Here is a 72,089-nt window from a genome sequence, read left to right as displayed (position 1 = left end):
AATCTCAAATGCAGAGACGGTACTAAAACACCATCATGCAAAGGAGCTGAGAGGGTCTCTATCCTGGCTCCACTATGACTATTTGGGTAATCTTAAGTCAGTTCTTTACCCTCTCTCTGCTTCAGTTTCCCACCTGTAAAATGGGGATAATCATAGTACCTACAGCACCAGGTTCTTGGGATAGTTAAATGGGAGAAGTTCGTGAAAGGCACAGATGGGGGACAGCCAAAAAGTGAGTGCTGTGTTAGAGCTCAACCTTAATTATTTTGTTTTAAATAAATGTGTTCTACAATGTTCTGAAAAGTCAATGACCTAAAATTTAAAAATTAGAACCACGCTTGGAAAACAGCAATTCTCAAGGACTGGTTAAAAAAGTACAATAAGACCACTGCTAATTAGTTGCCCTTTACTGGTTTTTCACTTTGTGCTAGATACTATCCTAGTCACTTTACATATATTTACTCATTTAATTCTCACAGAAAATGTTGTGAGTTACTATATTATTATCTCTATTTTATAGACAGGGAAACTGGAAAAACACAGGTTTAGAAATTTACCTAAGGTCATAGAAGGACATGAGACACCAGAATTCAAACCCAAATATTGCTAACCTGATTAAGGTTCTTAGTCATTATGGGACAATTAATTTTTCTGGTGATTTATAGCACATTAGGCTTCAGCAGTACATGAACCGTGAACTTCCAGATGTTCAAGCTGGTTTTAGAAAAGGCAGAGGAACCAGAGATCAAATTGCCAACATCCACTGGATCATGGAAAAAGCAAGAGAGTTCCAGAAAAACATCTATTTCTGCTTTATTGACTATGCCAAAGCCTTGGACTGTGTGGATCACAATAAACTGGAAAATTCTTGAAAGAGATGGGAATACCAGACCACCTGACCTGCCTCTTGAGAAACCTATATGCAGGTCAGGAAGCAACAGTTAGAACTGGACATGGAACAACAGACTGGTTCCAAAGAGGAAAAGGAGTACATCAAGGCTGTATATTGTCACCCTGCTTATTTAACTTATATGCAGAGTACATCATGAGAAAGGCTGGCTGAAAGAAGCACAAGCTGGAATCAAGATTGCAGGGAGAAATATCAATAACCTCCGATATGCAGATGACACCACCCTTATGGCAGAAAGTGAAGAGGAACTCAAAAGCCTCTTGATGAAGGTGAAAGTGGAGAGTGAAAAAGTTGGCTTAAAGCTCAACATTCAGAAAACAAAGATCATGGCATCTGGTCCCATCACTTCATGGGAAATAGATGGGGAAACAGTGGAAACAGTGTCAGACTTTCTTTTTTGGGGCTCCAAAATCACTGTAGATGGTGACTGCAGCCATGAAATTAAAAGACGCTTACTCCTTGGAAGGAAAGTTATGACCAACCTAGATAGCATATTCAAAAGCAGAGACATTACTTTGCCAACAAAGGTCCGTCTAGTCAAGGGTATGGTTTTTCCAGTGGTCATGTATGGATGTGAGAGTTGGACTGTGAAGAAAGCTAAGCACTGAAGAATTAATGCTTTTGAACTGTGGTGTTGGAGAAGACTCTTGAGAGTCCCTTGGACTGCAAGGAGATCCAACCAGTCCATTCTGAAGATCAGCCCTGAGTGTTCTTTGTAAGGACTTATGCTAAAGCTGAAACTCCAGTACTTTGGCCACTTCATGCGAAGAGTTGACTCATTGGAAAAGACCCTGATGCTGGGAGGGATTGAGGGCAGGAAGAAAAGGGGACGACAGAGGATGAGATGGCTGGATGGCATCACTGACTCAATGGACGTGAGTCTGAGTGAACTCTGGGAGTTGGTGATGGACAGGGAGGCCTGGCGTGCTGCGATTCATGGGGTCGCAAAGAGTCGGACATGACTGAGTGAACTGAACTGAGTGATAGCTATAACAAAAATTCATAATATTCTTTAAAATTTGTCTAGTATTAATTAGTTGATATTAATGCTTGCTATTTAACGAATATAATTGTTTATCATAAACAATAATTGAATAATTATTGATAATTGAATCTCAAAAATCTAATTGTTGGGCAATACAGCATAACCCTTATCACCATTATTGCTGTGGTGACTTTGAACAAAAGTCAGTGCCAGGAGAAAATAAACATTTCCTGATGAACTACTCACATAAGCTCCCCTATACAATCATGAGAAGTTATGCATTCCAACAACTAGGTTACTGGAATGAGTGCACCAGTTCATTTTGTTATGGCTATTCCTTATATACTAATGCACCGTTTTTTAAAAAAAAGTAATAAATTTGGCATGTACCTTGAATATTCAGGTAGTCCACCCCAGTGGAGGTGTACTAATGGATCCACTTAGGAGTGTTATAAAAAGGAATACCTGAGGTCCTGCTTCTTATTCTGGGAGTGGGTATCAAGGCCCACTCCTCATTCCCAAATATGTGTGGATTAATGGGGCTGGGAAGTGAAGAACCAGAAAAAGAAAAGTTCAGTTTTTAACCTCTAAACAGTTAATGAGGCGTCAGGGCAGAGATGCTAATCTTGTGACGTCAGCAGCCCCTCTCAAGAATACACCATGTACTCTAAGGAAGAGATTCTGGGAAAACTCTTCATCACTAACAAAAGAACTATCAAAGGATTGGCAAAGCCTTAAAATTTTCTTGTCCCTAATATAAATTGTAAGCTCTTCACTAAATGCCTCCGAATACATTCGAACGAGAAGTTTTCAGCTTAGAGAGGCCATTCTGCCACTCTGTCTGTTGAGCCGGTTCCCAGAGAGAGTAGATTCTATGATTAAGGTGATTAAGGTAATCAGCCAGTCTGATTCAGACACTCAGGCCTGCCGCTGTCAGTGGCCCTGCTGGTCATCACCGGAAGAGTGCACTTTCAAGGAGAATTTCTCTCTACAAGTACTCTTGTGTTTCTTCAACTTGAAACCAAGCTGGAGAAAGAACTGTGCTTGAAAGTTTTCTGGTTGCCTGAACAGCAACTTGCATTACAGGGTGTCCTGACCACTAGGCCCTGACCACATACAAAGCAGTACATGCTTTTGGCGTCTGCTATCCCTTTCTTACAGGCTTCCCGGATGAATCAATGGTAAAGAATCCATCTGCCAGTGCAGGAGACATGGGTTCGATCCCAGGGTCAGGAAGATCCAACTGAAGAAGGAAATGGCAACTCACTCCAGTATTCTTGCCTGGAAAATCCCATGAACAGAGGAGCCTGGCAGGCTACAGTCCATGGGTCACAAAGAGTCAGACACGACTGAGCTACTGAACACACACGCATCCCTTTCTAATAAACTGCTTTGTATGCAATGAATCCTGGATAAATTGTGATAAGGTGACTGGGAACACTCCAGCTTTAATTAATCAAGGTCACTTAAATTTCATGTTTATATAATTAAAGGCACCATCTTTAAGATTAATGACAGCTCCCACCCTTGAGAATTTTTAATTTTGTACCAGATCAGATCAGATCAGATCAGTCGCTCAGTCGTGTCTGACTCTTTGCGACCCCATGAATCGCAGCACGCCAGGCCTCCCTGTCCATCACCAACTCCCAGAGTTCACTCAGACTCACGTCCATCGAGTCAGTGATGCCATCCAGCCATCTCATCCTCTGTCGTCCCCTTCTCCTCTTGCCCCTAGTCCCTCCCAGCATCAGAGTCTTTTCCAATGAGTCAACTCCTCACATGAGGTGGCCAAAGTACCAAGTGCCAGCCTATTTACTAGCCATATTGACCAAGTCCCTCCTGCCCAAATACCCTTCTCTTCTTCTGACTATGCTATCTAGATATTCCTACTTATGGAGACCCTATAGATTCCATTAAAAAAAAATTTTAGGCCTGGAAGAAACTTGAGAGATAATTTAGCAACACCTCATAATCTAGGTCTGCTTGTTCCATTGTGGTCGCTCCTAGCCACATGTGGTGTGAGGGGAAGGAGCCAAAAAGACCACACGTGGATACATCAGACACTTGTGGGGGAAAACACAAAACCTGGAGAGAGTATAACTAACTTTCCAGTTTGGGAAAAAATCAACAGCCTCATGATATCATCCCTCACAATTATTTACAGAGTCTTGAGCTTTGATGTGTACGGTGAATTTCTGACATAAACAAATTTCCCAAACTCTCAAAATTGTAATCTCCCTCACTACTTTCACTGACTACCGAACAAATTTTATTAGAGAAGACTTGAGTGACATGGTAAGAGCAGTCACAATAAAAGACTGTTTAATCTCTGAAGTAAATTTTCTAATTTACTGATCCTTGAGTTAATCCAATAATACCTTCCAATCTTGCCAAGTCACATTTTAGATGCTGACAGGGGTTACTCCAGTGACCTCTCAAGCAATCCCAAGTGTTCATTGCATGGTCAACAAGGTGACGGAAGAGGCTGTGACGCACGCATTTGATTTCACTTCCCGAATCTAATGTCCCCTGGGGAATTTTTAGTACTTTGAGCTAGACAGAAGAAGTCCAGAAGACCTAGGGATCAGACTGCCGGTGTGTATGTAGAGAGCAGACATAGCTTCTCCACAGCAATCATGAGCAATTGAGGCAGAAGGGAAGTGTTTTCTTTGAGGAACTGACAGACACATGCCATCAACAAGAGGTCCTCGCAAAGGAAGTTGGCACAGCTGTCTTGAGCACATGACAGGTTGCCTGGGAATTCTAGGACTACTTGGATGGATTTCTGGAGCGTAGAAAGCAAGGTGTAAAGTACCATGGTTTTGAAGATGGAAGTAACTGGCTAGAAAAAATCCGGTTCTAAATACTAATGCAAGGCGGTGTGTGCATCAGCACAGATGCACACACATGCTCAAGTAGCTTGAATTGCACTTGGCAAACACGTGTGACCTTCATCTCATACACACCCTGTATTATCCCCATCAGCTATCATTGCCACCTCACCAAGGAAGGTCCTGAGGTTCAGAGGGAGTGTGTTTCTCAACTCGGTTTGGCATCCATTTCCCCTAACACTCTCAGATCCCAGATTTCCTTAATGGAAACACCTTCACCAGTTCCTTGTGGGCAGACTTTGCAGGACAGTAGATCTAAGTGCTTGCTCTCTCACTATGGAAACTAGAGAGTCCTTCTGCCAAAATATCCTACCATCATCATACCATCTAACCATATGCTGCCAAGGAATGGGCATGTGACCCAAGCTTGGCCAATGGAATGTTCTCCTCTAGGATCTTGAACCTTGACTTGAACTGTTCAAGGATGGAAGAAACAGAGCCCATCTTCCCAGCTGCAGGGTCTGGGACAGGCTCTTGTGCAGTCCCAATCACTAAAACCTTTCAAAATTTCCTTATACCTTTGCAATGAAGTCTATTTTTCACTTATGTGAAAGTTTCTGTTAGTCATAACTACCATGAGTTGAATTACATCCCTCCAAAATTCATGTGTTGAAATCCTGATCCCTGAGACCTCAGGATGTGCCCTTATCTGGAAATATGATGTTGGTAGATAAGGTGAGGTCAAACTAGAGTAGAATAAGCCTCTAACCCAATATGACTGGTATCCTTACAAATGGAAACATTTGGACATTGACATACATACAAGAGGAAGAGGATGAAATGGTTGGATGGCATCATCAACTCAATGGACATGAGTCTGAGCAAACTGGGGGAGATAGTGAAGGATAGGGGGGCCTGGAATGCTGCAGTCCATGGGGTTTCTAAGAGTCAGACATAACTTAGTGACCGAACAACAATACAGAGAACACCACGAGAAGATGAGGGCAGAGATTAGGGTGCTGTTTCTACAGGACAAAGAACATCAGATTGCCTGCAAAGCACCAGAAATTAGGCAAGAGGCATGGAACAGATTCTTCCCCACAGCCTCAGAAGGAACCAAATCTGCTGACACCTTGATCTCAGACTTCCCACCTCCAGAACTGACAGTATATTTCGGTGGCTTAAGTCATTCAGTCTCTGTTACTTTGTTACAGTAGATTTAGAAAATGAACGCAATCAGCTAAACACTCAGGCTAAATTTTTTTTTTTTTTAAAGAAAGATGAATATCCTATTCCTGGGGAGTTGAAGCTATTGATTAGGAGAGACTTGAGCAGCCTGAGGAGATGAGTTGCTAAACTGGGAAATTTACATGGAAAGTTAATAGGCTGGTTCCTAAATATAGATATAAGTACTTCATGAAATGCCTATGTTTTCCTTGAATTCACAGGAAAAAAAATAAAAGCAAATGCTTTTGCAGTGAGCAGATAAAGAAAAGGCTGGGGATGAATAATCACATAGTATGAACAGTTTGAGTCTGAGAAAAAATGTATGATGCACAGTTGTCAGGATAATTTCTCTGCTAAATGCACTAACTTTTTTGCTTCTGCTTGGTGTCTAAAAATGATGGATTATATTCACTATTCTCCAGTTGATTCTTTGATATAATGTTAGCATCTGCTCTGAGTCAGAAGTTAATACAGTGTGGGCAGAAGGCCTAGTTTTGATCTGATTACGGTAACTAACTTTATCTTTTTAGTGCCCAAGGATTAAATGGTCCCTAATTAACTCTTATTCTTTCATCAAATAGCTGTTGAATATATACTCAGGGACAGGACAGAATGGTGGATAAGACCGACAGGTTTTCAACCCCATGTCAGAGGGAGCAGCAAATGATACAGGAATTAATGGTTAAGTGTGTTGTGTAGGGTTTCACCTGCTAAGTGCAAGTCAAGGGAGAATTATCAGGTCCAAAGCAGGTACAATGTCTGAGAGGAAGAGTGTTCCTGGCAGAGTAGATGGTACTATGAAAACCTAGAAATGAAAGTGAGTACTTTGGCAAGTTGGGACACTGAGAAAAGGTCATCATGGCCCAGAGATGAGGCTAGAGAGACCAGAAAAGGGAAATGGAGGAGTCTGAATTATCCTAATGGTGAATCATGGGAGAGTTTTAATTTGGGAAGTGGCATGATTAAATTTGCCCTCCTTAGGATCACTCTGGGCTTCCCAGATGGTGCTAATGATAAAGAATCTGCCTGCCAATGCAGGGAATTCAGGAGATGCAGGTTTGATCCCTGGGTTGGGAAGATCCTCTGGAGGAAGAAATGGCAACCTACTCCAGTATTCTTGCCTGGAAAATTCCATGGACAGAGGAGCCTGGCCGGCTATAGTCCATGGGGTCAAAAAGAGTTGGATGTGACTGAGCATATACACACGCACAGAAGATCATTCTAGTAGCTGTCTGGAGTCTAGATGCACAGATATCAGTAAGAAATCTGTTGGCATGATGAGAGAGAGAGACAGATTGAACTGCCTACAATAAGGACCATGGGAAAGAGAGAGCATTAAGTCTGGAGGAGAATACCACATCACTTGACTGGGGAGGTTGCATTTCATACTAGTCTGGCCAACACTACCATTCTTGCTTGTTGCTCAGATTCTATGAGGCCCACCTGAGAGCTCCAACATGACCCACTGCTGAAGATCAATGAACTCCTAAGAAATTTCCCCAGGCAGTGACCACGTCCCATGAAATCGGATGGGAACTCCGTAATGCTTGGCAGTTGCGCAACAGACTGTCCATAACCACTGCCTCTCACCTCTGGTGGTGCAGCAGATCTGGCAAGCCTACAGCCCCCATCTCTTCTATCTTTTCCAAACAACTCTTGGAAGCAGGCAACACCAGATTGTGGACAGCTAGGATGAGTGTCTCAGTCCCAGCCCTCCTCTTACCTGGAAGTTTTGTCAGCTCTCTACTGAATGGCCTTTTCCTTCTTTCCAACAGTGTGAAGGGCACACAGCAAGTCTGAGCACTCAGAGCACAAGCTAAAATCCTGTCCAACTTCTGACGGAAGTCAGTCAGATGTTTCTTCCTAAAATTATTTAGGGTACCAAAATGTGGGAATGAAAATTTTAGTAGGACATTTTTTAAATGGCAGGATGGGTTAGCTGCCTATATTCTTAAAGCATTTGATTGAACTATACATTCTTAAGTATTGAAATACTATACTTTCAAGTATATAGCCTACTCACTTGGTAGGGAGTGACTACTGTTTTTGCCGATATATATATAGATAGATAGATAGATAGATAGATAGATAGATTCCTTGATAGGATTGACAAAGAAATGGAAAGAAAGTGGAAAGTGTTATCCACTCAGTCACGTTCGACTCTTTGAGACCCCATGCACTGTAGCCCGCCAGGCTCCTCTATCCATGGAATTCTCCAGGCAAGAGTACTGGAGTGGGTTGCCATTTCCTTCTCCAGGGGATCTTCCCTGTCCTGGGAATCGAACCTGTGCCTCCTGTGTCTCCTACATTGCAAGTGCATTCTTTACCCGATGAGCCATCAGGGGAGCCCTGAAAAGCATAACTAACTGTAAGAATGGCATTTAGGGTATGATAACACAGAAAAAAAAAGAAAAATGATGAGTGGCTATCTAAGCCCCAAACCAGCAATCTCAATTTTTTTTTTTTTTATTAAGAGTTGATTTTGGTTAACAGACCAGGTCAGCCTGTCAGGAAATAAAATGTAAAGTCATCTTTGAATCCACTGAACTTTAAGTTCCAAAACTTTCCAGCAGTCAAAGGTAGTACTGCACTTAAGTGGACAGTGAGTTCTCGACACAGTTAAAGCTGGTAATTCTGTCTTTCTGAGGTCACTGTCCTTACGTGGCTAATTAGATTGCACCACTTTTGAGAACAGATGCTAAACACATTTCCAATTTTAAATTCCTTAAAGCCTTCAAAATAGAGAATGTCTAATTTAGAGCTCTTAGGTAAAATAATTAGCAATTAAGACTCCAGGAAATTACATTTAAATCACTCCTGTAGAATCCTTGAAAAATTCTAAACCAATTCAGAAGTTCCTATATGATAAAAGAGTAGATGGTTCATTGTGAAAGTTTCTGAACCACCGTTCCCTCTACATTTTTAATTGAAATCTAATGTAGCCTTTGGAGAAGGCAATGGCACCCCACTCCAGTACTCTTGCCTGGAAAATCCCATGGACGGAGGAGCCTAGTAGGCTGCAGTCCATGGGGTCGCTAAGAGTCAGACATGACTGAGCGACTTCACTTTCACTTTTCACTTTCATGCATTGGAGAAGGAAATGGCAACCCACTCCAGTGTTCTTGCCTGGAGAATCCCAGGGACGGGGGAGCCTGGTGGGCTGCTGTCTATGGGGTCGCACAGAGTCAGACATGACTGAAGCAACTTAGCATAGTAATGTAACCTTACGGTAACTCTTAACAGAGCACTAGGCTCAGTTCCAGGATCGCCAAACTGGGGAAGGGGCACATTTGCTGTAGTATTTTCTTTGGCAATTTAACCAGTGGCTCCTCTTTGACTTCAGCTAAGACAGGAATTCCACCCTGTCCCAGACCCAAAGATTTCAAAACATGCTTTCTGATTACAAAAAAAGTCTAAACTCCTTCTGCCTCCCACAAGCATTTCCTCGTGAACTGGAATTCAAGACGGGATTCTGGGAGCTGCTCTCATGCACTGCAGCAATGCTTGTCTTTGACTCTGCCCCATCCTCCTCTCTCCACCCTTCCCTTTCCCTGCTATTCAGGATCCACTGTGTCCAAGCCCACAGGGTACTGGGCCAGGGGCTCAGCGGTAAAGAATCCACTTGCCAAGCAGGAGACTCAGGTTCAATTCCTGGGTCAGGAAGATCCCCTGGAGAAGGAAATGGCAGCCCACTCCAGTATTCTTGCCTGAGAAATCCCATGGACAGAGGAGCCTGGAGGGCAACAGTCCATAGGGCCACAAAGAGCTGGACATGATTGAGCGATTAAACAAGTGCCCTGTGTATCCTTCAAAATGGCAAGGATCTCCTCCTAGCTCATCTATTGATCAAAAAACCACTTGCCTTCTGTCCCAGAATCTGTCAGGGAGTCAGCAACTTGACATGCTTATCTAAAAGCCAGTTAATGAACAACAACAGCATCCCTTCTTCAGAAAAATATTTGTTTTCAAATTTCAGCCTCCAATGCCTTCATCAGAAACAGTGGCACTCTGGCAGAGACAGAGAAGGACTGTGAGACAAACGACCTCCTCGATTCATATATTCCAGTCAGTGCTTAGTTTTATGATTGACTTCACACACATATTTCACAAAATTATAAAACCAAGAACTGGAAAGGATTTATAGATAAGTCCACACTTCCACTTTAATGATAAAAACCAAAAAAAAAAAAAAAACACCAGCACAGAAGACCATCCTACAGTTACTGTACAGAGAGAAGCCCGGACTCCTGACTCCAGTTCTGACGCTTGTTTGCTTACCGCCCAGACTTGCTGTTAATGAGCTTTCTGGAAAATATGCATGCACTCCTAATTCTTTTTATCTGTCATTCACAACAGGGCAAGGTGAGATGGGATTGTAGAGAGCGTCTATAGCATCACCAAAAAGCATACTCAGATTAAAAAAGCATAATTAATATTAGAATATTCTTCCAAATTGGGGAAATGGAAAAGCTACTGCTTTGATTAAAAAACAAAAAAAAACTACAGGTAGTAAATTATAACAAAATACTGGTGGGAAACAATTTCATCCTGTGCATATCAATGATTTGCAAAGACTGATGAGGGAACTAGAGGCACATCCACACCTCACAGGAAGAAGAAGGCTGTTAGCTTTATCTGAGATGTATAAAATACTTTTGAGAGCTTTTTAAAATTCTGGTTCTAATTATGAAATATTTCCAAAGAACAGAAAATTTCAAAAAATATAACCATCCTATATTCATTCATCATATTGAAAATACTGTTTGATCACATTTGCTTAACATTCCCCTTTGTTATATGAATTTTTTTAAGATACAAAACATCCAGGCTCAGATAAAGCTCCATCAGCAATGTGCATTCCTGCCCCTCTCTCTCAAGTGACAAGCACCCTGATAAAGAATGTAAATATCTTTCCCTTTTAATTTATTCTATTTTACAACATATACATATATGAATAAATAATGTGTTATTCTTTGAGGAAGTTTTGAAGCATGTATAAAGGATAATACTATTGCATTTATCCTTTTACAGCTTGTTTTTTCATTAAACATGCTACTTATGAGATCTTTTTCATACGGATATACGAGATGTAGTTAATTCATTTTAACTTTAAAATATTGTACATTTAACTTTAAAAGTGTTTATCATTGTACAACATTTATTGTGTAATAAACTCAGCTTATCTTTCCAGTGTTCCACCAAGGTAACAGTTACATTGTTTTCATTCCAGTGCTGCAATGAAATTTTAGTATATGACCCTTTGTACATATGTGTGAAAGTTTTTCTAAGCTATATAACTGGAAATGGAATTTTAGAATTCAAGGATACTTGCATTTCCATGCATTCTAACAGTAAAACACTGTTTTCCAAAGTAGTTGTACCAATTTATCCTTCTCCTAGCCTTACATGAATTCATACCAACATTTAGTGATATCAGATGTGTCTTTCTTATCTCTTGGTGATGAAATGATATCACCAATGACATTATTTTAATTTCTATTCCCTATGTAACAGTGAAATTGAGCATAGTTTCATACAGGTATGCAATACCCCATTTCTCCTTATGTGAACCGCTTTTTCATATGCTTTTTCCATTTCTAATGGATTATCTTTCTCATTTATTTATAGCAGTCTGTATGTATTCTAAATACTATTCCTTTGTCACTTATACAGATGGAAAATACCTTTTCTCAGTATGGGTTGCTTTTTTGCTCTGTTTATGATAATATTTTACCCTCTGCAGGCTTTTAATTTAATGAAGTCAAATTTATCACCATTTTGTTTTGCTATTTTTATTTGTTGTTTAAGAAATATCTCTTACCTGACATTATAAAACATTATTCTTTATTTCTGAGTTTTAAAGGTTTGCTTTTTATGTTTAGATTTTAATCTCAGTTCAGTTCAGTTCAGCCGCTCAGTCGTGTCCAACTGTTTGTACCCCATGGACTGCAGCATGCCATCACCAACTCCCAGAGCTTGCTCAAACTCATATCCATTGAGTGGGTGATGCCATCTAACCATCTCATACTCTGTCATTCCCTTCTCCTCCTGCCTTCAATCTTTCCCAGGATCAGGGTCTTTTTCAGTGAGTCAGTTCTTCACATCAGGTGGCCAAAGTATTAGAGTTTCAGCTTCAGCATCAGTCCTTCCAAAATATTCAAGACTGATCTCCTTTAGGATGGACGGGTTGGATCTCCTTGCAGTCCAAGGGACTCTCAAGAGTCTTCTCCAACACCACAGTTCAAAAGCATCAATTCTTTGGCGCTCAGCTTTCTTTATGGTCCCAACTCTAACATCCATACTTGACTCCTGGAAAAACCACAGCCTTGACTAGACGGACCTTTGTCAGCAAAGCGCTGTTTCTGCTTTTGATTTTTGTCTCTATCTAGGTTTGTCATAGTTTTTCTTCCAAGGAGTAAGCACAGTGGCTTACTTTAATTTCATGGCTGCAGTCACCATCTGCAGTGATTTTGGAGCCCAAGAAAATAAAATCTGTCACTATATCCACTGTTTCTCCATCTATTTGTCATGTAGGATAGCCCATTGTCATAACACCACCATGCTATAATGAGCCCAACTTTCCCCCATGAATGTTCAAGGCTCAGTGGTAAAGAATACACCTGTCAATGTGAGGCAGGGTTCAATCCCTGGGTTGGGAAGATCTCCTGGAGAAGGAAATGGCAACCCACTCCAGTATTCTTGCCTAGAGAATCCCATGGACAGAGGAACCTGGCAGGCTAGAGTCCAAGGGATCCCCAAAAGTAGCACATGCCTTAGCAACTAAACAACAGTGCTAGATATCTACCTAGAGATGGGTCTGTTTCTACGAATCTAGTCTCTTCTATTGATCTATTTGTTTCGTCCCATGTCAATAACACTGCTTAATTTGTTACAATTATAGAGTACATTTTACTCCTGATACCATCTCTTCTTTTTATCCTCCTCTTTTCTCCACCTTAGTCTCCATCTCTTTCTATAAAATTATTTTAGCCTACCCTTGGTGCTTTTTACCTTTGTATGACATTAAGGGTCATCTTATAAAGTCTGTGAAACTAAATTTACTTTATAAATCAATTAGAGAACTGTAACGCTTCTAAGATTAAATCTTCTAGTCCTTCCATATGTCTTCTCTCTACGTGTTTAACTCTTCTTTTAGGTCTTTCAGGAGAATTTTGAAATAGCCTTCATAAACATATCACACTTCTCTCTTTGGATTTGCCTTTAGGTGCATTTGCTGCATTTTATGGAGGCTGTGAAGAGACACTACTAATTTTACACTCTGGTTTTGAATCCACAAATTGGGATAAACTATTCTCCAGTATTCTTGCCTGGAGAGTCTCATGGATGGAGGAGCCTGGTGGGCTACAGTCCATGGGATTGCAAAGAATCGGACATGACTGAGTGATTTCACTTCATTACTGCTACTAATAGTTTGCAGATTTTCTTATATTTGCCCATGTAGACAATTATATCATTAGCAGTAATAACTATTTTTTCTTTTTATGAATTTTTCATAATAAATTTTTTTCAGTAATTAAAGTGTATTACTACACTGGCTACAATCTCCAGTAGAATATTAAAATTAAGTGGTGATACTAAGCATCATTTACAAGATGTTTAAAGGGAGTTTCTAATGTTTCCCCATTAAGAATTACATTGCTATAAATTTCTGATTGATATTGCATATCAAAGGTTTCCCAGGTGGCTCAGTGGTAAAGAATCCACCTGCCAATGCAGAAGACTTGGGTTCGATCCCTGAGTCCGGAAGATCACCTGGAGAAGGAAATGGCAACTCACTCCAGTATTCTTGCCTGGAAAATCCCATGGAAAGAGGAACCTTGAGGGCTACAGTCCATGGGGTTGCAAAGAGTTGGACATGACTTAGCAACTAGTCAGCAGCAGCAACATTCTAAATCAAATTAAGAAAAATTACTCTTATTCCAATTTTGGTATGAATGTATGAATTGTCTTTTTTTTAATCTCCTAAATAGGTACTGAATTTTGTCAAGTAACTTTTCTGAATCGATTGGGATAAATTATAATTTTCAACTTCAATTTGTTTATATGGTGAACAAAAATAATAGATTTGTTTTATTTAAATAAGATTTGTATTTTTCACATGAACCCCACTTGGTTATGCTATATATTTCAGTACATTTTTTTGTTTTTTATTAATAGTTTATTGATATTTTGCATCATTTTCAGAAATTAAATTAGCCAGCAGTTTTTCTTTGTGGTACTATAGTTCTGACAAGTTTGGGTTTCAAATCTTTACAGTCCTCATGGAACAAATGGTAAAGCATTTCTTCTTTTCTACTCCCTGAGTTTGTTTAAAAAACTAACCATATCTTTCTCAAATGTGTAGGACTTGCCTATAAAACTCTCTGTGTCTTATTAACTTTATCTGTTTTTGTTTTTTTTTAAACTACCGATCCAATGTCTTTAGCAGTTATAGAACACTGCATCTTCTGTGCAGGTATTTTGGTAAATTTGGAATTTTTAAAAAATTTTGTTCTTTTGACTAAATCTTTCCAATTTATTACCATACGGTTTCCAAATACACACACACACAGGCATGCACACATGCACACACATACAGCATATGTATACAGATTCAATCTGCAGTTGTTATTTAATCCCTGATAGGCCTATTCTTTTTTTATTTATTAGTCTAGCTCAAAATCTTTGTGCTTTATCTCTTCAAAAAACCAATATTTGGTTTTGTTGACATTCATTATCAGTCATTTTTTCTGTTTCATTAATTTCATCATTTCACTAGATTCCACTCATTTTCTTTGGACAGATTGTACATAAATGTCTAGGTTTGGGGTTTCCCAAACAAAGTAAGAATTGTAAAGTCAGATCCGAACTCCAGGGAGGCAAAGCCAAGGGCCCCTGACTTCCAGGGCACACATCTTCACTTCTGCTCGGCTTCTGCACTTCCTTGTCATCTCCTCATGCTGCCGGGGTGATCTGCCTAAGGACACCTTTTCATTTACACTGAACACACTTCCAGGGGCTTGACTCTTGGCAACGGTTTCAGTTTTACCTTCGTTTCCTTGCCTAGACCCAAGGCCCCCTCTTCTGACTCCATCTAAGTGTTAAAGCCCAAGCATCTGGATTCCCAGGGACCATATGCTTCTCCCCAGGACAGAATTAGCCTCCCTCAGTTGCCATTTGGGGGCTCACCCAGTGGCGGGTAAAAAATCCACCGGCAATGCAGGAGATGAAAGAGAGGTGGACTGGATCCCTGGGTAGGGGAGATTCTCAGGAGGAGGGTGGGGCAACCAGGTATTCTCCAGGTATTCTTGCCTGGAGAATGCCACAGACAGAGGCGCCTGGTGGGCTCCAGTCCATTAGGAGGAAGGTGGGGCAACCCACTCCAGTATTCTTGCCTGGAGAATGCCACAGACAGAGGCGCCTGGTGGGCTTCAGTCCACGGAGTCAGAAAGAGTCAGACACGACTGAAACGACTGTGCACGATGTATGCAGTTGCCACTTGAGTTTCCAGTCTTTCCTCAGTTGCTGTGAATGGGGAGAATTCCATTTCTTCCTTGGGGGCTCAAATATGCCGTAATGTTGCTGTTGTTATTGGTACACATTTTTTCTGTGTTTCAGGTATTTGTAGCAAGAGGGTGTCTCTGTTTCCCTAGCTGACCATCTTGTTGGAACGGCAAGTTTTTAATTTAGATTTTAAGATAGGTAGATTCAGCATTTAGATAATGCTTCTGTTTGCCTGTTGCTGCTGCTAAGTCACTTCAGTCGTGTCCGACTCTGTGCAACCCCATAGATGGCAGCCCACTAGGCTCCTGTTCCTGGGATTCTCCAGGCAAGAATACTGGACTGGGTTGCCATTTCCTTCTCCAATGCATGAAAGTGAAAAGTGAAAGTGAAATCCCTCAGTCGTGCCCGACTCTTAGCGACCCCATGGACTGTAGCCCACCAGGCTCCTCCGTCCATGGGATTTTCCAGGCAAGAGTACTGGAGTGGGGTGCCATTGCCTTCAGATGATATTAATAAATTGCTACATTTATAGCAAGGCAACATAGGTGCAACATGGTTCATATATATTGTCATGTTTAATTTTCACAACTATTTTATAGATGAAGAAATTGAGAATTGGGGTTTTTAAATAATTTTGCCAATGATGGCAACAGTTATTCAAAGGCAGAGCCAGAATGCATCTCACATCTGTCTGATCCCCAAAGAGACAATTCCCAAGCTCTCAATTTTGTTGTTGTTGTTTGTTGGTTGGTTGGTGTCTTTGTGTTGTGTTGTTTGTGTGGGTTTTTTGTTTTGGGGGATTTTTTTTTTTTTTTTGGCTCTTCTGTCATTCAATATTATCTTTTTCTTACACAAACCTACTAGTTTCCGAGATTTCCATAAAAACCTAAAAGGCAAGAAAAACTCTCTGTGGACTTTCACCTTAAGTGCCTCCAGACTCTACTTACCCAATAAAACTTAATCACTATGTTTTGAATAAAGATTTACAGTCACGAATGTTACAACTTAAGGAGAGAATTAAAGGAGAAAAGGATTTCCACAACATCTCAGGGATCATCTTTGGAGCTGAATTCCGAGCATGCAAATGTATTGCAAACCTTCCCAGAGGACTGAGTGCAAAGCAGCTGGCTGGTACTTCTGAGCCCCTCGCCGTTCGGCACAGTGGCTCCTAACGCTGGCAGAGCCACTGTGACACGGCGCTCTGCAGAGCGTGGCAAGCCAAATGAAAGAGGAAATTTGCAATTAATTAAAAATAAATGAAAACAAAAATCTTCCCCCAGTGGCTTGCTTCTCATCTTGGTTGTAATCCGCAGTCAACACGTGGGGCCCACGTGGGGCCTTTACCAAATGGAAAAGGTAGGCGACTGTGGCGAAGAGACCGCGGAGTGCGGCTCTGGACCGCAGTAATAATTCTTTTAAATCCTCTCATTCCACCTCGTCAGGAGACACAGCGCATTTTAAATCTGACTGACCCATATAAATTACCTTTCTACTCATCCGGCTGTGAAATTAACAGCGGAGGAAGACAGGTCCTGTCAAGCTTGCCGTGCTGAGCTGCTGAAAGGTTCAGAGTCAGTGGGGGCGGGGAGAGGAGACATACAAGGAAACAGGGGCCTGAGCTGTGATCTGCTCAGTAGCCGCTGATCCAGGTGCCTGCTGCTGGGGATAAAGCGCCATCACCCCAGGGGTTACCAAGAAGGCAGAAGTGGCCAGTGGCCTGACCCCTTCTGTTGCACTGCGGCGCCAAGGGCAGCTAGACCAGAGGGCCATAGCAAAGACGGACGCCCTCCTACGACTAGAATTCGAAAAATAAACCCAGAGGTACTTTCCATTCTTGGGCTTCCCTGGTGGCTCAGTAGAAAAAGAATCCGCCTGCTAGTGGTGGAGAGGCAGGTTCAATCCCTGGGTCGGGAAGATCTCCTGGAAGAGGAAATGGCAAGTCACTCCAGTATTCTTGTCTGGGAAATCTCACGGATAGAGGAGCCTGGTGAGCTACAGTCTATGGGGTCACACAAGAGTTAGACATGACTTAGTGACTAAACAACAAGTTTCCATTCTGAGTGGCCCCTAAACTCACTAGTGTCCTGGAATAGGGCTTTTAAACTTTCTTGATCTTGGTTTCCTATAGTGTTAAGTAACACTTGCTAGATGTCGATAAGAAAAGAAAAAGAAGCTAATTCACAATGAAGTTACATCACTAAATCATGCTACAGTTTCATGGTTTAGAAGAGACAGAACCAATGGAACCAACGTCCTACTCCTAAACCCCCATCATTTCTTCCACAGCCCCATCCATCTCTGCCATGACCATGTCCATGAGACAGTGTCTGTCCTCTCTCCTCATACTGTACTTGGAAAGCCAGCCTAACTTTAGGAAGAGGTGGGGCTTATCTTTTGTTCTACAGCAAAGACCAGTTTTATCATCAAATCCTTACAGACTAGAAAATGAAAGACAAGAGAGTGAACGATCACCTCGCCAGCTCTCCACCACGGGCACAAGCCTGTGCACAGATGTAAACAGAGACCTAGACGGATGTCAGTGCAGTAGGGTCAGTGCTGCTCGGGGCTGCTCTCCGTGTGACGTGGCATGACGCCAGCATAGAAGGGGCTAGGCGAAAGCATCTATGATTGCATTGCATGCCAGTAGACCAGGGAAGCACAAACAAGACTACGCATTAGCAACGGCTTTCAACCGTTCTACTAATATTGTGGGGATGAAGGATTATGCTGATGGCCTTACCTTTGTTCTTGCAGGTTTTCTTCAAAAGATGTGGGACAGGTTTTATTATATCTTTTTCATAGATGAGACACGTTGGCTCAGAGATGTCATGTAATATCAAAGATCACAACTTTTACGAAAGAAACTGGAATTTGAAGCAAAGTCTGACACTAAAAGGTCACGAAGACTTTCCACTCCAGAGTCCATTAAAACTCAGAAAGAAGAGACAAGGCTAACACTGAAATAATAACATTCATCGAGCGTACAGTTTCCCCCCTCTTCTCTCTCTCAAAGCTCAAACTTCTAAAAAGCGAAACAGCAAGGACATCCTAAAACGTCTTGTTCCAAAAAGCTTAGAGATGATTGCCCAGACTCTTCTTTCACACAGCGGAACCCCAAGGCTCAAAGAGCTACTTGCAAATGGGCTCAGTCTTTAATGGTGGAGCTTGGACTAGAAACAGGCAATGTAAACTCAGTGCTCTTGATTTTATACTGAAAAAAGGGGAGGTAGCATTTTCAAGATGAGGAAATTGTTTTCCTTATCTTTCACCTTTCTCAATAGTCCTCAATCTGAAAATCCTAGAAAAATATGAAGAATGGCAAAGTTTTCTTTCTTTCCATACCCAAATCATGAACGTACAACCAGTCCTTTGCTCCAACATGGAGACAATCAAGACACGAAAAAATCTGCCACTTTTATTCAGAGAGAGAAGGCTGTATTTCAACATCAATATATATGTTTTCACCCTCACACTCTGACAAGGAAAGTTTTCAACGAGGTCAGCGGTGTTAATTCTAATTCTACTTCAGTTTTAACTTCCCAAGTGAGTTAGTCTATAGTGCTTCTATTTTGGTAATTTGAGTTTCAGTAGTTAAGTTGTACACTGATCTTCTGTATTTCATGAAATTAGGCACTGGAGGGAATACATTTGAGGCATGAAGAAGTCTCCAAAGAAGAAATTCATAATCTTCAAGCTAGAGGAAATTTGATTTACAGGAAAGCTAAACAACAACAAAACCCAGGCAAAATAAATAGGAATGACTGGAGCAGCTTTTCCTGTGTGATGCATATGAATAAATAGGCAAAACTCCACATTAGGAATTTAATCCTTCTTTGAAAATATAATTGAACTTGATCTGCCTTTATTTGAGTTTCTAAGTTAAGAAAAATGCATTTTTTTAATTAATTTTATTTTTAAACTTTACAATATTGTATTAGTTTTGCCAAATATTGAAATGAATCCGCCATAGGTATATATGTGTTCCCCATCCTGAACCCTCCTCCCTCCTCCCTCCCCATACCATCCCTCTGGGTTGTCCCAGTGCACCAGCCCCAAGAATCCAGTATCATGCATTGAACCTGGACTGGCAAAAATGCATTTTTGAAAGTAATTTTCTGGGCCATTTTCTCTCAATTCTAAATCCATCCTTCTTTACTCTGTTTTGGAAAACTGGAGCTGAAAGTCTGAAAAATCTAATTCTCCTTTGTCAGTTGGCTTCTTCTTAGGTTCTGCAGGTAGGAAGTGCTGGAGGGAAGGAATGGTCCTGCTGGGGCCAGCCTCTGGCCTCCTTAGTTACTCCCAGAGGCAAGGTCATCACCATAGATAAGAACCCTGCAGGCAGCCTCCCAAACTCTAATGCTTAGCCTCCTCCAAGCTGCCAAGGTGGTTATGGGCATCCTCTCTCCAACTGCCTGATTGCCAGCACCACAAGGCTCCTTCCAGAACAACCAAGGTGTAACAGCAGCCTTCAAAGGGAGTCCCAGGTGGGGCAGTGGTAAAGAATCCGCCTGCCAGTGCAGGAGATGCAAGAGATGTGGGTTCAGTCCCTGGGCCGGGAAGATCCCTTAGAGAAGGGAATGGCTACCTACTCCAGTATTCTTGCCTAGAGAATCCCAGGGACAGAGGAGCCTGGCAAGCTACAGTCCATGGGATTGCAAAGAGTCAGATGAGCATGCATGCTCTACATACACACACACACACACACACACACACAGTAGCCTTCAGAAGTCTGAGGGCCAGCTGCACAATGCTTCTCTTGAGGCTCCCGAGAAACCAGAAGCAACCCAGACAGCAACTGCCCTCCTCAGTCTCAGCTCTGGGAGACTCCTCCACCAAACACTGGACTCTGTTGTCTGTTCCCAGCCCTAGAGCAAGAAGTGCATCCTGCAGTCATGACCTCTGTGTATTTGCTTTTTGCTCGTTTCAACCCTCCAACTCCTACTCAACCGATTCCCTGTATTAAAGCATCTTGTGAAACACCCTAATGTGTTTTCTATTTTCTTAACTATACCTGACATGGAAATAACAATAAGAGAATGCAGAAAAAACAAAAACAAAAAACATGTGGAGTTGGTGACTCAAAGTTGTTGGAATGAGGAACACTCAAGCAGAAGACTCAGAATTATTATTTTGATTCTGATGAGAAAATGAGAGAAAGACTATAATTCACTTTAAATGCAACTAACGGTCTTTGGTTTTCAAAGGACTGCCTGTGGTAGAGAACTTATAATACTCCAAGGTACCAAGAAGATAAAACTAAGCACCCCAGAACATGGCAGAATAGAACTTCATTTTCTAGGAGAAAGAACTTTCTAACAGTCAGCCCAATTCTTGGCTGGGATGGTCAATGGATGAGGATATTGTAGAGAAGATTCCATTTAAGATTTTCAAAACCCTAAGATTCAATGCGGGGGCTTCCCTGGTGGCACAGTGGATAAGAATCTGCCAGTGCTGGAGACAGGGGTTCAATCCCTGATCCGGGAAGATCCCACATGCCGCAGAGCAACTTCTGAGCCCATGTGCTGAAACTACTGAAGCCTGAAGCCTGCCCACCTAGAGGCTCCGCTCCGCAGCAAGAGAAGCCCCCACGATGAGAAGCCCACGCACCTCCAGGAAGAGGAGCCCTCACTCGCTGCAACTAGAGGATGCCCTTGCAGCGATGAAGACCCAGCACAGCCCAAAAAATAGATAGATAACTAAATTCATAAATAATCATTTTAAAAAGATTCAGTGGTTGGAAATAAACAGAAAGTAAAGAAGGGCTGTGTATTGGGGCATCCTGTATGTTAGGGCTAATCTTATAGCCTGCTTGCCTGAAGGATTAAATTGATTACCCAGAAATGGATCTTTAAAGTGCCCAGAAAAAAAGATGCAAGGGATAATTGACAAATGCAGTGACCTCCTTTCAGACATACCAAAGGCAATTGAAAAGTGAGGTGTTATCTCTAAGAATTAAATAATGCAGGGTTGAGGCATCAGTTGTTTCCTCCTCAGCCACTCCATCATGGTTGGGTTCCATCAGGCAGGAAAACTAGTTACTGCGCAACATAAAAAACTCTGGAAACTGGAAGCACAACTCACTAAAAAAAATTATTCTGATATTCTCTGAAGACTCCTTGCTCAGTATTGCATTTAGGTAAACTTCTGGTCAAGAGTGGCCAAGGACAGAGCATTCCCTGGTGTTAAGTGGATAAGATCTTGCCTCTGATGCAGGGGGTGTGGGTTTGATCCCTAGTCAGGGAACTAAGATCCCACATGCCTTGCATTCAAAAAACCAAAACATAAAACAGAAGCAGTATTGTAACAAATTCAATAAAGCCTTTAAAAATGGTCCACATCAAAGAAATCTTAAGAATAAAAGAATGACCAAAGTAGACAGTCTCTGATAAAGTTTATAATAGAACAGAAAAGTGAAAAGGAAAACACGGAGCCCTTAGAATCAGTGGTGTTTCTGTATGCTGCCCTTTTTTCCCCCTCATTCCAATGTAAGTTTTCTCCCCCGATCCATCTGAGATCTCCCCCAGTGTATTTGCAGTATATTCCAGTGTTCCGAACCTGAATCTTCAAGCTCTATGGTACAAGTCTGGTTGGCCTTTTCCTCTTAGAAAACAAAATTCTCAGAAACATTAAGGAAAGGAAGATTCTCAGGGTATTTAAGCCACAAGAAATCCGCAAGTAACAATAACTGCCTGCAGCAAAAATAATTAGTGATAAAAGGCCCAATAACACATATATTTAGCATCTTAAAGGCTAGCTGAATTACTCATGTTTGTCTCTCATAAGCTTTCTGAACGTAGGTAATCAACATTTAAGGAAAACACACACACACACACACACGTCTCATCTGTTCATTCTCTCTTTCTCTCATTTTCTTAAAGTTCTGAGTACTGTAATTCCCCCAAAACAGCTCAGAATGTATGTCTATGATGGGACTTTCATTTGATTCTGAGAATCATTTCTGCTTCCTTAAAACCTCTTGGGAGGTATCAGTTTTCACACTCATTCAGAAACCAATGGATGGAAAAGAAAACCAAATTCAATGCAAAAGAGCTAAAATTTAACTCCAACCCCAGAGCCAAAGGATAAAGCTCTATGATATTTTTTCCATATTCTCCACCTAATAAATATTTGCAAGTGCAAATATAACAAGGCCCATCCCAAGAAACAGCATTATAATGTCATCTCTGAACAGCTGTTTCTTAACATTCTATGTGTTACAAAGAGGTCTCTCAGCTTGTTTGCATCCTTTAGAAAACAGATTGTTATACATGTCCGTAATTACAATTACATGTGATGACTCTTTAAAGCTTTAGTTTTGTTTTGTTTTAACAGATATTAACACCATGGGCTTTTTAGGTCTGATTTTCCCATATGCTTGCTCAGAGAGCACAAATTCTGGTTTTAGAGACCTACAGTCAAGAAGTCGGCACTCCTAAACAGGAGCATAACTCAGTGCAAAGTGAGGGAATTTAATCAGCATCTCCATACATTTGCCAAGAATATGGGGGTCCAGTTATACCTCTTCCCTTAAGCAAAAATGGAATCTTGTGTGATTCAAAGACAACCTAAAATTGGCCTTCCAGAGGGTAGTGATTGCTTTCCCTCAAAGTTCTTGTTAACACACGTTGGAGGCCACCAGTGGCCACTCTGGAGACCATGTCCATGGATCTAGAGCTGATAACACACGAGGAGCCAGAGCAGTCACTGGATTCTTAACTTCACAGGGATGTGGCAAAAATAATTGTGTAGATAAGCTTATTACCACTAATGAATTACAGTCAACAATGTTACTCCATCCTCACAACAATGCAGTTCTAAGGCTTCTGAACTCTAAGGTTCAGAAAGATTATGTAATCTTTCAAATTTTCCACATCTTACAAGTAGCAAAGTTGAGATGTGGACTCAGATTTAGCTCCCAACGTTAGGTTCTTTCTATGAGTCTACCAAACCTAAAACAATGGGACAGCCAACTTAGCTTTGATTCTACAGAATGGAGTTCACTTTTTTTATCTTCAGTTTCTCATTCTTTAAGATTCAACTCAAGTCCTATCTCCCACAATGAAGTGAAACTGAAGACGCTCAGTCATGTCCAACTCTTTGTGACCCCATGGACTGTAGCCTATCAGGCTCCTCCATCCATGGGATTTTCCAGGCAAGAGTGCTGGAGTGGAGTGAAGGTTTATCTCCCACAATAAACCTGCTTAATCGTACTCAGTCGGTATTCTTTCCACCCTCTAAAATCTGTAACGTTTGTTACTTACTTTAGGTAGCAGTTATCTTGTCACAGACGTACAGTCACCTCTGCATTACATTTCTTTATAGCTTCTAAAATACCTTATTCATTGTTTATCCCCTAAGTCATGTTCTTCTAAATATCTTATTATTGTTGTTTAGCCCCTAAGTCATGTGCAACTATTTTGCGACCACATGTACTATAGCTTGCCAGGCTCCTCTGTCCATGGGATTCTCCAGGCAAGAATACTAGAGTGCGTTGCCATTTCTGTCTCCAAGGGATCTTTCTGACCTAGGGATCAAACCTTGGTTTCCTGAATTGTAGGCAAATTCTTTACCATCTGAGCCACAGGGGAAGCCTTTAGTGTAAAAGACAATAAAAACTCAAAAAAAGAAAAAAAAAACAAAAAACCTTGCTGATTGGATAATCTGTTAGTTGGGGTTCTATCTAAAACTATTTTAAACATTCCCTCCAATCTTCAGTCCTTTTTTCACAGGGCAGGGGGATAGCTGGCTGGTTTTAACCACGTCAGCATTTCCATTTATAAGTTTTCTAACTTGGTTTGCACATGTAGATTTAGTCCAGGGATGATGAACCTAGAGCCTGTTATATAGAGTGAAGTAAGTCAGAAAGAGTGAAACAGATATCATATATTAATGCATACATATGGAATCTAGAAATATGGTACTGATAAAGCTATTTGCAGGGAAGGAATAGAGAGGCAGACCTAAGGAACAGACTTACGGACACAGTGGGGGCAAGAGAGAGTGGGGCGAATTGAGAAAGTAGCACTGAAACATATATACTACCCAGGGTAAAAGAGATAGCTAGTGGGAGGTTGCAGTGTAACACAGGGCAAATTAACGCAGGGAGCTCAACCTGGTGTTCTGTGACATCATAGGGGGTGGGATGGGGGACAGGTTCAAGAGGGAAGGGCTTCATGTATACTTACGGCTGATTCATGCTGAGGTACGGCAGAAGCCATACATACAACATTGTAAAGCAATTATTCTCCAATTAAAAATAAATAAGTTTTTTTTAATCATTCTGCTCGGGTACTGACCAATCAGAATGGAGCAGGTACCTGAGCCCATCTGTTGTGTCAGGCATAGGCTGAGAGATGTAAGTGGATGGGCTGGATGGCCAGAATGATGAGAAGATACTAACAGAGCAAGGCAGCTTAGGGCAAGTTCTCCCTACCAACAGACATGGAAGTACTTCAGTAGTTTTCAATAGTTTAGCAACTGGTATGGCCAGAGTGGCACAAACTGTTCATTATCCTCCTCGGCCTGGCCCGCACATCTTTGAAGGCAGAAATTGCCAAAAGGGAAAATAAGCAGCAATCGGGAAAGGTCTAAAGAGAGTTGAGTTCTTGCTTTCTTATGTGGAGGTTTAAAAAAAAAAAAAATAGAAGAATTCCACATCCTTTCTCCCAGTCTTCTGTAGCCAGAAGTTATATGTTCTTTAGAATTAACTGAACAGGACACTAGCAGGACTTCTTGCTTCTAAACTATAACTTGAAGTAATTTGTTTTAGGATTACCTAATGGCACTTAGCCTTTAAATATTTATATTGTCATGTTTTAGGGTTTCACTGCTAACATAATTATGAATACTTATTATCCATTTCACCTTGTCCCAAGAAAAATATTTTAAAAAAATTTTAAAAGATACAATGCATCAAGTTAAAATGTATTGTTATAAGTGGGATGAACTGGATACAAGTAAAGGAAGGAAATAAGAATTAGGAGTGATGTTTGTATTCAATGTACTTGCTATAGAGTCTGATCCATTTGCAAAAAGTAAGCTATGTATTTGGGCTCTAATCTCTCTAGTAGATAAAATGCAGAGGGAAACGTCAATTATAAAACACAGAATCCATTGAGATAAAAAACCAATTGTTCAGAGAAAGTCTGAACAAGTCGTGCCCGACTCTTTGCGACCCCATGAATCGCAGCATACCAGGCCTCCCTGTCCATCACCAACTCCCAGAGTTCACCCAGACTCGCGTCCATCGAGTCAGTGATGCCATCCAGCCATCTCATCCTCTGTCGTCCCCTTCTCCTCCTGCCCCCAATCCCTCCCAGCATCAGAGTCTTTTCCAATGAGTCAACTCTTCGCATGAGGTGGCCAAAGTACTGGAGTTTCAGCTTTAGCATCATTCCTTCCAAAGAAATCCCGGGTTGATCTCCTTCAGAATGGACTGGTTGGATCTCCTCGCAGTCCAAGGGACTCTCAAAAGTCTTCTCCAACACCACAGTTGAAAAGCATCAATTCTTCGGCGCTCAGCCTTCTTCGCAGTCCAACTCTCATATCCATACATGACCACAGGAAAAACCATAGCCTTGACTAGACGAACCTTTGTTGGCAAAGTAATGTCTCTGCTTTTGAATATGCTATCTAGGTTGGTCATAACTTTCCTTCCAAGGAGTAGGCGTCTTTTAATTTCATGGCTGCAATCACCATCTGCAGTGATTTTGGAGCCCAGAAAAATAAAGTCTGACACTGTTTCCACTGCTTCCCCATCTATTTGCCATTAAGTGATGGGACCGGATGCCATGATCTTCGTTTTCTGAATGTTGAGCTTTAACCCAACCTTTTCACTCTCCACTTTCACTTTCATCAAGAGGCTTTTTAGTTCCTCTTCACTTTCTGCCATAAGGGTGGTATCATCTGCATATCTGAGGTTATTGATATTTCTCCTGGCAATCTTGATTCCAGCTTGTGTTTCTTCCAGTCCAGCGTTTCTCATGATGTACTCTGCATATAAGTTAAATAAATAGGGTGACAATATACAGCCTTGACGTACTCCTTTTCCTATTTGGAACCAGTCTGTTGTTCCACGTCCAGTTCTAACTGTGGCTTCCTGATCTGCATACAAATATCTCAAGAGGCAGATCAGGTGGTCTGGTATTCCCATCTCTTTCAGAATTTTCCACAGTTTATTGTGATCCACACAGTCAAAGGCTTTGGCATAGTCAATAAAGCAGAAATAGATGTTTTTCTGGAACTCTCTTGCTTTTTCCATGATCAAGTGGATGTTCACAATTTGATCTCTGTTTGCCCTTCCTTTTCTAAAACCAGCTTAAACATCAGGAAGTTCACTGTTCACATATTGCTGAAGCCTGGCTTGGAGAATTTTGAGCATTACTTTACTAGCGTGTGAGATGAGTACAATTGTGTGGTAGTCTGAGCATTCTTTGGCATTGCCTTTCTTTGGGATTGGAATGAAAACTGACCATTTCCAGTCCTGTGGCCACTGCTGAGTTTTCCAAATTTGCTGGCATATTGAGTGCAGCACTTTCACAGCATCATCTCTCAGGATTTGGAATAGCTCAACTGGAATTCTATCACCTCCACTAGCTTTGTTCGTAGTGATGCTTTCTAAGGCCCACTTGACTTCACATTCTAGGATGTCTGGCTCTAGGTGAGTGATCACACCATCGTGATTATCTTGGTCATGAAGATCTTTTTTGTACAGTTCTTCTGTGTATTCTTGCCATGTGTTCTTAATATCTTCTGCTTCTGTTAGGTCCATACCATTTCTGTCCTTTATCGAGCCCATCTTTGCATGAAATGTTCCCTTGGTATCTCTGACTTTCTTGAAGAGATCTCTAGTCTTTTCCATTCTGTTGTTTTCCTCTATTTCTTTGCATTGATCGCTGAAGAAGGCTTTCTTATCTCTTCTTGCTATTCTTTGGAACTCTGCATTCAGATGCTTATATCTTTCCTTTTCTCCTTTGCTTTTCGCTTCTCTTGTTTTCACAGCTATTTGTAAGGCCTCCCCAGACAGCCATTTTGCTTTTTTGCATTTCTTTTCCATGGGGATGGTCTTGATCCCTGTCTCCTGTACAATGTCACGAACCTCATTCCATAGTTCATCAGGCACTCTATCTAATGGAGGTAACTGCTTAAAATGGCATTCTTTTACACAGCTGTTTCCTTTCATCGAAAACTATGTAGAAAGCTAATAAACAAGAAGCTTAACTTTCACAGGTTTTCTACTTAAACTGAACTTAGTTTATTCAAGCCTCTCTTCTCCCAACAAAGTTCCAAGAATGATCTGGACTTTTAAAAGGTAAATAAGCCAATCTTACAATTTTGAATACCAGGCCAAGTGCATGCATGCATGCTCAGTTGCTTCAGTCGTGTCCGACTCTTTGTGACCCCATGGACTGTAGCCCTCCAGGAGCCTCTATGCAAGGGATTTCCCAGGCAAGAATACTGGAGTGGGTTGCCATTTGCTACTTCAGGGGCTCTTCCCAACCCAGTAATCGAACCTGTGTTTCTTGTACCTCCTGCATTGGCAGGCAGATTCTTTACCACTATGCCACCTGGGAATCCCACTAGGCTACGTAGTTCTGAGCAAAATGAGCATATTAGGAGCATCTGTTTCTCCCAAACTGTCGACACCTAAATGAAATAGACCCAGATTTATATAACATGTGTTTTGGCCCATGGATCTCCTAAAAGAAAACCATAATCAAAATGTCAGACAAGTTCAGGCCTTGTAAACATGCTACAGTCTTGCCAACCTCAGACCCAGAGCCCCATTTTGAGTAATTAGTAGGCCTGTTTAATTTTAAATTCAAGTTATGTAGCTGTTAATTCTAAGCAACCCCAGTATGAGAGAGAGGCTTTTAGAGTATACATTTGGGATATGTCCTTTTGTGTTTCGGAGAAGAGACATGTTTTAGAACTTTTTATGATAGATTGATGTAATTGGCTTTAGTGATTCAGAAGCAGCATTCATTTCTGAGGCATTCATGGAAAATACATATTAATAAGCAAAGACTCACTCTCGCCCTCCATATCCCAAGAGGTTTCTGAGAGGAAACCAGACCGTGTGATTTCTTTCAGTCATTCAATCACACTCTGGCTTGTCTGATATACTAAATCAGGTAACCACAAAGAGCAAGGATGGGAGCAGGCTTGGAAAAGACATGGTTACGTATCACGTAATCACAACTGCCCTGAGAACTCACTGCAGGGCCTGGGGGGTGTGCAATTACTGGGACACGGTGGTGGTGAGTAGGAGTGCAAGAGCATGTGTCACGCTGATGATTTTGCTGTCGACCTCCATGGCTCGGTCGATTTTTATGGTAACTTTCACAACATATGATAAGGCAAGTGAGGTATAGTTTCAACTTTTTCTAAAATTCATAATGTAAAATTAGTAATAATTGGCTTATTTTAATTGTTATGAAACCTTAGGGGACTTGAGGAAGTACAAAATTTTATTTGGTTTAATGACCTCTGTTTTCAACTTATCTCAGTCACTAATCTTATTTCCCTTAATAAGGGCATGAAGAAAATTCCCTTGGCTCATTAATCCTGAAATCAGAAGTTGAGTCCAAAGGGAAAAGTACTTAGCATACTTAAAATATTGAACAATTTTTACAGCCTTTTCTCATACAAAATCTTATTTAAATCTATCTTGTGAGAAAGCATTTTTGTTTTTGGATTTTTTTAGTTTTGAGTTTTTCCGTTAGCATAGGTGTCCTCAATGGACACATAATAGACTTAATAAATAATTAATAGAAGGGAGGAAAGAATGAAGGAAGAGAAGAGGGAGGAAGGAAGAGAGGAAAACACTCATTTTGTATATGAAAAAATTCAGGAGTTAGTGATTTGTCCAGGTATATTGGACTGGTGGAATTCAAATCCCAAATCTTCAAATTCATCATTCTTCATTACTGAAAATTGCTTTTGCTCTGCCTAGAAAATCAAATAATATATTCCAATTTATAGAAAATCACAATGTCATGTTATCTCCAAATATTTGTTCACTGCTAACATTTGATTGCACTCATCTCATATGCTAGTAAAGTAATGCTCAAAATTCTCCAAGCCAGGCTTCAGCAACACGTGAACCATGAACTTCCAGATGTTCAAGCTGGTTTTAGAAAAGGCAGAGGAACCAGAGATCAAATTGCCAACATCTGCTGGATCATTGAAAAAGCAAGAGAGTTCCAGAAAAACATCTACTTCTGTTTTATTGACTATGCCAAAGCCTTTGACTGTGTGGATCACAGTAAACTGTGGAAAATTCTGAAAGAGATGGGAATACCAGACCACCTGACCTGCCTCTTGAGAAACCTATATGCAGGTTAGGAAGCAACAGTTAGAACTGGACGTGGAACAACAGACTGGTTCCAAATAGGAAAAGGAGTACGTCAAGGCTGTATATTGAAACCCTGCTTATTTAACTTATATGCAAAGTACATCATGAGAATGGCTGGGCTGGAAGAAGCACAAGCTAGAATCAAGATTGCCAGGAGAAATATCAATATCCTCATATATGCAGATGACACCACCCTTATGGCAGAAAGTGAAGAAGAACTAAAAAGCCTCTTGATGAAAGTGAAAGAGGAGACTGAAAAAGTTGGCTTAAAGCTCAACATTGAGAAAACGAAGATCATGGCATACGGTCCCACCACTTCATGGGAAATAGATGGGAAAACAGTGGAAACAGTGTCAGACTTTATTTTTCTGGGCTCCAAAATCACTGCAGATGGTGATTGCAGCCATGAAATTAAAAGACGCTTACTCCTTGGAAGGAAAGTTATGACCAACCTAGATAGCATATTGAAAAACAGAGACATTACTTTGCCAACAAAGGTTCGTCTAGTCAAGGCTATGGTTTTTCCTGTGGTCATGTATGGATGTGAGAGTTGGACTGTGAAGAAAGCTGAGTGCCGAAGAATTGATGCTTTTGAACTGTGGTGTTGGAGAAGACTCTTAAGGGCCCCTTGGACTGCAAGGAGATCCAACCAATCCATTCTAAAGGAGATCAGCCCTGGTGTTCTTTGGAAGGAATGATGCTAAAGCTGAAACTCCAGTACTTTGGCCACCTCATGCAGAGTTGACTCATTGGAAAAGACTCTGGGATGGATTGGGAAAAGATGCTGGGAGGGATTGGGGGCAGGAGGAAAAGGGGACAACAGAGGATGAGATGGCTGGATGGCATCACCGACTCGATGGACATGAGTTTGAGTGAACTCCGTGAGTTGGTGACAGACAGGGAGGCCTGGAGTGCTGCGATTCATGGAGTCGCAAAGAGTTGGACATGACTGAGTGACTGAACTGAACATTTTATTTCCATTCTTCACCAGCCTCTTATTCGGATTATTTTTATTATTATTCCACTCACTGTAATAAAATCTTAAATCTAGCTGCAAACTTACTCCCAAATTAGAGCAACATAGTGAAATGTTACTAGCAATTTCAAGGCATGATTTCAGTATTTAACTTTTTATATTAATTCTTAATTTGGTTCCAAGGCTTTGGGAAGAAATTTCTCATTTGCAACTCATACCAGAGGGGCACACTTCCTTACTTTTTGATTGCTGCCAATTTCTCCATGTCACTGATTATAACTCCTAAGCAAATAACTGAATTTTTCATTTAAACTTTTGAGAGACATCACAGTAAGAATAAAAACATGAAAAGATGCAAGACAAATGTGGAAGATAATACAGTTTCCTCAGGCTTAACCGGAATAAAAATGTGTGCTCATATTATTTGTTTCATTATATTGTTGACTGTACAATCCCACTGCAGTGAACTGAATTATATCCCCTCAAATAATCCCAATGTGATGGTGTTTTGAGGTGGAGCCTTTGGGGGGAAATTAGGGTTAGATGGGGTCATGAGGACGAGGATGGGGCCCTCATGATGGAATTAGTGGCTTTATCAGAAGAGGAAGAGAGAGAGTGTGCTCTCCCTACAATGTATGGACACTGCAAGAAGACTGCCATCTGTAAGCCAGGAATAGAGCTCTCAGGAGGAACCAAGTTGGCCCAGACCTTGATCTTGGACTTTCCAGCATCCAGAACTGTGAGAAAATAAATTTCTCTTGTTCAAGCAAGCCATACAGTCTATGGTATTTTATTACAGTAGCCCAAGGAGGTTAATGCAACCACCAATTTTACTTTAAAATCTAAATTGTATTTAGTCTGAAGTTAATGAGATAAGACTGTATTAGAGCTTCTAGCATTTAGTAAATGTTTCCTGGTCATTTTCATTACTAATCTTTACCAGCATCACAAATGACATGTCAATATTCTCACCTCCTTTTAATGAAGGACCTTGATGCAGGCAGGGCTATTAAAATAGCATGATAGGGACTTGCCTCGTGGACCAGTAGTTAAGAATTTGCCTTATATTGCAGGAGATACAGGTTTGATCCCTGGTCAGGGAACTAAGATCCCACATGCTGTGGAACAACTAAGCCAAACCAAAACTTCTGAGCCTGCATGCCCCAACTAGAGAGTCCATGTGCCACGGTGAAAGTTCCTGTGTGATGCAACTAGGAACCAACACAGACCAAATAATTAAACAAAATTTAAATTTTAAAAAATAGCGTGATTGTTCACCAGATCAGCCATGAGCCAACTCAGAGACCAGACTTCATCTTGGGGATCAGAGTTTGTTTCTTTAGACCAACTCAGACTCAACTTATCACCGAGTCGATGGACATGAGTTTGAGCAAGCTTTAGGAGCTGGTGATGGACAGGGAAGCCTGACATGCTGCAATCCATGGGGTCACAAAGAGCTGAACACGACTGAGTGACGAAACTGAACTGAACTGAACTGAAACTCAACTTTAATGAGTCACATGATTCTGGAAAGGACATTCAGTGCTAAGGAATGAGTGGTATACGTTAAATTTCACCTGTCTCCTTGGCCTTGTATTTTCTTCTGTCAAAGTTCTTGTAGTACCGTATTTCTACATATCAAACTCTCCTGTGCACAGACCATGTCTTATTTGTTGTTTTTCTTCTTTACAGCTGGCAAGGAGCCTGCCACAAAATAAATTTTCATAATTGTTTGGTGAGTGAATAAAAAATTGAATGAGAAGGCTGAACTATCATATGAATATACCATGATAAAGTAATTAAGAGTCTGGACTTCAGAGTCAGGCAACATAGATTTGAATCCCAGTTATGTAATGTCCTGGATAGGTGACAGCAAACTCGCTAAAATTCCTTTCCCCCTCTGTAAGTTGGGACTAGTAGTAGTATTCCATTCAAGTGAGGCCAAAGTAAAGTAATGCATATAAAGGGCTTAACACAGCATCTGGCATAAATTCTCATGAATTATCCCACCTCTGTAAATACCCTCATAAACCTAGACAAGACACTTAACTTCCCTGAGCCTCAATTATCTTCTTTCTATAAAAGAAGGTGGTCTATATAGTTTCTCAAATCTATTCTACCTCTGAAATTATATCATTTTATAAATTTAATTATATAAACCTAAATCACTGACATTTATAGATCTGAATTTTATGACTTGACTGCTGATATAGCTATGAAACATCACCATGATGGTAGTCAACAGATATTCTAGAGACAGGCAAACTGAAATGCTACGTGACCAGTCTCCAGTCCAGGACAGATTCAGAAAAAGAGATGTTTATGCCCGGTTTGGGCTTCCCTGGGGGCTCAGACGGTAAAGAATCTGCCTGCAATGCAGGAGACCCAGGTTTGATCCCTGGGTCAGGAAGATCCCTTGGAGGAGAAAATTGCAACTCATTTCAGTATTCTTGCCTGGAAAATCCCCAGCACGGAGGAGACTGGAGGGCTACAGTAATGAGGCCACAAAGATTCAGACACGACTGAATGAGTAACACTTCCACTTTTTCTTTTTTTCACTTTTCATGCCCAGTTCAGGAAAATGCTTTTTCCAATGAATTTAAACTGATTCTGTATTTAAAATTATCTTAGTTAAGCAAGTTATGGACCTATCTAGGTATACAATATTCATTAAAGTGAATGTTTAATAAGGTAAAAGATATTGATAAAAAATTGTTACAAAATAAACAGTATATATTCAGTATGTACATACACACATGTCATTAGAAATAATGAAAGTCTCTGAGGATATGAAGACTCATAACAGTGGGAGGTATGGTAAAGAATTGAAAGTATATTAAAAGTCTTGAGCTTCAGGTCAAAGGATTGAGTTATGTGTCTCTCTACAAGTACATGATTCCCCAGTACTTCAGATTTTGTGCCTTGTTTAGAAACTATAAATGTGGATGCTATTGCTTGCTCACCAGTTTTTTTGAGAAAATTAAATGAGAAAAAAATATATTAAAGCCTCTAGCCCAGTGCCTATACCCACAAAGTGTTGGAGAAATGTTAGTTATCTTCCACTCCCTGTGTGAGACTCTGCTTAGTAAGGGCAAGAAAAATGCAATCCTGCATTCTTTCCCCATAATTTAATTCCATTCCTCAAAATGGCCTCCTAAGGAATACTTCCTTAATAAACCCATTTCTCTCCTGATTTTACAGTAAGGGTCCTCCTGCTTTTTCAGTTTGAAAAACAATAGTTTCACTTCATCACTATATTTCTTCATTTTTATTTAACTCTAAATACTAACTGTCTGGACATATTTTGGTAAAAAGATTGCATGAGGTTCAAAAGGAAAGAGCTACTATAGACACATAATATACAGATTTTTATAATTTTACTCTTTCATCAATATCTCTTTAGGTCATTAAGCAGTTTTCTGAGTCCACTGATAATCACTCCTTATTGCTGAAACATCTTCATTTCCCTGCCCATACACACACTTATTCCCCAGGCCTTCCATGCTTTTTTTTTTTCCTAACTAATCATTTATTGACAAAAAGGAAGAGGATGTTTCAGGGACAGAGTAAATTAGAAATGCACAAACCTAAAATTGACTTAATGAGTTACAGTACACTGTTGTACATAAAAACATGAGAAGTCTTTTTTTAATTTCACTGTCTTAATTATTTTATCTAACTAGGGCATTATGTTCCTATTTCTCTCCTAGGAAACTACTCTTCCTTCTCTCAAGGTACAGCAAATTGTTTCCGATGACCTCACAACTACATTATCCATTTCATTGTCCAATGTTCCCTTATGTGGGTATAATAATAATGAAATGCCTGAAACAGCTAAATCAGATGCAACTGCAATTTGTGCACTCCCTAAAATATTAAGATACAGACATCTCTAATATCCTGTTCTCCTAAATACTATGTATCAAACCACAAACAACAAATTAGCTTAAAAGAGATAATCGCCCCCACTGTCTCAGTTCTGCGAAGTACAGGAAATTGGGGAGGAGGAGCAAGCATCTGAGGGATTTGTTTACTACCATGAAATCCTGCCAGTTCCCCACAATACCTACAAGTCTGGGATATTATGCTAAGCCTTACTCTCAGCTAAAGAAATACAAATTAAGATAATTATAAGGCAGTAACATTGAAACTATGGAGTGCTTAAGAATTGCCTTGAAAGCTTATTCAATATGGAGATGTTCAGATCCTGTCTCCAAGATACACTTGGACTAGACCTACTAGAAAGCTAGGTTCCTGAAATTTTTAAGAAGTGATTCTGAGGCAGAAGTTTCATGTCTCATTCTTTGAGAAAAATTACTTAATAACACCAAAACAAGCCTGATTAAGTTAGCAAAATAAGCAAAAATTATAAAATCCAAAATTGGCGGGACTGCAAACAAGGATGTTGCCAATTACACTATGGATTTGCTACAGATTAGAGAACAATGCACACCAGAGGCTACAAAAACAACAAGAGCTTGTTTCTTTCTTTTGGGGGAATCATATCCCAAGGAAATATCCTAGAATATTTATTTTAAAGTTAATATCCAAAGACAGTCAACAAAGTATTATTTACAATACATAAAGTCCAAAACCCTCTACAAATATGACCATTTACTCTTATTTTAAGGAAGCCTTATTATGGCTAAGCAAATAAGATTTATTAACATCAACATATATTATGTGCGGGCTTCCCCAGTAGCTCAGTGCTAAAGAATTCACCTGCAGTGCAGGAGACGCAAGAGACACAGGTTTGATCCCTGATCAAGAAGATCCCCTGGAGGAGGAAATGGCAACCCACTCCAGTATTCTCGGCTAGACATTCCCATGGACAGAGGAGCCTGGAGGGCTACAGTCAATAGAGTTGAGAAGAGCTGGACACTACTGAACAACTGAACACACACATATATTATGTGGATTTTAAAATCATACATGCGTGGGTCATAATGATTCATGGAGACATGTAAATAACATAAGGTGAAACTAGCAGAACACAAAATAGTAATAATCTAATCACTACTTTTTAATAGGGACATAGGGATTATCAAAGATTACCAAAGGGATTAATGACAGAAGAGAAGAGCAGTTTATGAGTATTAGGTATTTTTTTCTATTAAATTATTTGCTTTATAATTTTTTAAGAACACATAATTCTGGATATTCTCAGGCTGAGACAAATGTTGAAATTTTTCTGTATGTCAACAACATGAAGATTAGAGAATGGAAATTTGTAAAAACAACCAGTACCTACAAATGAATTGTGGTAGTACATATAGAGAGAATAATGAGTTTTATATGATCTGATTAAGATCTGAAGTTCCGAATTAATTCTAAAAGATGTTTTGAAACTTAGAAATGTTTTTCAAAATGTTTAGGGTAAATTTTAAAAGTCAAATAAACACTAGATTTTATCACTTCCCCTTAGTGTCTTTCATCAGCACGCTCAGTCTCTGTGTTGTGTGTGAGTCTTTGCAACCCCACAGACTGTAGCCTGCCAGATCCTCTGTCCATGGGATCTTCCAGGCAAGAATACTGGAGTGGGTTGCCAGTTGGTGAGCAAATGCTGGTCAAGTTTTTCTTGCCATCATCAAGTCCACCTGGGCTCCATCTCCTAGACTCCCTTCTTCCAGTAATGAATCATGGTTTCAGTGATTCCCATGTATATTGTTAAAGAAAAGGACAGAGGCAGCAGCAAAGATAACCCCCATGATGGCTTAGATCCAAATTGACAGTTTATGTGCAACTCAGTCTTTCGCTGAGATTTTTTTTTTTCAAGTCCTTTTAAATCAGCACATTGCCAGAGAGGGGTTGATATTCTTGATAATTTGTTTTAGTGTTTATATGTATATATATGTGTGTGTGTGTGTGTGTATACACACACACATTTGCACTGATATCAAAGTCAGTAGGAAGACGAGTTATTTCAAGTGTATTGACATTTAGCCACTTGGAGGAAAACTGGCAGATTCATTCCAAAATAATTAATTTATGCTGAAAACACTCGGAGGTCTATTTTCCCCAAGCAGCCCTGTGAGCCATGTGCTGCACTGGCGAGGGCAGACTTCACTGGGCACCAACATTGCCTTCCCATCTGGCAACAGGTGGCCACTAATATGAAACATTAAACTAACACTGAAATTAAATATTTTCATAATCAGTGATTTTGGAGAGTGTATCTGAAAGTCTAAAAACTGCTCATTTTTCTCAACAAGCAAGCCTTCATTCCCACCTCATCAAAAAGAGAAAAAGAGCCACTGGTATCAGCCATAAGGAAGTGAAAATTAAATCACCTGGAAAAGAGAAGTGTAGACCTGGAATCCTCCTGGTTCAACACAGAGCAAACACAGTGATATCCCACAACCATGATGGCACTGCGGGTCCGGTGCTCCATGGGATCCATTTTATCAACTGTTGTCCCGAAGAAAGCCTTGTGGATCCTAAATGGGCTCTTAGGCGTCTAAATGTGGTGACGGGAAAATCAGGCAGAGTGTAGCTCGTACCCTCAACTCTCCATGAAGGAGAAACTTTGATAAAACTGTGACTTCAGCCATTACACACATCAGTTCATGAATCTGGCATGCTCAGCCAGCCATGATCCAAACTCTGAATGGTCAGGAGCCCATATTAAAATCAAGGGTTATTCTGAAGACCCTAGATCCATGCCATTATTGAATTCTGGGATTACATCTTTGCTTTTATCAAAAAGCATTATCCATACAAAGAACACTTACAACTCAACAATAAGAAAAGAAACAGCCTGGCTAAAAAATGGGCCAAAGATCTGAGCAGACAACTCACCAAAGAAGATACACAGATGGCGAGTAAACACATAAAAATATGTCCCACATCACATATCACTGGGTAAATGCAAATTTAAACAAGATGCTACTAAATAGTTATTAAAATAGTCAAAATTCACAACATCAATAACACCAAATGCTGGAATGGATAAAGAACAATAGGAAATCACTCATCGCTGGTAGGAATGCAAAATGATAGTCACTTTGCATATTACTAAGTGAAAAAACCATAATGGTGTGATCACTCACCTAGAGCCAGACATCCTGGAATGTGAAGTCAAGTGGGCCTTAGGAAGCATCACTACAAACAAAGCTAGTGGAGTTATGGAATTCAAGTTGAGCTATTTCAAATTCTAAAAGATGATGCTGCAAAAGTGCTGCACTCAATATGCCAGCAAATTTGGAAAACTCAGCAGTGGCCACAGGACTGGAAAAGGGCAGTTTTCATTCCAATCCCAAAGAAAGGCAATGCCAAAGAATGCTCAAACTACTGCACAATTGCACTCATCTCACACGCTAGTAAAGTAATGCTCAAAATTCTCCAAGCCAGGCTTCAGCAATATGTGAACCGTGAACTTCCTGATGTTTAAGCTGGTTTTAGAAAAGGCAGAGGAACCAGAGATCAAATTGCCAACATCTGCTGGATCATGGAAAAAGCAAGAGAGTTCCAGAAAAACATCTATTTCTGCTTTATTGACTATGCCAAAGCCTTTGACTATGTGGATCACAATAAACTGTGGAAAATTCTGAAAGAGATGGGAATACCAGACCACCTGACCTGCCTCTTGAGAAATTTGTATGCAGGCCAGGAATCAACAGTTAGAACTGGACATGGAACTACAGACTGGTTCCAAATTAAAAAAAAAAGGAGTACATCAAGGCTGTATATTGTCACCCTGCTTATTTAACTTCTATGCAGAGTACATTATGAGAAATGCTGGGCTGGAAGAAGCACAAGCTGGAATCAAGATTGCCGGGAGAAATATCAATAACCTCAAATATGCAGATGACACCACCCTTATGGCAGAAAATGAAGAGGAACTAAAAAGCCTCTTGATGAAGGTGAAAGAGGAGAGTGAAAAAGTTGGCTTAAAACTCAACATTCAGAAAACGAAGATCATGGCATCCGGTCCCATCACTTCATGGGAAATAGATGGGGAAACAATGGAAATATTGACAGAGTTCATTTTTTTGGTCTCCAAAATCACTGCAGATGGTGGCCGCAGCCATGAAATTAAAAGACGCTTGCTCCTTGGAAGAAAAGTCATGACCAACCTAGACAGCGTATTAAAAAGCAGAGACATTACTTTGCCAACAAAGGTCTATCTAGTCAAAGCTATGGCTTTGCCAGTAGTCAAATACAGATGTGAGAGTTGGACCATAAAGAAAGTTGAGCACCGAAGAATTAATGCTTTTGAACTGTGGTGTTGGAGAAGACTCTTGAGAATCCCTTGGACTGCAAGGAGATTTAACCAGTCCATCCTAAAGGAAATCAGTCCTGAATACTTATTGAAAGGACTGATGTTGAAGCTGAAAACTCCAATACTTTGGCCACCTAATGTGAAGAATTGACTCATTTGAAAAGACCCTGACGCTGGGAAAGATTGAAGGCAGGAGGAGAAGGGGACGACAGAGGATGAGATGGCTGGATGGCACATCTGACTCAAGGGACATGAGTTTGAATAAACTCTGGGAGTTGGTGATAGACAGGGAGGCCTGGCATGCTGCAATCCATGGGGTGGCAAAGAGTCAGACACGACTGAGCGACTGAACTGAAAAAAAGCCAGTCTAAAAAACTACATACCAGTGATCCCAACTGAATGACATTCTGGGAAAAGCAAAACTATGGAGACAATTTTTTTTTTAAGTGCTTGTTAGAGTTTACAGAGTGGGGAAAGATGAGCAGGCAGAGGACAGAGGATCTTTGGAGCAGGGAAAGTACTCTGTGTGATATCACAATGGTAGGAACATGACATTATACATTTGTCCAAGCCTACAGAAGGGATAGCACCAAGAGTGATACATAATGTAAACTATGGGCTCTGGGCAATTGTAATATGTCAAAGTAGATCCATCCATTGTAATAAATGTACTCCTCTCGGGGGGGAGGGGTGTTTATGATGGGGGAAATCATTCATGCACAGAAGCAAAGGGTACATGGGAAATCTCTGCAACTTGCCCTCAATTTTGCTGTGAACTTAAAATTGCTCTATAAAATAAAATCTTAGTAAAAGAAATATTCTAAGCAAAGATAACTCATTGGACTCCGTGTCCACCCTCTCTATGTAATATTCATTTGGAAATCTAATGCAAATGTGTCCTAGAAGTCTCAATGCCTCAGAGGTACATCCTATAAAAAACATGAGCTCAGAAACAAGAGACCTAGATTTTTGATGTTCTTTAACTGTTGGTTGCATGCTTGGTTTGTATGTTTTAATATGCACCTGTGTGTCCCACTCATACCACTGAAGTGTATCACGTAAGTATTTGACTTGTAAGTCCAATAAGTGAAAGTGTTAGTTGCTCCGTCATGTCCAACGCTTTGTGACCCCATGGACTGTACCCCACCCCAGGCTTTTCTGTCCATGGGATTCTTCAGGCAAGAATACTGGAGGGTATAGCCATTCCCTTCTCCAGCGGATCTTCCCGACCCAGGGTTCAAACCCAGGTCTCCTGCACTGCAGACAGATTATTTACTGTCAGAGCCACCAGGGAAGACCGTGTCCAATAAAACACAGACTAAAACTTGACAGAAACTTATGAGAAGCTTGCAGTTCTCAAGTCTGGGCAGGAACCATGAAAAACAAACCAGGATGTTCTTTGAGTCCACAGGACAGTATATTCAGTGAATGCCTAATGTGAAAAACATTCTACCCTTACCCTAGGGAATGTCTTGTAAAAAGCTAGGTTTATTAAGGTTCTGTTCTTTTGTTTCCATGAGTCCCTTTGATGCAAATAAGCCTGACTAAGCAGCCTGTCGTCTCCTCTCACCAGGATGCCTCCTACTTATTTCTGTTCTATTTGTCTCAAGTTTGAAGTTTGCCAAGATCACAAGCTGCTAAAACAACCTTTCTTTTTTTTTTTAATTTCCTTCTTTCCCAACTAAATCCTTAATTGTCAAAAAATATCAAAATGGAGGTAATCTCTCACTGGAGCATTTGTGAAAATTAGTCCTCAGTAACTTCCGGCGTGACGGGGATCTGCTGCTGATAGCAACTCAGATAACAATGCATTTCAAACAGCTAATCTAGTGAGGCTTTCTAAAAATATTAATCAAAAAGTCCAAGTGATTTAATTTCTCTCGATGAGTATAACGCAAGCTCACCAACTCCGTGCGTCACTGGGCTCTGGTTGCTAGGAAATCCGTGAATAGCAGTTAATATGCATTCAGCAACAGGCTGCATACGCAATTTTATCTCCATGGATGCTCTGTCAATTGCCTTTGAAATGACATTAAGATAACTTTGAAGCCTCTGAGACAAGCCAGTGTCAGTGAACACAAAGGAAGCAAGCCATTTTTGGACAACCATCTGGACTTCCGGCATAGCCCTGCGAAGCTCAAACTCCTCCACCGTTCACATCTCTCTGTATATTCTGTGTAGGTAGGAATTATGAGGGAGGGAGCTAAGACTATATTTTTGAGGTACAGATGAGAGGCCAAGGATGATACACCTGAGAAAACCAGCTCCCAAGTCGGTAACTTGCGAGCTTGTGAATCCCAATTTTTCTGAGCTTCAGTTTCCTCTCCTACAAGATGAGAGTAACAGTGTTCACCCTATGGAATGACTGCAAGCATTAGCCATGAGCACCTAAGACCCCTGACACACAACAGCATACATGATGATATTATACAAAGTATTAACCCCAAATCTTAACACAAAGAGGAGTAGTGGAAATAGCAGTAGCAGGATTAGTAGAATTACAGCAGCAGAAAATAGGAGTAGTTATTGCTATCAATACTACCACGGCTATGCTAACTGCTGCTAGTATTACTAGTACCTCTATTACTACTGCTATTAATACTATTGCTGCTGCCACTGCTACCATGGAAATCACCATGGGAGAAGAGAAGACTCCTTTAGCTATAGTTTTGCAGTATCATTGCAATCTAAAAGCAAACTCAAGAGATGTACTTTTGGCAGACTAGTTTGTAAAGAGCCCCAAAGCTGTCGGTTTCACCAAATTTCACTGCATTGTCTATTATTATTGCAATTGCCTGTGAAACAAACGAGGTGGACGATGGTGCCATCCTCTGGCAGGACAGTTTGTTGGTGGCAGTACTTGGATTTTTTTGTTGTTGTTGCCCAAGTCCCCTAATATTATGAAAAATTCCTTGTTTTTATATCTTAGTCCTCATGGGAGAGATGAGAAAGACTTAGAAAGTATATATCCCTTCCTTTTGCACTAGGCGGTCTCTTTCTCTTCCTTCATCAATCGATACAAAACACATTTTACAGAACTTGACTTTTATTTCCTAAGGGACAGTGTGAGGTCCAGTCACAGTAACCTTCTGTATAATGAGCAACAGCTACCCCAGCCAATAGGAAGAGAAGTTAAACAATCCTTATGATTTAAAAGAGTAAATCCCTCCAATATTTTCCCAGTGTGACTCAAAACTCCATGCATACATTTCTTTGCTCATTCCTGAAAGTGAAAGTCATTCAGTTGTGTCCAACTCTTTGTGACCCCATGAACTATACAGTCCATGGAATTCTCCAGGCCAGAATACTGGAGTAGGTAGCCTTTCCCTTTTCTAGGGGATCTTCCCAACCCAGGGATCGAACCCAGGTCTCCCGCATTGCAGGCACATTCTTTACCAGCTGACCACAAGGGAAGCCCAAGAATACTGGAGTGGGTAGCCTATCCCTTCTCCAGCAGATCTTTCCAACCCAGGAATCGAACTGGGGTCTCCTGCATTGCAGGCAGATTCTTTACCAACTGAGTTATCATTTCTAGGAAAGTTCTAGTTCTGTCTCCTTTCTAGATTCTGAACCAACATAAGCTTCTCCAAACCCTAAATAAAGACTCATTTGATTTTAATCCATGGAATCACTTCTTTTTAAAGGATCCCGGCAGATGATGCTGCATCAAAACTGTCTTACATATGTGATTAGAAGGATTCCCCCCAATTCTTCTTCTTAGATTAATAGCTATACTTGGACAAGCAACAGCATTACAGTATTTTGGCCATGAAGCTCTACCTAAGAGAAATACTTCTCAAGAAGAGCTGGATTATGAAGTTCACGGGAATGGCTCTAAGAGATCTAGTGAGGCATCTTAAGCTTGTTTCCTTCCCTTCCATCTTCAGGCTTAAACCAAGAGCTTTTGCCAGCAAGCTGTGCTCTTCCAGGGACATAGTGTCCAAGGTCACTTGAGGACAAGGTTCCCATGTGGAGGTAAAGAAAGGAGAAGCTAAAGGGTGTGTGGCTTCCCAGGGGGGACAGTGGTAAAGAACCCTCCTGCCGATGCGGGAGGACTCAGGTTCGATCCCTGGGTGGGGAAGATCCCCTGGGGGAGGAAATGGCAACACCTTTCACCTTGCCTGGAGAATCCCATGGACAGAGGAGCCTGGCAGGCTACAATCCGTGGAGTCACAAAGAGTCGGACAGGACCGAGTTACTGAGCACACACACGGTATCAAGAGACAGTTTATCAGATTGTCAGTTATAACGAGGATTGTTCTGATCACCACATTTCTGCAGTTTCTGGTTATCTTACACAAAAGTCATTTGACAGTCATCTCAATACAAAGGCACGAAACTTTCTGCTATATCTATCAAAACTTTCCCTAAGAGGATATTCGTTGATAGGGATGACCAAGGTCATAGGTCAGCTGAGTCTGTGTTCAGACAAAAGGAACAGGAGCTTGGTCTCCAAGCCCAGACTTAAGTTGGTTTCTAATTCTACCCATGAAAATGAGGATTTTTGAAAAATATTCCTCCTTTTTTTTAGTAAGTGTGAAAGATCAAGGAGTTTTGTTTGCCTGTTATTTTTATTTTCTACTCTTTGCAGAGAGAAGAGCGTGAAGCATATCAAAGAAATAGGAAGGGCATCCAGGAAGATTTGACTTAAACTGTGTACTAGCTCAGGGCGGTAACATTTTGCTTAAGGGTTAAATGCAGTTAGAAGAACTCACACATTACATGGATCCAGTAACTAAAAGGAAAAAAAAAAAATCACAAGTGACATCTAGACAGTTGGTTTGTAAAAAGTAGTTTGGCTTGAAATTGTTCAGTGTGAACAGGAAATTATAGAGCAGTGGCGTGAAAAGGGCTGAGAGGGGACTGGTTTGGGCCCTGGGTCTGGCCTCTGCTGGCAGGGTGGCTGTCTGGTGGGCATGGAGCCTTGCCAACCTTCAATTCCTCCTCTGAGAAAAGAGGAAATCAAACTTGCCCTTACAACCTTCTGAAATAGGATGTCTGCTGCAGACAAGATAACTCACTCTCAGAAAGTCCCAAGAATGGCCAGGTTCACAAAGTTGGTAGATAATGGGTCGAAATCCAACATTCAGGGCAGCTCATGCCAAGGATGGCAGGCAACCTGTGCTCTGGGGTCACCTGCCAGGTATTGGGCTGGGGAGGGAAGTAAGCGACAAAGGAGCAGGGGTCCAGAACCTTCCACTCCAATGCAGCATGAGCTGCTCTGCAAAGATCATTTGTATGTGTTGAGTGTCCATATGCAATTTTGTTCAAGAACCCTGGCATGCTTCAGTCCATGGGGTCACGAAGAGTTGGACACAACTTGGTGACTGAACAACAATGCAATTTTGTTCAAGAAATTATTCCCTAGCTAAAAAAGTACACTGAAACCTCTCCTCTGCCATGTTGCGCTGCATCACATGCTTTCAGTTTCTTGAGCAATGCTTTTCCAAAAGGGTTTTCAGCGGTGATGGGGATATTTCATATTGTTCAATACAGCAGCCAGGAGCCACTTGTGGCTACTGAGCAATTTCAGTGTGGGTAGTATTATAAGCAAATGGATTTTTACTTGTATGAAATTTTAATTAATTTAAATTTAAATATTGAAACCACATGTGGCTCCTGGCTACCACATCAGACAGTGCAGTTATCCACAGCAAGAGATGAGGGGCAGCCCTAGAGATGACCAATATTGAGCTCTGGTAAGGACCAAAATTTATTTTTAAGGTCAAACATCTTTCTTGGGAGTCATGAGAAGCTGAAGTGCTTTCCCTTCAAAAGATGAAATAAGCAGATAGTGCGGCTTCTGTTCCTGTTGCTGCATTCCTCCAGAGCTGAGTAAATGGCTGTCATCATCCCAGTACTATGCAGGGGAAAGAGTGGAGCTCCCTGTGTTCTCTGCACAGCAGCTTGCCCGCACTGAAGCAGAAGCTCTGTGCATTCCTCCAAGTTATTATATATCCAACTTGTTATATTTACAAACAGGTGATTGGTGATTTTCTTTATCTTTTTCAAAATTTTATTGAAGTCTAGCTGCTTTACAATGTTGCATTATTTTCTGTTGTACAGCAAGGTGAATGAGCCATATGTATACATATGGCGATTTTCTTTTCTTTTTTTGGTGATTTTCTAATGTAGCAATATTTTTTCTGTCAATAGGATAATTGAAAGACTAACCTCAATTTGCTTGCTCTTGCATTGTTTTAAAGCAGACCCTCTTCCCCCTTCTCCTGGGCTATGTTGTCTCCCATCTCCCCTGGGACCCCATCCCTAAGGGAGAAAGGCCTGAGTCCCAGAGGGCAGACCAGAGGGAAGTCCCCACCTCGAGTCACTGCTCACGCAAGTGAGAAAGCCTTCAAGTCAAATGTCTGTCTCTAATGGATTATTGTTACAGCTAACTTCTTCTTCAGTGATTGAATAAACACAAAATCAGATTTTTTTTCACTTGATTCCAAAGAAACTAGTACATTCATAGCTCAGTCCTCTCCCTAGAGATGTATCCTTCCCCACCTGGCTCCATATCTCAGTGAATCCAGAATCAGGCCGCCTGACGGCAGAGGCCGGAGTCATCATTTCTCACATTGCCATCCAGTGAATGCCCGAACAATGCTTCCTTTAAACAAAATCCGAGTCCCGCCATTACCTTTCCCCCAACCAACTCCACAGTGAGTTAGTATTCATTCAGATACACTGGGGTTAGACGCTGAAATAAAAGTAGGTCTGAACCAGATTATTCCTCTCCATGTGGAGTGAAAGGGGTTGAGAGACCAAAGCTGGAATATGGAATGTAGCACCCAGACAGAATCAAGGCTTGTGAAAGCAGACCTCTTTGAGGAGACAGTTCTCCCAGCTTTCCCCACCAGCATCTTGACTGCAGTCTTTAGGCAGGGCCCAAACGCCTCTATGGCCGGCATGCTCAGGGGCAGCAGGGTGTATGCAAGTGTGTTCAGTGGCTGCAGTCGTGTCCGACTCTTTGCCACCCCCTGGGATTCTCCAGGCACGAATCCCGGAGTGGGTTGCCATTTCCTTCTCCCGGGGGTCTTCCCTACCCAGGGGTCGAACCGGCATCTCCTGCGGCTCCTGCATCTCACCTCCTCTTTACTGCTGAGCTACCAGGGAAGACCCTTCAGTATACATTCATGACAAGTCTCTGGCTCTCACAGAGCTAAGATTTAATAAACAAGTAAATAAGAGAATTCACAGTACTGTGCACATTACAAGCGATGAAGGAAGCAAACAGGATGATGTTGAGACAGGATCAGCTCCTTTTGACCGCATGACCCTGGGAGGGGTTTCTGAGAAGGTGAGATTCACATTGAGACCTGAAGCAGGAGCAGGAGCCAATCATGGAGTTTGATTGGTGATGAGGGTCCACACAGGGGCCTCCAGGCTCCTCTGTCCATGGGGTTCTCCAGGCAAGAATACTGGAGTGGATTGCCCTGCCCTCCTCCAGGGGATCTTCCAGACCCAGGGGTCGAACCTGCTTCTCCTGCACCTCCTGCATTGCAGGTGGATTCTTTACCACTGAGTCACCAGAAAAGTCCCCTGACACATAGTAAGTGACTGATAAATAAGTGCTAAATGAAGTACCACAGTCATACTCTGTCCTTTTATACCTGAGAGCCCAGAATTTGCTGTAGGCAAACCTGTCAGCAGTCAGCATCTTCTACAGTGGGAGAGGAGATAAAACCCATTCCAGAAGGAAAAATCCTCTCTTGCTCAGACACTAAATTCAAAACGGATGCCCCAGTGCACACTCAGATGCCTTGTGCAACCTCTCAAATTTCCCCACAGAGCAGCAGCTCAGGAGCCATACTGGTTAAATTCTGCATGCCAGTATCTTTTATGGGTCTACCTTGGCAGACACTTTTCCTTGAAGAGAGGAAAAGATTAATATATGAATCAGCAAGAAGAAGTGCAGGAGTATTAAAAGCCAAAAAGAAAGCATAAGAACCAACCTCTGTCCATTACACTTTGATTTTCGCCGTGGCAGACCCCACAATTGTTCACCATGGCACCCACAGCACGAGGAACCTGGCAGCTTCTCACTATATGTTTATTGAGTAACAAACACTTCAGTTGAGGAGACATAATTTACACATATGAAAAATCAACTGGCAAGCAAGCAAGAGCGGAAGTTGAATGCCAGGGTGTCCCCACTTTATCTAAGCCCTCAAAGCATAAATCATCCTCAGAGAAATGAGTTCTCCAATGTACAAAGCTTGCCTCCTCCAGGAAGCCTTCTCTATCTGATCTAGTCCAAACTAGATTCCTATGGCATTCATCATTGCTTTTATACTTTAAATCACTAAGCAATTTTGCAACACTTTAAAGCAACAACCCCTTGCCTCCAAGACTATCTCTGAAAACCAAATATCAAATATTTGTATTAAATATTCATCTACATGCCAGCCCAGTGCCTAAACCATGTGGGGAAGGTAAGTGGCAGAGACGATATTTTTTAGGTGTGCACTGGTTTGTTAACAAGCAATCTTTTTTCCATTTTCATGTCTCTAAACCATAAGCAACTTAACTATGTTTTTCCTCTCTTATTTGCATATCTACTTACAATGTCATCGTGTTTTACATATATATGTTCATTTTGTTTATACAAAATGAAGCTATTTTTCTGTAATTACTGAAATACTGTTAACATCCAGAGCCTAGAGTTTCCCATCTGGTTGCAAATCCCACAACAAAGAGCCTTTTGGAAGCTTGGTTAAATCCTTAAAAGAGATATATTTCACAAGTCAACTTTTATCTGAAGTCAGCAGAAACATATTTTTGCAAAAAGTGCCTCAGATGCAAGCATGTTGAATTCCTACTTTAAAACACAGAAAGATGGAAGGGGTTGTCGGTAAATTAAAATATTTAAATTAGAAAATATTTAGAGAGCAGCCTAATCAGTCAAAGCCTCTGGGAGGCCTTGAGCCATGATGCCCCTGACTCAGGCTCTAAAGAGAAAGGCTTCCAATCAATTAACGTGGCCAATATTTTTCAAGCCCCTTTTCTGGGAAGACATCCTGCCAGAAGTTTGGTGCAGAGAGTTCAATCAGAAAAGAGAGATAAAAAATCAATAGAAGAATACGAGCAAGATGAATTCTTTCTTTTTTCCTAGATCACCATTTTACCCATTCTGTTCTCTCCTCAAATCTCTAAGCCTATTTTCTACTTTTCAATCTCAACTGAACTGCCTTCTCAATTCACTCAGGGCAGAAAGCAGGGAGAATTGAATTTCCACAATCACCATCACCACCACCATCTTGACTACCACATCTACCAAGATGCCAGCATCTGGGCCCACATACTCTGACTTAACTCCCATGGCAACGGGTAAAAGGTCAGTGCTTCTGAGGCCACTTCCTCTCTTGCCTATTAAAGGACGCTGCTGCTACGGTTGTCCCCTCTCTCACATGTGTCATCAAGTTTTCTGTCTCTACTGGATCAGTCCACCATCATGCAAAAAAAAAAAAAAAAATGTATATATAAGATCTCCATAAAGAAGGCTGAGTGCCAAAGAATTGATGCTTTTGAACTGCGGTTTTGGAGAAGACTCTTGAGAGTCCCTTGGACAGCAAGGAGATCTAACCAGTCAATCCTAAAGGAAATCAGTCCTGAATATTCATTGGAAGGACTGATGCTGAAGCTGAAGCTCCGATACTTTGGCCACCTGATGTGAAGAACCAACTCATTGGAAAATACCCTGATGCTGGGAAAGATTGTGAGGGCAGGAGAAGAAAGGGGTGACAGAGGATGAGATGGTTGGATGGCATCATATACTCCATGGACATGAATTTGAGCAAAGTCCCACAGACAGTGAAAGACAGGGAAGCCTGACAGGGAAGCCTGGTGTGCTGCAGTCCATGCGGTTGCAAACAGTCAGACATGACTGAGAGATTAAACAACAACCACCACTCACACATCTTCTAGCCAGTTCCTGAGTTCTCCACCTCCTTCATGCTACAACACTAGAATCAGTTATCTACATTTTCTGCCTCCACTCTTCTCTTCTCATTCAACTCATTCATTGGGTCGGGTTTTTGACCCCCTTAATCTACCAGTAATGGAGGCCCCACTGAGCAGATCATTGCTGATCGAAAGGTAAATTCATAGTTAGCAATACTGACACATTTGAGCATTACCTTCCTCCCTGAAATGCCTTCTTCACTTAGCATTGGCTCCTGGGTCTCCTTCCATCTTATTGGTGGCTCCCTTGGGTCCCTTGTGCTAGCTTTTCCCCATCTTGCTATCATTCAAGTCTTCCTGGGGTTCAGTTCTGAAACCTCTTCTTTTTTGTTTTCATTCAACCTAATAACCTTAAAGTACCCTCTAGACACTGGTGATCTCCAAACGTAAACATTTCCCCTGGGTGTTAGATGCCTGTATCCATCTACCTACTGATACTACCTGCCTCCGTTTGTACATCCAACAGCACCACACATTTTTCAACACGTCCAAAATTGAACTCATGATTTGACCTTCAGATCTGTTCCTCTCATAGTCTTTGTCAAGAAATGGCAAACCTATCTAGTTTCTCAGGCCAAAATATAAGAATATAAACTCTTCGCGGGCAGGGTCTTTGTGCATTTTATCTTCTGCATCCGGGACAGTGTTTGGCTCATAGCAGTGAACCGACAAATACATGCTAAATGAGGCAGTACTACAGAGGTCTAAGTAAAGACACAGGCAATGGCCACTAATCCTAAATTTAAGGTGAGAAGAGGGGTAGAGGTCAGGAAATGCCTTCTGAAAAAAAAAAAAAATTCTAAATTGGTCTGGAAGGATGAGCAGGAATTTGATAGGAAAATAAAGGGACACATTCCTGTCAGAGGGAACAGCATGAGCAAACATAAAAACGTGCAAAAATGTGTGTCACGTTTAGAGAGCCAGAACCACCTCACTGAGGTACACGGTAAATCACAAAGCCTATCAGGAGACAATTCCCCCAGAGTATCTTAAGGCTGAATCTTGGAGAGTCTTGTTAAGAAACTTGGAGTCTATTTTATAGGCAAAAGAAAGCTGTAAAAGTTTATAAGCAGAGGAATAATACCTCATACACAGTGTTGGGGATATAGTAGATAATTAATAAATGTGTCTAGGAAAACAAAATCGGCTGCACTTTTGTTTTGGTTGTTAGTGTGTGGGTAATAGGTTGAGGATGCCAAGGGAAGAGTGCGAATCAAGGGCAATAGTTACAGCAGATAGAGAAGTACGCACTGAACTGTGATGCCAAGAATGGCCAGGAGAGGGCAGCAGTAGGAGAGGCTGTAGAAGCAATTGCTGATGGTCCCTTAAGGATGAAAGAGGATCACAGCGCCACAAAAGGTTACTTATCTCCAGACTTCTTCCTGACACCCCAAGTCTTTGAGAACAACCGGAGGAAGTGCTGGCCCTCTCAGAAACTGAGAGCCAAACGTGTGAGAGATCAGCTACTGGCAAAGACTGGCTCCAGATACGTGGGTTGAAGTCTGTTACTAAGGTTTACATTTATTTCCTCTGCTCAGTGATCCAATGGGGAAGTCAAGTAGCCATTTCTTTACCATTCTGGCATACTTTTCAATGGGATTCTACCATAGAGGGCTCAGCTGAAGAGAGGGAAAGTGGCATGCCAAAGACTAGAGGGGAGAGAAAATTTCACTTTCACTAAATTTTGCTGATTTTCATTGATTCTTCCCTGAGCCCACAATTCTTGCTTCTCCCATTAATTTTATGTTAAGCTATATGATAGATTAAAAATATTTGAGGGCTTCCCTGATAGCTCAGATGGTAAAGAATCTGCCTGTAGTACAGAAGACCCAGATTCAATCCCTGGGTTGGGAGGATCCCCTGGAGAAGGGAATGACAACCCACTCCAGTATTCTTGCCTGGAAAATTCTATGGACAGGTGAGCCTGGTGGGCTACAGTCCATGGGCTCGTGAAGAGTCAGACGCGTCTAAGCGACTACACACTAGAGATTTGGAGGCAGAAGCTAATGGGAAAACTCAACGTCATTCACAAAATTATTACTACTGAGAATAATATGCTGAGTTTCTGACCACAAAGTAAACTTTTGGTATTCAATCCATTAACACAGGAAATAGGATTTCTTTTTCTGTTCTTTGTGATTCCTATTTCTACTTTTCCATCAATTATTCATTATGATACAGCTTCTAAGAGGGCACAAAGTTAACAATAACAATTATCTTAATGATAGAGTGAGTTATTAAAATTTAGTTTAATAGCCACTGTATTTGTGATGATAATTATAGTTATGACTAACTATGATTATAGCAGCCATTGTCATCATAATAAGCTCAAAGATGGTTTAATGCTAATTGCCCTTATCATAAAGAAATTAGAATATAGAACTATGAGTGGATATACTGGTGATTGTAATGCAAATGAATGTATGTGAATATTAACTATTAGATGTTAGCCTTCTCTATGAAACTAGAGCAAAGAAAATTTTGGTAAAACTGGAATTGGTTCAGACCTGCATTAGCCTGCTGAGGAGGGGGGGAAATGGATAGCACTCTTGAAACTAAATGCCTTACCTTGAGAGAACTTGCGATTTAGGGAATGTATTGATAAGATATTGAATCCTTATTTAAGTCCTTTAAGTCCAACTGGACTAGAAATAGAGATCAACACAGTGGACCATAGTCCTTGAAGCATTCTAATTAAAGAAACTGCCCAGCCATCAAGATCCTATGAAAACATTTAGAAAGGAAGCATTTCTATTGAAAAGAGTCCTGGAGCTCTCTCCTCTTCTCGCGTCTCTTCACTGTGTAGGGCCACTCTGGGGAACTCGTCAGTCTTACGACAACCAAGGACTTTGTGTAACTGACGACTGTAGAGATGGATGGGTGAGATCTGGCAGTTCAGAAACCTTATAAAATTTGGCATCCTTGCCACTGATTATTTGTCCTTAATTCTAAGTTTAATTTTTCTCCTGTCCCAGAAAGATGCCACTTTTTAAGAATGCCGTGAATAGCACGAGAGAGCTGTTAATTTGGAGTGAGCTAGTTTACCTTTAGGCATGCAAGGTAGAAGACAAACTCAGCCAACACAATCCTTATTAGATAGAAGAAAATGTCAAACATGATGCTTTTAAAATAAACCCAAGATACACTCATTTTCACACATACTTGCTACAGATGGAAATTTCATTTAATGATGGAAATTTCTTTAATTGTGGACCCTGGCCAAGGGTTTGTAAATACCAAGGAGACATCATTACATGAGATAGCCTCACTAATAAAGGAGCCACATAGAGACTCCAAGAACACCATCAAAGCTGGTTTCTGATGAAATATTTGATGACTATGATAATATCAAGTTGGTCTGTTTGAGCCAACATATGTTGCTATGGAATCATGATAAAAATCTGCATGATGAGAATTTTCAAGGTAGTTGAGGATACTGCTTAACAATTCAGAAAGTTCTGATGGAGAATGGATGATTTATTTCTGATCTTCAATGGTATGAACGTAAATAAGCTTCAGTTATATCATGGGTGGTGAAAATGAGAAATCCTGAATTGATTCCCAAACATGAATATGCCAGCCAAGAATCTTCCAAAGTTTTATTGGCTATCCAAACTCAGAGGGCTTCTCAAGCCTCAGGAGCCTTCTCGCCAGTAGAGGACGCTGTTCTTCCATGCACAGCAAGCCCCCGCCCCAACCCCAGCTCCATCCAGAAAACGTCCAGTTCACACAGGGAAAGGATTCCTATTGGGCCGTTTTGTATAAGTGTGGTTTGGCACTTCAAACAAAGAGAGGGGAATCCCTTCTTCAGCTAAAGTTAAGTATTTCAGTGGTGATTACTAAATCTATTAATATCATTTTTCAAAGAAGTGAAAATATTGAAATGAAGTGGGAATGAACTAAATGCTGCTGCCTAAAACACAAATATCAGCTATCAAACCCTGTTTTCTCTGCTGTGAGTTTCTAGCTCCCATGAGTGAATCTGGAAACAATGCCTTTCAGTGAAAGGAGGGTGCTTCTTGAACTGATCGGAATTTTCCCCCTGTGAATAAAGGAAAGTAGACAAAGGCTGTGGGCTGGAGAAAAAGGAAAACAAGATCGTCATTCAAATTCATAATAATAATATATTTTTTAAATATGAAGGAGGAAAATCTGTCTCCAGAGGAAAAAAAATTTTTTTAATGAGATAAGGAGATGGGGTTTGTCAGGAGAGAAGCAGAGATAAAACACAAAGCTCAAGGGGAAAAATGAGCACAATAAAAAGGAAAAGAAAAGGATTCATTTCTCTAGTTAAAAAAAGAAAGAAAAAGAAAAAAAGAATGTATAAAAATACAAGCAGGATACAATTAGACAAGGACCCTTTCTCTTCCAGTAAGTAGCCTTTTGTTCATTTGATAAGCATTTCTTGAGGGTCTTGCCTTTGCAGAAAACACTAGAAATGCAGGTCCGAAGCTGAATGGCACCCTGGTCCTATTTCCAGGGATCTTATACTCTTTAGAGCGGAGGTAAACCATATTGAAATCATAATGTAAAGAAAAAAAGCAATAAATGTTGTGAGACAAATAGGTAGGAAGTATTGTTATGGCAAGAAGAGAGGAATTGTCCTTGTATTGATCGATGAGTCAAAGACCTCATAAAAGGAACACGTTTTCAGTTTGACCATAAAAGAATGAGTGGGATTTCCATAAGAGGATTTGGACATTCCTCATGGAAAGAAGAAATGACATGATTCAAGATTCAGTGACGGGAAGTTAATTCATTTTGTGCCTGAGAGTGTTTGAGGAGAGAATTAAGATGCAGAACGCTTCTCTCTGGCATCCTCTCCCTACTTGTGAAAGGCTCTTAGAAACCAAATCGTGAAGACCTTGGGAAGTCACATGAAGAAGCACAGACTCTATTCTTCAGGCAAAAATTTCTTCATCTGGAATTTGTGGATCTTTTTCAAGGGGTCCATAAACTCCTTATATACTTTTGTGACTAAACATATTTTTATGGCAAGAGAGTCATCATCTGTGTTCATCAGACTCTCAAGTGAGTTGCTGTTGTTGTTTGGTTCCTCAGTTGTGTCTGACTCTTTGCGACCCCATGGAATGTAGCCTGCCAGGCTCCTCTGTCCATGGGATTTTCCAGGCAAGAGTACTGGAGTGGGTTCCCATTTCCTTCTCCAGGGGATCTTCCCAACCCAGGGATGGAACCCACATCTCCTGCATTGGCAGGCAGATTACATAGCTCAAAACAGTTTAGAACATAGGGATGGTATCTCCTATGTTCCAAAATATCTGCCCAACTCACAAAGATTCCCCTCTTTTTTTTGGATACCTACCTTGACAGACAAGGACGTGGCCTCTGGTGGCCAGAGCTGCACTGTCTGACCAGCTCACAACAGTCACATTTGAATGAGGCTGGGAGAAACCAGCCATAGTTGGCCCATTCAGATGCCGAGGCTATGCCTGGGAAATCCTGAGACTGGAGGTGTGGGAATTAGAATTCTAGAGAAAACATTCATGAATTAATTATTTTCAGGTATCTGTCACTACTTTAATTTTTCTCCTTTCTAGAGTGTCAAATCTTTCTTGCACTCTGTGAATCAACCCAGTATGCTTCTAATATCTTTTTATTGTGGGTGGTGGGTGGGGGGGTGGTCAGGGATGCTGGGAGGAGAACTGGCTTCCTTTACTTGTAACCAGAAGAATTTTGATTAATACGGAAATTGTATTTCAAACACTGAACTGAGGCAGGAAGTATTGAAATGTTTGCACAGAAGTGTGTAAAAATTATTTTGGAAACATCACAGTTCTCTTTAAATTTCCTCTCCACCCCCAATCCTCAACATGAAATCAACACTAACTCCTACCCATTTTGCTTGCACAAGGTGTCTAGCATCCATTCCCACTGTAGCTATTCTGATGCGTCCTAGTCATTTCTCACCTAGACCAGTGAGATGAGTTCCTAAATGGTTCCACTAACTCCACTAACTAATGGTTCCTCTAATCCATTCCCCACACTGCTTGTCATCATCTGCAACTCCTATAAGATCATATGCATCAAAATCAGCTCTAAGATCTTAGCCCACACAGTTCTAGTAAAAAAATAAACTGTCTAAACTCTTCAGTCCAGCACCCACAGCTCTTCAGAGGCTGGCCACAACCCACCTTTTCAACATTATCAACCACAGAAAATCCTCTCACAGTCATCAGATTACATTTTGGATGAGATCATGGGCTCCAGGTCTCGACACATAAGGTTCACTATGTTTGAAATGACCTTTTTCTTCTTCCTCCTCTGGTCATTCAACACACGTGTCATCTATGTTATCCTTCTCTACTCCATCCAGTTTAAAGTATTCTCTCCACATTCTGTATTCTTGTGGCAGGGATCTGAGTCAACTTCTCAGAGCCAGTTGCCCACCTCTGCCTTCCCAACGATCCTTCAACTGCTCAAGAGCATTCATATTTATCTTTATATTTAGGACCTAAAACAACACCTTCCAAAAGCGGGTATTTGATCCATATTTAATGGACATTCAGAAGGAACTGGGAGATGTAAGAATTCATGAAGATAGTGAAGAAGATATCTGTGGAGAAGTACAGCAAGGACCTACTATGGAGCATGGCTAATCTCAAAGCAGTCCCAGAAGGTGGGATGGAACAGTGGTGTCCAAGTCTGGAGAGCGATGAAGGAAAGCATCAGAGGCGGGCGAGGCTTATGAAATCAATGACGGTAAGCCATTGCTACCACCTACTCATCATGTGGAGAAGACATGTGACTGGACCAGCTACAAGGCCAATGTGTGAGGAGGTGGGAGGAAAGAGAAACCATTTACTTCTTTGGGAAGCAGGAAAATAAAACGAAGTTAACAGTGGGACCAGCCCAGGCCTGGGAGGCATGGAGGAAAATGAGAAGGGTCCTAGGAAAGAAGGTGGAAGTCGAAGAAGCCGGCACTGTCAAGAGCCATAAGAGTCGCCTCTTTGAAATAGAAAATAAATCTGGACACAACAATTATTTTGGAAGAAAAATGAGAGCTCTTAAATCTAAGAAAAGGATAAATAGAAAGAACTGCATTCTCCTGTGTTATCCGTTTTTACTCAGCAATACAAGGATCATTTCCCTTGCCTCTATCAAGAGCTCTCCCCTCCAAGCAAAGTTCACCCGATATAGAGTCAAGACAAAGGTAGAATAACTATAATTTTGTAAATGGGAGACGTTAAGGGCATGAAGACAGCAAAGATCACTTGAGTTGTATCTGTTTCACATCAAGGGCATCCTTATAATCGCATTTAGTTACACATGGATGGGCTGTGGAAACAGCTGGGTGGACCTTAATTTAATTTAACTAATTGATTTATTGGTTTCATTAATTGCTGTCAAAGGATACAAATACTGTCCCCAAGGGCCACAGTTTAGTTGGTCATCATTACAGCTTCTAGAAAAGTAATTGGATTTCTTAGTTTAGCCCTCGAGGTGAGCTATCAAAGAGCTAGCAGAATCTAACAATCTAGTGCCATGGGAAATAAAGACAGAGGACAACCCATTGATGTAAACAGTGCCTCCTTGCTCCTCACTTTCCTCAGTGACAAAGTCTTTTTCCGTTAGTCTTTTTTATTCCTTTTTATAGAGTAAACTACGTTCATTTCTTCCCAAGCACTCTCTCTACTATCCTTTCCTTTGGATTTCATCTTTCATTGTTAACCTTGGCTTTTCTCTAATTATCTTGGATGCCATCAAATCATCTTCATACATAAATGGAATAGGAATCAATAAATAATTGATAAAATTGTTAACAGAGAATCTTAAACTGTTTGGTTTCCCCTGTTAAATTGCAGGGACGTAGTTCTAAAGCCCAGAACATTGAATTAGAGATACTTCTCTTTCCTTTTTTTAAAAATTAAAATATCTACTCAAATTCTTTTGATAAAAGTATAAGCTTTTAGAGAAGAAAATAAAAATAATTCAGAATCTCAGATTCATTACCTATTGATCTTTTTCCTAGATGTGTCTGAATCTCAAGGAAAAAGAGCTATAAGTAGAACCTTCAAAAGCTGCTTTACTCTGTAACACACCAGGGTATAAGCAACACTTAATCATGAAACAAAACCTTACCTTCCTCCTTCTCTCCTTTCCTTCCCTATGCAGATCTGGCATCTCTAGGATGCAGAAGGAGAAAAGGGAAACAGAGGGCGAGATGGTTGGATGGCATCACTGCTTCAGTGGACATGAACTTGGGCAAAGTCCAGGAGATGTTGAGAGACAGGGAGGCCTGGCATGCTGCAGTCCATGGGGTTGCAGAGTCGGACACACCTTGGCCACTGAACAACAATAACAAGGATGCTAAAGAATTGTGTTAGTGCCCAGTAAAAATTAGCAGTGCCAGACATGGTAGGTAACATCCCTTGGAAAGCATAGGCATCACTAGGTGGGGAATTCTAATGCTGGGCAAGCAGAGGGCAATGATGTACAAATGTGTAGCAATGGTTAAGGGAAAGTTGCTTACACCTACACACATAGGAGACACCGCCTGGAGATACTTTCCAAACTATTTGGTAGAAGGGTGGGCATTTTGAAGCTGCTTCAGTCCAACCTCAGTCACATAAATCCAATGAACCAATGAAAGTTGAGCCATGACCATCACTATGACCTCATTCATCTGCCAAGGCCAGTAGAGTCCAGGGGAATTCAGGTGTTAAAGACCTTCATATACTTCAAGGACACAACAAATTTGTGCCCCCTCTCACAATTTGTATTCTCCATTCTCCATATCCCTTCTGTAATTAATGGATCTGTCCATTACAAAATGTAGATTTCCCTTTAAATATTTAAAGTTTGATTCCTAAATTAATTTAGGATTCCATTTCTTCTGAGAGCATGGATAAAAATTATCTTCTGCTGGCAGGATGAATGCAACTATGTGTATTGTGATTAAGGCAGGAATAGGCTGAAGCACAGGGATAACTTCAATATACCAATGTCAACTCACAGTCTAGAGGAAATGTTTTGCAAGAGAAACTCTCTGATGTCCAAAGGACTGTTAGAAATAAGCATAGCTAGTTTAAATCTAGAATTCTCAACTCTCCTATTTAGTTTGTGGTTCAGTACTGCGTCTCATGGCATTTTACACTTGAGTAATTGTTTTATATATATATATATATATATATATATATATATATAAACTATGGTGCCTTTGCTATTAAACCATATTGTTGTTATATTAAGGAGCTATTCAAAGGCTAGAGTTCACTCCTTTACAAAGTAATAATAATATTACTTTAACTGCCTGTAAAATAGTTTGATTACTATAGTGACATTCATACTGAATTACAACACAATTGTGCCTTCTACAGTTTAAGACCCTTGAGATGCTTTTAGCTTTTATGACTACTATTTGGTCTCAACTGTACATGTAAAATGTAAATATAGTAACATTTGATATAATAAATCAAGTGATCTCAATGTACTAAACTCTAGCCCAAGAGAGTCAGAAACCTTTGAAAACTATCTCAGTGTTTTCTAGCTGGTGAACTTCCTTATCAACATCACTGCTAATATCTTAGTTGGGGGCCTTTTGACAGAAGCATTTGTTAGGCAGTGTCGGGTGGAAATATCACAGCAGTAGGGTCTTGAGTGGCCATGCAGTTACCTCAACTCTCTCTGGGCAATCAGCCCTTTGGATAATAATTCTGACAATTGATTTATGGGCTCTTACAACTGGAAAGGCTCTTAGAGATGATCTAGCATAGCCAGATTCCTTCAATCAGTACGTGCTTCTAGTCACATTATGGGTGTTGTTCTACTCTTTTTATTTCTCTTAGTTTTGCATGTACCGGACCTCTTCCTGCCCCAAATTAAGAACTCTAGCAGGAGTCCCAATACTATCGCTAAAAAAAGTGTTAGTTGCTCAGTTGTGTCTGATTCTGTGTAACCCCATGGACTGTAGCCCTCCAGGCTCCTCTGTCCATGGGATTCTCCAGGCAAGAATACTGGAGTGGGTTGCCATGCCCTCCTCCAGGGGAATCTTCCCAACCCAGGGATCAAACCCAGGTCTCCCACTTTGCAGGCAGATTCTTTACTGTCTGAGCCACTGGGGAAGCCCATATTTATCCCTATACTGTTTCCAAATTCTACTTCACGTCCATTAACTGAAAGCTGGTACTCCTACAGTGCAGCTCTTTCTATTTAACGTGAAGAATGGGAGAAGAGAAGCTGGACAGAGCCAGAGGCACTTGGCACAAAAGACTAAAGTCGCACAGCTCCAAGGACTTATCTGTCTACCTCACTGAAGCTTTCCCCGCAATTGCTAGTGAGCCGGGGATTAGTTAAAGACGACAAACCCACAGACCGTGGGATGTCTCTGATATAAGGGCTCTCAATCCTGCTCCTTCTTCAAAACCCAGTTTAAAAAGTTCATCCTCCTTATGAACTAATGTTAATAATTAGTATCATTTCCCCTGAGTCCCCAGGACGCTGTATATGTCTCTACTGTAGTTGTTTAAGAGTCTACCTTCCAGGGAAATAATGCAGTTTATTGAGGAAAGTGACTCTATCTTATCATTTTATTTATTTATTTATTTACTTGTATTTTCAGTGCCTGGAATAGAATATCTATTTAATAAATGTCTGCGTGTAGAAAAAAAAAGTTTAAAAAAAACATGAAGAAGATAGCATACTGTTTTGTTGAACATCAGGAAGCACTGGAAAAATAATGCAAAAATATACAAAATCTCTTCTCTTCTTTGTATGAACAGAAAAAGCCTACAATATAGTCAGACAATCCTAAACTGCAGTAAATTCATTTCTGAAATTGAGGCATATTTACATTGCCTCTGCACCTCTGATAACTCTGCCTATGTTATTTAAATTGTTTATTATGTGTTCAGACAATTCTCAGCGCCACTCATCCTCCAATAACGTTAACCAACTGCACCCTTGAAACATGCAGACAGACTGTAGAAAAGGGCCAACGTGCTCTTTTGTAAATATGTAACATGAGGCATTGTTACTGTAAGTCATTTTATTAATGTCATCTGAAAAACAGATTGACTCCAAGAGCTATTGTCTGTGGAGTCTTGCTGCTGCGTGTCTCCGGTCGGCGTTCTGTACTGCAGTCTTCACAAAAGAACGCTAGGGGGACCAGCTTCATAGTTTTCAGAAGCTTTTGTGTTAACCAAGCCAAGTACAATTATGGCTCTTCCCAGAAGAAGGAAAGAATAATGTTGGCAACAGGGTGTTACCACCCAGAATCACACACAAAAAAAGCTGAAAATGTAACCAAAGCAGCTTTCTCAGCCTTTATAAACCCAGAAACCTACGTGGCATTTTCTACGGCCAGAGGCAGCACTTTGGGAAATTACCTTTAGAAAACTGAGTACAGGTCTATCAGAGCTTTGAAAAAAAGCCTACAACCTGGGGAGGGATTGGAGGAATAAATAAGCAGACATGTTGTTTAATGAGCCTGCCAATTTTTTTTTTTTTTTTTACTTCCAAGGGACAGAATCAAGTAAATGTCAAATTTTTCCCAGCTGGTAAGCACATTCAGATTTCAGACTAAAATCCTCCAAGAGGACTGATAATGAGAAAGTAAGAAAAACACGAAGTGTTTATTTTCAAAATAGGATAAAGAAACAAGTCATCTCTAGCCTGGATGCTTCACATCTTCACTTTGTCCAAATCGTGACCATGAATAAAGACATAGAGGGAAGAAACAGTATATTTTTGGTATTAATGGACACAAATGAGAACAAATCAAGCTGGGGATCCAAGTCTGTCAGAAAAAAAAAATGACAGAAAAAAACCCCAATGCAACTCTTGTCTGTAGGGTCCCCCCCGGCAGCTTTAATGTGTCCGTTTCAGAAAGACCTTGTCAGCTCCTCAACTGGTTTGGTTAGTGAATTACCTCACTTACAGATCCTCTCATGGCCCAGGTCACTGTGGTTTGTCCTAATTAAAACAGAAACCATACTGCTCTAAAATAATTCGATCGCATCATGTCTCTTCTCAAAACTTTTGCAGTAGCTCTTAATTGCCCTGAAACCTGAAATTTGATTTACAGTTGATGCTGGGGCTCTGAGTCCGTGTTTCTAAGGTTCCCGTGTCTCTGACCCACGTGCTGGTCTGCACAGACAGGGATGCCACTCCAGGCAGTCAATCTGCTTGACTCCAGTAAACTGCTGACATGATTCCTCTTCTTCCTGATCGTTACCTTTCTCTCCTCCAGAAAATAAACACTCAGAGTGCAGCTGCAACAGCCTATTTTTGTTGACCACACCTGGCTGTTGTTTAGAGGATCTGATGTGCAATCTACCTTGCCTTGTTTCTTCTGAAATCATCAACTCCATGCTTTCTGACTCCTCACTAAGTCCACGGCACGAACCCAGCACAGGCTTCATAAAAGTGGTGGATCCTTTCATTGGAGGGGCTCTGAAGGGAAGCCCAAATGCTGTCTTTAAAAACCAAGGAGATTCAAAACTTTCTGGAAAAGTGATGTGATTCCCTTCAGTCCTCCCTCTTGAGTCCTCAGTCTTGATCTGGTCCCTCCTTATTTAAAAAAAAAAAAAAAAAGCGGAAGAATCCTGGCTTTCCTATATGGTAGAACTTTCCAACAAGGTCCTTCCATAAAGGGATGGGTCTTGTTTCAGAGCCAAGGGATCTGTCTCCAACAGCTTGGGCTGAGTGGTGGCATTTTGTTTTTTTTTTTTCCTTTCTTTTGACAACGTGGAAGTGTCTGGAACGGAGCCTTGGGTCCCAGCCGTCTTAGGAATTACTCAGTGTTTCAGGGCCCCAAGCCAGTAACCGCCTCCCAACCACTGCCCAACCACCTCTGCCACGTTAGCTCTGACAAGGGGATGGGTGAGCTGTAGATTCCCAAAGGCCAGAGTGCTGGGTTCTTCCTGGCTCAGAAACCCTCTACGGGATCTACACCAACACCCACCCTCTTGTCCCACTCTACCCTTGATAGCAAGTGAGTGAGTTGTTCAGACTTCATTCCTGTCCAAGCTCCCCAAAGTTCGAGGCATCAATACCCTGGTGGCTCAGATGGTAAAGAATCTGCGTGCAATGCAGAAGACCAGCAGGGTTCAATCCCTGGGTTGGGAAGATACCCTGATGAAGGGAACGGCAACCCACTCCAGTATTCTTGCTGGAGAATCCCATGGAAAGGGCCACCTGGCGGGCTACAGTCCATGGGGTCACAAAGAATTGGACATGACTGAGCGACTAACCACCCCCCCCCTACACACACACCCTTAGAAGCAAGCCCATCCACCCAAGCACGCTGACCCAGAGCTGCCCTCATCCACATGGAGCTCCTTTTTCTAGTTTGTAAGCCAGAAAGGGAGATTTGGGGAAGGCTGCCTCGTACAAATTTCCTCCAGTGATGCATGTGCGTGTTCGTTGCTCAGTCGTGTCCAACTCTTTGTGACCCCATGGACTGTACCCTGCGAGGCTCCTCTGTCCACGGGATTCTCCAGGCAAGAATATTGAACTGGGTTGCCATACCCTCCCCCAGGGGATTTTCCCCACCCTGGGGAAATCTCTTGCATCTGTCTCCTGCATGGGCTGGTGGCTTTTTTTACCACTGCACCATGTATCTTATTCTAATAACTCTACTAGAAAAGCCACATTTTGCTAATTCACTCCAAGAAGCCATGTAGAATAGCATATGACACCAAAATGACTTAACACATTTTTGGGGGGGTTTAGGGTGGGTAGATAGCTCACTGGTCCCCAACTGTTATGTCTGCACCAGCTCCTCTGCAGCTGTTGGCTGGTGGTTTTTCCTTAGCATTACAAAATCCTTAACCTAGAGGTGGCAAGCTTGAACCAGATGCACGAGTGTGAGTCTGAATTTGTAATCAAAGTAAGCATGAATAAAAAGGTGAGACTTGTTGGGCTGTGTGGGTCCTGCCAGAAAGATGGATCTCTTTGGTTCCAGGCAATCTGACTAGTTATCCTGCTCCAGCCAGCTTTCCTGACCCATGTAAAGAGCTGCTGCCTCACCAGCAGGTCGTAACGCACGAGCACACACACACACACACACACTATACACTATGAAGAGTCAGTTTGAATCTTGCTTGCCTCTAACACTTACACCCTGGACATCTTATTATCCATAAATGTCAGTAAGTTTGTCTCTAAAATGTGGTAGAACCCATATCAAGCCCACTCTCCTGTCTCATGGTTTATCTCCACTTTCCTAATATTTTAACATGAGCATTCCACAGTCTCCTTTGGTAGTCTAGTCTAACGTCAAATCACTGTTGTGGTCATCATGTCATTCTCGTAACTACAGAGACCTCATCTGTTGTGTTGCTCGGTGTATTTGGCACCTAAAGAAGTGCTAGGCACAAGAACATGGGTTGACTGATGATTGTCAGGAAAACCTCCTCTGTCTCCAGTTTCACCTCTGCTGCAAACAAGCTGTAAACTTTAAGCAAGTCATCTGTGCTGTCTTGCCTACAGTTCCTTCACCTGTAATACAAAGTGCTTGCAGTACCAAGATTTTGGCTCTCTGAGACACTCTTTACCCCATGGACTGTAACCTGTTCATGGGATTCTCCAGGCAAGAATACTGGAGTGGGTAGCCATTCTGTTCTCCAGGGGATCTTCCCAACCCAGGGATCAAACCCAGGTCTCCTGCATTACAGGTGGTTTCTTTACCATCTGAGCCATGAGGAAAGCCCCTGTCACACAAGATAATCTTTCTCAGTTAGGAGATTATTTTGACCTCCAGTTCTTTTCTTTGCTGAACTTTTATCATTTCAGGCACATCTCCCATCAAAAAGACATCCCATAGTGTTTCAAAATGTGGACTTCCAAGCCAGACAACCTGGGATTGTATTCTAGCCCTCCAATTAACTAGCTCTGGAGGTAAGTAAGCTCTTCAACCTTACTGAGCCTGTTTCCTTACTTATTAAATGGAAATAACACGAATACTACCTCAAGAAGCTGTTAGTATGAGTAAGTCAGTAAATTCATGGAAAGATTCAAAAGAATATATGATCAACAGTAAGCACTCAATAAACGTTTGCTATAATCACATCACTGTCTTTCATTCCCATCTTTTGAATTTAGATGACTAAGAGCGGCTGGCATTTGGGACTTTTCCAAAGCATTCCAGGTTTTACTTCAAATCTCTCTTTTTGATCAATGGTAGTCTAAATTCCACATACGGCAATCTAACTAGGCATCAAGAATAAAGATAATTTAAAAATTCTGAATTCAATATCCATCTTATTTATTAGGAATATGGCTAACAGCATCTTCTAAAAATTCACAATGTATGTAATCCTTGTGTTGATCTGAAGAAAGCCACAACATGAAGGACTTCAGCCAGCGTCAGCCCATCTTGACTTCCACATCTTTACTCTCATGAGAAAGATCTTCATTTCCCTACATTTAAGATCAGTATTTTTAAATTTTGTTCATTAAAATATTAGGAGTGAATAAACATGGACAAAATTACATTGACTGTTCTTAAAGTTTTTATTGTTACTATTATTAATCTTGCTCCAGCCATAGAACTGGAATATAATTTTCCCTTTCTTGGAACTTGGTCATTTTGCTACTTTGCACAGAGTTTGGGAAGACTGAAGTTGGAAGAGCTGTGAACTGCAGATAACCCATACATTCCTTAAAGGTTGTTACATTATTATTTTTCTCACAATTATCCAAAAAAAAAGAAAAATCCACAGATTTATTTGGAAAGACTCAGAACAATGAAATAAATACAGTACTGATTTCAAATGCAAATGCCATGTCATTTCTAAATGAGTCAACCTTCAAAAGACAATGATAAATCAACCAGATAATTTCTGCGTGTCAAAGAGTTTTAAAGGTGATAGCTAGTAAATGGGAGTACACATCAAAGTTTCTCAAATAAAAATGTTAAATATAAGTTACTTCTTCATACAGATCTAAAACCTGTCAAGTACAGGGGAAAATAATCTGTCCCGCCCCCACTCATTACCTGAACAGATCACAGACGTATCTGGCAGCTTTCCACCTCCCAGGAAGTGGCCTCAAGGTAGAGTGGCAGCTGCCTGGTTCCAGCTGCGGGGGGGCAGCAGGGGATGTGTTGCTGAGTTTTAGCCCCTCTGGCAACAATCATGGCAGGGCTGTGGCCTGCCATATCCCAGTGGCAATGCCCAGGACACAGCCAGAATGCCCGATTCCAAAGTCAGTTGTGGATCTGTCAAGGCTCTAGGCTGTTGGGTTCTAGCATCCTGGTCATCCAGGCTTCCGCGGATCTAGTGGTAAAGAACCCACCTGCCAATACAGGAGATATAAGAGATGTGGATTTGATCCCTGGGTCAGGAAGATCCCCTGGAGAAGGGCATGGCAACCCACTCCAGGATTCTTGCCTGGAGAATCCCAGGGACTGAGGAGCCTGGCGGGCTCTGGTCCAAGGGATCACAAAGAGTTGGACACGACTGAAGCAACTTAGCACACAGATTGGACATCTCAGCCAGAAAGGAAAAGGAATGGCTTATGCATATATGCATACACCCCCACAGAAATGCACTTGGAGTTGGATTCTCTAAAACACTGAACTTCCCACATGCCAGCAGACAGGGTCTTTTACTTTAAGATGTGGGTGTTCAAGAAAGTGACAATGCCTATTTTCACAGGCTCAGGAAGCCTGAGCCCCCCAGGTTACATGTGTCTACCAAACTTTGAAGAGAGATTGATGCTACCTGTTGTTAATTTATGAAGTGAGTGGGTTGAGAATCAAGGAGGCGGAAAAATCTTGTGACGTGCAAATGATTTTTCCTCCCCCTATGGATCAGAACTTTAATCACACAATAAGTATTCTTATTCTCCATGTGGATGAGGCAGGTGACCTCAGGTTCACAGGGCATGTAAAATTCCATCTGCTTTTCTCCACTGCCAAGTGAGCGGGGTCTGGAACAAACTATTGCCTTTTCACTGGAATTTGTTTGTCAACAACGCTTCATAAACAAGGCAGCTGGAAATTAGTGAGTGGCAGCCCAGCTACTTGTTAGCGCCCAGCTCCTCTCTCAAGCCAGAATCCACATGCTGTGCCTTTAAGGCCAGGGGCTTGCTGGCAACTCCGGGCTGAACTCTGCCCTCCCCAGGCAGTGAGTCAGACTGGAAGGCTCAGACAAATGGAATCTCCCCCCAGAGCCCACAGCCTTCACAGAGAACAGACATCAGAGTGCGTGCCTGTGGGGAATGTCTCCCCAGCCAACTGACCTCCCAGCACAGAGGCCACAAGGATTCTTTACTGAGAGGACCAGAATGTCCTAAAAGCCTCTGAAAACTTAAAAGTGTAATTCATGATGCAAGCAAAGCTTTCCCCTTCTCCCTCATCTGGGACCACCTAGGAAAATACAGATGTGGACTAATGCCAGGTTCGCGGGAGGGGGACCACAGCCAACTCTTTTTTCAGTTTTTCCACACACACACACATAGGCACACACACACAGGCACACACACATCCAGACCATAAATTATTATCTCGGGTTTGGTGAAAGCAATGTTTCAAGACATGGGAGAAGAGAAATTGTGCGAGGGACTACAATTCTCACCCCAAAATGTGTGTGTGTGTGTTGGGGGCAGAGGGGAGAGAGAGAGACTGCTGTATCTAAACTTTTAACAACTTGTTAGATTTTATTTTTGGAGTAGCATAAATTTCTTTAATCTTATTAACCTAGCAACAAGTTTATCCACTAATCAAACATATTAGATATGAAAGAGCATTAAGGAAGGAAAGAAGGAGGGAGGGAAGAGGAGGAGGGGAAGGGAGAAAGGAGGGGCGAAGGGAGGAGGGAAGGGGAAGAGAAACAGGGCCCAAGCCAGGAGAGGGGAGAGAGGCAGGCGAGAAAGCTGCATGATGAACGGAAAGAACAAAGCAAAGTTCCTTCTCCCTTGCTCCCACACTTCTAAGACTTTTAAGCAACTTCCAACCCTACCAACATTCCCAAGGGCGAGCTTTAAAGAAATGCTCAGGAGGCCCACAAAACCAGTGACTGGATACTTTCTGAGATAACGGCCGGATGGCAGCTCTTAAACTGAGCCTTCTAGGAGGCTTGTGACTCAGCATGCTCCTCTAAAAAAGGATTTTGTAGCTGGGAGGAGCTCACCCTTCTCCCTCCTAAGCCTGCTGAAGTGGTAGTTGGGTAAGTTAGGCCACCTCCTCCCAAGGTTGGGGCTTCCCTGGTGGCTCAGATGGTAAACAATCTGCCTGCAACACAGGAGACCTCAGTCCAATCCCTGGGTCAGGAAGATCCCCTGGAGAAGGGAATGGCTACCCACACCAGTAGTCTTGCCTGGAGAATCCCATGGACAGAGGAGCCTGGTGTGCTACAGTCCATGGGGTCCCAAAGAGCTGGACACAACTGAACGATATGACAATAACCTCCCAAGGTCAGAAGCTCAGGCATTGCGGTGGAATTTGTTTCCCTTCCCCTGCACTGGCTGGGGAAAACTTCGCAGACATTTTCTTCTTTTCAACTTCACTTACTTTTGTTTACAAATGTTTCTGTCCCATTGTTCAAGTGTGCATGACAGTATCAGAAAAAAACCAAAAGACTGTAGTGACCTAAATGGGAAGGAGATCCAAGGAAGAGGAGAGGCATGTACATGTGTGGCTGATACACTTTGCTGTATAGCAGAAACTAACTCAACGCTGTAAAGCAACCAAGCGCCTGCATGTGAAGTCCCTTCAGTCGTGTCTCACTCTTTGTGACCCCATGCACTGTAGCCCGCCAGGCTCCTCTATCCATGGGATCCTCCGGGCAAGAATACTGGCGTGGGTTGCCATGCCCTCCTCCAAGGGATCTTCCCCATCTAGGGATCAAACACCAAGTCTCTTGCCTCTCCTGCATTGGCAGGCGGGTTCTTCACCACTAGCGCCACCAGGGAAGCCCCAAAGCAACTACACTCCAATTAAAACAAAAGAAGTACTATTACTAAAAAGAAAGAAAGAAACCAAAAGGGATAGTTCCTTTAAATACAAAGAAAGAGTTGATGTCAATACAGATTAGGTGAAATGGGACTTCGTTTTGCATCCCGAACTGAGAAAATGGAATCGATTTTTTACATAACTAAAAAGTTTTCCTAAAACCATAAAGTTTACTTAAGTGTTGTTTTGTAACAGTTTAGTGCAGTACTAGCTTGTAAACTGCTGCTGCTGCTAAGTCACTTCAGTCATGTCCAACCCTGTGCGACCCCATAGACGGCAGCCCACCAGGCTCCCCCGTCCCTGGGATTCTCCAGGCAAGAACACTGGAGTGGGTTGCCATTTCCTTCTCCAATGCATGAAAGTGAAAAGTGAAAGTGAAGTTGTTCAGTCGTGCCCGACTCTTAGCGACCCCATGGACTGCAGCCCACCAGGCTCCTCCATCCATGGCATTTTCCAGGCAAGTGTTATGCTATTTGGTTCACATTCTGTAATGGCATTTTGACTAAAATTTGAAACACTGTGATAGTAACTAAAGACTTGCTAATAATTCATTCTCAATCAAAGGATGCGATCCAAGAAGTTGTAACTTTTAACAACTTTTTAGATTGTTTCTTTGTAACATGTAACCTTTAGTTAGTCTTACTAACCTAGCAATACATTTATTCACTGATTAGACATAGTAGATAATATTATGAAAAGATTCAGAAACCATTGTAATGTACTACTGATTTTTATTCCCTCCTGAAGAGATTTCCATGGGTCTTCTCTCTGTAACTGATTGTTTACCTTTGAATTCAAAGCCTAATGGTCTGATTACGACCTTTTTTCTTCTTTTTTTTAACTTTCTTTTTCCCCCTTCCTACTAATGTACTTATGAACTTGGAGCCAGCTGGATCCATCAGTTTGTCACTACATAGCTTCCCTCATGTTATTTCCTTTCTCTGGAATGACTCCCCACCCCTTACATTCTGTCCATTTTAATCCTACTCATCCTCCAAAGTCGAACAAATACTGCCATCTATTTAAATTCTTCCTACGGGTTTGGGTTTACAGGTACAGATGATCAGTGAATGCCCTCCTTTGTGGCTGCCTTTATTTCTTGTGACCCTTAGTACCTGACATTTCCTGTGCCATTATCATATTCTATGCATTATCATACCCAGTTCCCACTATACCTGGCACAGCCTTCCTGTGGTAGTTTATATATACACACATGGTTTACACATACACACACACATATAGGTTTCCCAGGTGACGCTAGTGGTAAAGAACCCACCTGCCAGTGCAGGAGAGGCAAGAGACTCAGGGTTCAGTCCCTGGGTGTGGAAGGGCCCCTGGAGGAGAGCATGGCAACCCACTCCAGTATTCTTGACTGGACAGTCTCATGGACAAGGGAGCCTGGTGGGCTACCATCTACGGGGGTCAAAAGAGTCAGACACCTCTGAAGCAATTTAGCAAGCATATATATATATATGCTTGCTAAATTGATCAGATCAGATCAGATCAGATCAGTCGCTCAGTCATGTCCAACTCTTTGCGACCCCATGAATTGCAGCACGCCAGGCCTCCCTGTCCATCACCAACTCCCAGAGTTCTTTGAGACTCACGTCCATCGAGTCAGTGATGCCTGATCCTCCCTCCTGTAAATAATCAAGACAGAAAAACACCAGAAGAACAATTAAAAATATTTTTTTCAATTATCTGCTTACATGACCAGATGAAGTTCCCTTTAGTGTATCCAATTATCATCTCTACGTAATATAAACAAAGCAAAATGCTCAGTCTCAGCTACACAGGGCTGCCAAGTAAAACCAACGATGTGAATAAATGTATCAAGCCAGATTCCCAGAAATCCTCTTCCCCCTGGGTCTCCAGATCACCACCACCTCGTGCAGCTCTGGAGCTGAGCCTTGGGAAATTGAATTGACCAAATGTGTCCATTTGTCTGATCTGGTTGGCTTAATCAATACAAAACAGCTTTACCCCCAAGGACCAAAAATGCTCTTGTCGGTTCCTCTAAAAATCCTAGATCTTAATCTGCTTTCACAGAAGCAGCTACTTGAGGTCTTCCTTATTTTCCAGAGGCTCCCACTTAACTTGTGAAGCACTCCACTGAGTTGCCTAAAGGTAGATACTAATTTACTCCCAGGACCTGAACTGTTTTTCCCTTAATTAAACACTGCCTTCTTCACCCCATTATGTGCTTTTCAGAAGAAAAAGACAAAACCGAAAAACATACTTGCTGAAAGGGTTGAGGACTTTTATGAAGCCTTTCAGCGGATTCGTCAGAAAGCAATATGCGGTACAGCTGCTCTCTACCCTGAAAGCTGGCCTCTCGGATTTCTTTCAGAGCTTTTCTTCCAACCTCTCTCCCGCCCGCCTTCAGGCATACTTTCCATCTCTGTTATTGCTCTTTCTTGCTCTCTCTCCGCCCGCACCCTTTCTCTCCCGGACACACACCCCTCTAGTGTGTCCCAGAGGTAGGAGGCGGGGCTGTGAGCGAAGAGTACAGTCAAGGGGCGCACACCCACCTCCTTAACGAACAGGAGGAGAATTCACTAATCACCCAAACGCAACCAAAGCAATAGACACTGAAGAGGTACAGAAATACAGTTTCCAAACAACTCAAATGGACACACAAACGATTCTGCCCTTTATGAGGTTAAAAAAAAAAAAGTACACAGCTCAGGGAAAATAATATATACCTCAGATTCTCCTACCAGATATAAATCAGTGCATTTCAGAAGGCTAGATTTTTCAGCATAAAATTCAGAACTTGGAGTTCAATTTCCATATTCCTAACCAAACAAGCATCACGTCCAGGAGAACTTTACTTACACTAAGAACAGTTCATAGATTAAGATATTCTTCTTCACCAGCATTAACTGTTGGATGGTCTTTCTCAGGAGCAAATTAAGAAAATAAATGAGGGGATTCCCTGGTGGCCCAGCAGTTAGGGCAGGGCACTTTCTCTGCAGTGGGCCTGGGTTCGATCCCTGCTCAGGGAACTAAGATCCCGCAAGCCACATGGTGCACTCAAAAAAACAAAAGACAAGGAAATAACATAAAATAGTGGGCTTCCCCGCAGTCCAGCGGTTGAGAGTTCACCTTCCAGTGCCGGGGGGTGTGGGTTCAATCCCTGGTCGGGAAGCTGGGGTCCCACGTGCCTCACAGCCAAAGAACCAAGACATAAAAGAGAAGTGATATTGTAACAAATTCAATAAAGACTTTTAACATGGACCATCTCAAAAAATGAATAAAATAAAACCATTAAAAAAGACAGAGAGAAAAGAAGTCAAACACGTCCCTCAACCTTTCAAAAAAAATGAAAATTCAATTGCTTGATCTAGAAGTATAAGAGATGTGTTTGGTTCAAGGTGGAAGCAGGGGAGTGGGGTCAGAAAGAAGTGACAGAGGTCACTGGGGTCAGGAGAGGGGTTTCTTCCTTCCTTCTCCTCTTTTTCTTTTCTTACTTTTTAAATGAGAGAACTCGTACCATGAAAGAAATGATAACGCTAGAGGATAAGGAAACAATTGTAGAGTGATGTCCTTGAGGCGAGTGAAGAGATGAGAATGGCTTTAGTTACAAATCATGGCAAGTTCATCCACGCAAAGAAACGAGGACAGGAATGAGGACAGAGCTGCGAGTGGATGAGGAGAAGCGGTGGCGGCAGGATACCCACATCTTCTTCTATTTGGTTCCGCACCGTCAGGTCTTCAGTGAAGAGCTGGGGTGCGGCATGCTTCCTATTATCCTTCCTACTTTGCCCGTGACCAAGTTACCACCGCATGTCACCATTCGAGTCCTGTGCCCCCTGGAATGGCTGATCGTAGCCAGGAAGCCCGCCCCCTGCCAGTAACTCAATGCTTTCTCTCTGCCCACACCTCTCCATCTACACTTGGATGTACACTGCTGGGCTTGGGAGATTGCAAACATATTTTTGCAGGCTCCCTGCCAGCTGGCTTCCTTCTGCCAATGGAAGATAGTGAAGAACAGAAGGTGGGAGGGAGGAAGCGGTTTCTTACTTCTGGCTCTGATGGCGGGATGGTTGTTGGCAACTGAGACAATGGCAGTGGAATCAGGGAGTGCAGCCCTGGAGAGGAGCAGCAAAGGCTGGTTCACAGTCATTAGCAGCTTCTGACCTCTAAGAATCTGCTCCCACCTTTGGACTCCTCACCTCTCTCCTTTTGTTCCTCCAA

The sequence above is a fragment of the Bos mutus genome, chromosome 4 (genome assembly GCF_027580195.1).
Source record: "Bos mutus isolate GX-2022 chromosome 4, NWIPB_WYAK_1.1, whole genome shotgun sequence".
NCBI lineage: Eukaryota > Metazoa > Chordata > Mammalia > Artiodactyla > Bovidae > Bos > Bos mutus.
The sequence above is the reverse complement of the archived record's forward strand: the minus strand, read 5'-3'. Positions refer to the sequence as shown.